The sequence below is a fragment of the Passer montanus genome, unplaced genomic scaffold, assembly GCF_014805655.1.
Source record: "Passer montanus isolate IOZ18808 unplaced genomic scaffold, ASM1480565v1 scaffold14, whole genome shotgun sequence".
Lineage (NCBI taxonomy): Eukaryota > Metazoa > Chordata > Aves > Passeriformes > Passeridae > Passer > Passer montanus.
This window is the reverse complement of record NW_024360941.1, coordinates 3,418,280-3,490,368: the sequence shown is the minus strand read 5'-3', so window position 1 is coordinate 3,490,368 and position 72,089 is coordinate 3,418,280. Positions and strand designations below refer to the sequence as shown.

At 37.8% G+C, this 72,089-nt stretch overlaps 2 protein-coding genes across 2 annotated transcripts; one reads left to right on the top strand and one right to left on the bottom strand.

Moving 5' to 3' along the window:
• Window positions 1-16,893: 16,893 nt before the first annotated feature.
• On the bottom strand, window positions 16,894-28,910 carry TMEM144 (transmembrane protein 144). Its single transcript, XM_039700243.1, has 11 exons — window positions 28,695-28,910; window positions 27,443-27,565; window positions 27,001-27,100; window positions 26,306-26,386; window positions 24,157-24,238; window positions 23,372-23,445; window positions 22,356-22,474; window positions 20,956-21,075; window positions 20,370-20,467; window positions 18,347-18,400; window positions 16,894-17,451 (listed from the first exon to the last, which is right to left on the bottom strand). The coding sequence occupies exons 1-11, from the start codon at window positions 28,831-28,833 to the stop codon at window positions 17,368-17,370; spliced, it is 1,074 nt and encodes a 357-aa protein (XP_039556177.1). The 5' UTR covers window positions 28,834-28,910; the 3' UTR covers window positions 16,894-17,367.
• Window positions 28,911-34,987: 6,077 nt separating this feature from the next.
• On the top strand, window positions 34,988-51,920 carry GASK1B (golgi associated kinase 1B). The gene is made up of 5 exons (XM_039700298.1): window positions 34,988-35,271; window positions 35,862-37,145; window positions 44,083-44,297; window positions 47,224-47,450; window positions 47,750-51,920. The coding sequence occupies exons 2-5, from the start codon at window positions 36,149-36,151 to the stop codon at window positions 47,955-47,957; spliced, it is 1,647 nt and encodes a 548-aa protein (XP_039556232.1). The 5' UTR covers window positions 34,988-35,271; window positions 35,862-36,148; the 3' UTR covers window positions 47,958-51,920.
• Window positions 51,921-72,089: the final 20,169 nt, after the last annotated feature.

Genomic DNA, 72,089 nt, shown 5'->3' with positions numbered 1-72,089 from the left:
TGAATAATTGGGATCAAGAACAAGTCACCTCTTTCCCTAGTAAACCACAACAAAACAATGATGTCACTGTGGTAACCACAGGGAAACATTGAAACCAACCATCAGGAAACACAGGGCCCACGGAGGCTTGACCCCTTCTCAATGGGATTCTCTGAGAAGCTGCCCATTCCAGACCAGTGTCTCTTTCTGTCCCCTTCCACAGAAATAATCTTATCCTAATTAAATAATGTGAGACCTGCAAAGACAGGCTTCTGATATGTTTGTTTTGAATTTTTCTGCTTTTTAAAAATTCCCTTCCATAGATTGCTGCAGAGAGTGAACATAAAAGGTTTTGGAGGCCCCAGATCTCTCACACAGGCAATGTCTGGTAGCACTGGGTGGTACAAGGGCTGGCCAGGGCTTACCTGGTTCTTCCAACACCTGCATCCAGAACTCTGCATATGTTTTCCCATGTACTTGAACTAATTTCTCTCATTTTAAAAACCTCCAAGATATTTCAGCAGATCAACCCTACAAGCGAAGTGTGTCAATTATTTCATTTTATCCTTGTTGCCAAACACTCCTGCACACGTGCACTCTTCTACTGCATTTTGACCAAACTGAGCAAATCCAAATTCTGTGTTCATGACAGTTCCATACTCTCAGTTTCCTGGTGACTGCAGCAGAAAGCTCACTGAGGAGCATTTAGAGTAATCTAGGTTGGATCTAGAGGGTTAAAAATGTGGTAACATAAGGAAATTGCATAAGGAATTTAGTTTACAAGAGGAAAGTCAGGAGAATAGTTTGAGAAGAATGGAGGATTTATGACAAGAAAGAAACTAGAAACAGGGTTGGTCAAGTTGCCAAAACATTTTATTTTAATTTGAGATTAAAAAAATAATCCGTGAACATGCAGATTTTCCTACACCCGGAAAAATGCAGAAGTAGTCTGCTAATATTATTAACTATTTCTGAACTTCGTGCTACCACATTTTTGTTAATTCCCATTTTTAACAACTGAAGAGATTATCACAAATAAAATAAACTGCTGTTACAAAGATATGTGGTAATCCTCCTTCTCTCTGAGAAGGCCTTAGTTTTCAAGATCAGTAATATTTGATATATGAAGAACATTGGAACATAAATTCAATTTAAATCACCTCTTTGTTTAGGATCTTCTTGTCAGCCTTCTGTTATATTTATATTTATTCAGCTTATTTAGCACTGTTTGTCCACATTAAAAGTCTCTGTTCAGTATCCCTGGTTTTGTTCCTCTTCTGTATGGTTCCAACATGTCTGCAAGAGAGAAGCATAGCTTCTTGTTCTATTTTGCTTATTCATAGTGAATCAACTTATAGAAATAAATTAGTAATGGATAGACTCATAATCGACACACAGAATTTATACAAGGTTTTCTCTGAAAAATCTACAATCTCTATCTGTAGAATCAAGCATTATATTTTCACAGAACTGCAGTAAATTATTTAATATCTCTTGCAAGTTTACCTTCCCAGCAGGCTACACTTAATTAAATAAAGTATTTTTCTGTCTCACAGAGTGAAATTAAAAACTGTGTCCTTTAGTCTAGTAAGTTGCCCAAACATTTTCTTTAATTAAACTGCCAATTCTACCAGCAGCATTTGAAACTAAATCATACCTGCTTCCTAACTGCAACATATTTATAAAAATAGTGGAAAATCTTTTTTTGTGTTTAAAAGGGTAGAATGGGTCTATTTAGGCTCCTGAAAATGTACCACATGGCTACATAGCAGAAAAAGAGATCCCTAAAGACGGCAATTTAGGAATTACTGCTATGGCAATTTGGGCTCCTTTCCTCATCGTTTCAGAACGAGATTCTTTGTGGATGGATACATTGAAGAGGGTAAAAGAAGAATTATTTTGAGAGGACTCACTATCACTTCCTGCACATAAAATGTGTAGTTATTTAGACAGAACAACTTTTACTACCTAGAATACTCATCCAGTGAAATAACAATTACAGGCATAGGTTTTGCCAGTAGAAATAAGCAAGTCAGTAACATGCTGAAGAAAGAAATTTCTCCAGAAAGGGTGAAATAACCTACTGAGTTTTCTCCATTGCTGGCTCCTGACAGATGAACCATAGGGGCCCCTTGCAAACCCTGTCCCAGAGATGGAAGAGTTTAGGGACTGTTCTTTGTACATTCTAATGCAGCACCACAAATAACCTGGTCTGCAAATCAGTTTGTGTGACACAATGTGGAATTTAAACAGATAGGAATCAGACTTGAAATTTACAATTAAAAACCTAGGCTTGAATTATTTTCCACATTAGTTTTGTAAAGAATTTTTTCATTAGAAATTATTTTAGAGACCTGGGGAAAAAACAGAAAGACATTTGTGTAATTTCAGTGTACTAATTTCTTAATATAACCTCAACTTAGCATCTAACAGTTTTATCAGAATATCTTTCAATAGAAGACTAAAATCTAAGAAATTCCATCTGTGAGAAATGGAGTTTTCTAAAATTCTCAAAACCCATTAAGAAAATTCTACTGTATTTATAAAGCAGGAATTTTTTTTTTATTTTTTACTGAAGTAAAAAAAAAATATAATCTAGTAATAGTTATACCATCTTCCATCTTAGGAAATCTCTATTTTTTTCAATTTTCTGATGATCCAAGGTACATCCAGAACTATATTTGTAAAAGAGGTGCAAACGTTGTGAGACAGACACATATAATGGTCTGGGAGAACAAGATTATTGGTTCACTACTTACCCAGCATAATAGAGACAAAATTACTTCCCAGTTACCTTCCTGATGATATTAAGCCTTTTTTTCCTTAATAAATTCAATTGCATAAGCATATGAGCATTTATAATTATTCATGTTAATATTCAATGAATATTCAATAATATTCAATGAATATTCAGTAAATATTCAATGCCTCCAAACCTCAGCTCCCTGTGTTTGTACTGAAGTAACCTTAAAGTTTCAAGTTTCAAATTGTAATTATCTCAGCAGTTCTACTCACTGCAAGGCACACTTTAACAATATGGAGCCTTCCCAGAAGTAACTGTGATTCAGAGCTTGTAATGAATCACTCTGTAGTTCAACAAACAAATATTGTTCAGATGTTAATTTGCCTGAGTACAAGGTGTAACAGAATCCCAGTTTGCGTGCTGAATTCAAACAGCCACAAACAAAAATTCATAGAAACAACTTCTGAAATAAATGTCTAAATAAAGTGCAGTTCAGAGACTGATGCATTTTGACAGGTGCTAGGGTAGAATGCTAAAGCTTATGCAGCTGAAAGACCTTAAAGTATATTTAAAGGACTATGCAGTAATGATGTCTGTGAATTAATTTTTAAATTTGAAGCCAAAGGCAATAATAATAGTATCTAGCTATATAAATAACTTTGGCCATTTAAGCACAGCAATCAAACATTGTTAAATGTCACATTAGAAAAAAATGGGATGTGCCAGGAATTTCTTCTTTGTGTTGGGTATAAGTAATCCTCCCCCCTATCATTTCACCTTAATAAATAACCTGAACAAAAAATTTTTGAATTATTCAGCCTTCCCAAATAAACACTTTCAAAGTATGAAAATGTATAAAAGCAATAAAATACCTGGCTACCAGGCTTTCTGTGTCACTTCTATCTTTCTGGCCCACAGGTAAGGTAGATTTGCATTAATATAAAATATTAGAGTTCTATTGTGAATTCTATTTACCTCAGAGGAGTTGTAACTGTTTACTTCAGAGGGGTGGTGGGTGGTAAAATTAAAAAGATTATATTAGATATTGAATAAGTCTAAAATGTGCACAAAGAGCATATTATATTGCAGGTGATGTCTTTTTTTACTTTTTATTGGTAGTTTTAGTAACAGCAAAATCACAGAATATTCCTCAGTGTGCCCTCAGTATTGTGTTTTAGAATGTGATGCTCAGCCATCAAGAGAGAGAAGTTCCTTTTAAAAGTGTATTCAACCTCACTAAGTTGTCTTGCTTTTTCTTTTACTTGAAATGTTACAACTTTCACCACTATTTGCTAATACATGGATCTAGGTGTTATACACCTAGAGAGTTGAATTTTTAGGTTGTTATTTAGATTTACTGTTTTAATTTTATTAATTAAATGAGAGAAGGATTAGATAAGAAGTCTGATTCTTAGATGGACTTGTTCCCGATTTGCAAGAATTTAGAATCTATATACACAATTCTATACTTTTTTCAAGCCTTATAGCATAGCTATTCTACACCACAGCCAAAAATTCAAGCATTCCTTTAAAAAGAAATGAGACACATAATGTACCTATCTTTGTAGTAATCATTAGAAAAATTGTTCTAAGCAAATAATGTTAGAGATACAGATATTTATTCTCTTAATATAAAACCACAAGTATTTATATATTTTGCAGTAAAGGAACTTTTCATGTAAGAAACATCTGAAAGGCAATAAGAAACTTTTGAATTTTGAGTGTTTATCTAAGGATGTCTTCTATGAAATGGAAAATAGAACTTCATGGGCTGTGTAAGTGAGAAAGTGAGGTAGGGCCAAAGGTACTGAAGGAGTGTCACCTAACAGGATTTATGATTTATGTGAATCTTTGAGAGTGTCTATGACCATTCATTTCATATCCCTTCATTTAATTGATTTCAACCATGAGAGGAGAGGAAAGTCACCTCTTCTCAAAGATTGCACCCTTAATTTCCTTGGCCTCTGAGCCTGCAACATTTTAAATTTCCCAGGAAACATCTCCTTTCTCTTGAATCCTATAAGAAGGCTTATTTCACACATTTTCCTCTTTGTTAAGGCTTGCATTATGAGCTTTCATCTTTAAAATGCTGTTTCCTCAGCAGGTGGTTTTTCAATGCTTTCCTATCAAACAATCAGTTAGAAGCTCAACAAACAACACAGTGTTTTAAAAGTCCTATTTGCACCTAAGTTAAATAAACCCCACACACTTCTCCAGTGCATTTTTTTTTGTCCTCCTAAACACCCACATCATCTTAAATGATCTTAATCCAAACTCCATGCCTGGAAACAAAACAAAGCGAACAAAAAGATTAGCTCATGATATAAGTGAATTTTGGGTGAAAATGAATGGAGGAGAAAATCAGAAATATGGATGTTTAAGGCAGACTCTCAGCAAGAATGCTGTTGTTCTGATAATTGCTCATGTTCCATTCATGAGAATCTGCTGAAGCCAATGTTTTTCGCTGTTAAGAGCACTTTTAATTTACACATATTTAAAATTCATGTTTTATACGGAACTAAACAATTTGAAAGCTATTGAACTGGAAAATCCTGCAGAGGAACACATCTGGGAGTCTATGACTTGAAAAAGTTTAGAAGCAAGAGCCAGCAGCTTAATGTATACATTTCTTGAGATGTTTTTTGAGTGAGAAAGGGCATGTTAAAACTTAACAGTTAGACATCTTTCTTCTGATGGTATTTTGAGTTTTAGCTCATATTTTGCCTGGGAATGCCTTTTCTTTTGCAGGTGCCTCTCTTTTGTAAAGAAAAAAATGTAAACAGTGTTCTTTTTCATGTGTTAGCTTTCATTTGTTTCAGTTTCTCAGTTAGCCAACAGCAGCAATAACATTAATTTTTTTCTATTGATTTTGAATATGTTCTGTCTAAAAAAATTAGGGAGGTGGTTTTTTCTCCTTTTCTTTCCTTCTTTTTACCCTTGAGTTTCCTAGAAGGAAAATCAGTCAAAATCTTAAGATATGCTCTCAGTTCTGTCCAGGCAGTATGGATAAACACCTTACCAAGCCAATACTGTGGATTCTTCAGAGTTCTTCTTTTTTCCCCACTAAGTCTTCTCAAGATTTACCTGAAGTACATCATGGTATATTGCTCAGCTGTCATAATGTCAGACCTATTCCTGTGTGTTCTGACACTTGACCCTTTTGCACTGCTGTGAACCAGTTTTCATTCAGGAAAAACATCCAAGAAGCAGAATTACCAGCCAGTGGTGAGAGTCCCACATACCTAAAATAATAAATACATATTAATTATAAAACTGTAATGATATGGAAATATTGTACTCATCTACAGCCTCTGTTATGCTTTGATGTAAGAATAATATTTGAATCTTCTGTGCTACAGTAACATTTTTTCTCCTATCACCATGACACTTCCCTAGTTGCTGCAGTATTTTGGAATAAGTTAAGCACAAAAATTTTTTTATCTCAATAACCTTTTTTTTGACATATAAGGAAAACAACTCTCTATATTTGCATTGAAGTTTAGGCATTTTAGGTGTTTAAGCAAATTTTTGTAGCACATGAGTTTCCTCCCTACTTCTTCCTTTATTTTGATTCTTTGCTGTAAGGAGATAGTCTGGTTAAAAAAAAAAAAAAAAGGACACATAAATAACTTGAAGATTTCTTTATGGGCTACAAGAGTTTTTATTCACAGACACACACTCACCTCCCCACAATATCAAATTCAAAAAAACCCCCCAAACCAAAACTTTATTACTGTTTTCAAATTGAAGTTCATAGCATGTTTGTATTTCTTTCCCAATATTTTGCAGATGTCATAAACACATTACAGGGCAGTGATGCCTTGATTCAGTCGGACTGAAAAGCAAAACCATCCATGAGCAACACTCCTTTCTCTCTTTGTTTGACTTGCTTATTGATCACACTGCTGTAGAGAAGAAAGTTAGGATTAAAAAGGTCTTCTGATGGGGTACACAAAACTCTTCTGCAGAAGCATTTTAAAAATGCATTCCTACATACATTGCTTTGGACAGTGCCCAAAGTTTTCCTCTTCCTAGCACTGAACAGTCCAAGCATAACTTCCTTAGGTTGGTTTTCTCTCTTACTAGAAAAGCCTGAATAATTTTTTTTCTTCATGTGACAAGGCAACCCTAGTCAATCTGCGATGGTTGTTTACCATAAAACATCTTTGATTTTACTTTTATTTTTGAGAAAATTGATTAGACATCTCTGCTCAAGACAACTGAATTTGTAATGCTGCTATGCATATTTTCACTGCTGTGAATTTTAATGTAGCAAAATAAGTTCATCTTCTTTATACATGTATATTTATGCTTCAAGTCTACATAAACATCTACATTTTTTCTCACATCTTATTCCATAGAAAGATAAATAAAAATGGAAATGTAAAAATGAAAAAAAAAACAAACCAAAAAAACCCAAGCCAAAAAACCCCATGCTGATATTTTGAATCATTCTTATTAGAGAATTAGGTGATGACAATTTCTCTAAATCTTCAGTATTTGAAATTGATAGGAAAATCTTTATACTAAAAATACAGAGTAAGTGTTGCAGGAAATAACCGCATTTACTTGATCTTGTAAAATGTAGAAGTATCGAAGAGTTAAAGGGGAATATAAAAAAGCAATGATGATGAGATTACTATGTAATCAGTGGTTTTTTTTCCCTATCTATGTTTAAAAGGGAAAAACTGATTTATTCTGATACCTGCTGCAATATGATAAAAATAAAAATCTCTTTAATATTTATCCCAGAAACAGGCAGTGATGCTAGGAGCAGCTCGGATTTTCTTTCCTCTCTTCTGTAGAAGTCATTGCTGCACAAGGGTGTGGTTACAGAAAGAGACAGATCACCCACCCTTTCTGCCCTGCAGCTGCTCATGTTTACAGACACCAGTATGGCCAAAATAAGAACATTTTACTGAATAGTTCAAAGTATCCTGGCTACCAAGAAACATTTTTTATCATTTCATGACCAAAGCACATCGTTACTCCTTAAAATTACCTTGCCCTTGCTTCTTGTCAATGAAGATGTATTTGAGAATATATTTTCTTACAAAATTATTTTTCTTCCCCTTGCACTTCAATTCACAAGGAACAGGTGGAGCATACACATTTTGTCCACCTGACTCACTCTCCTCTCAAGACTGGCACATCTTAGCTACCCTTATTAAAGGCTCTATGGGCACACCATAGGACAGCTGCAATTCCACCCACTGCTTATTCAGATCCTCTTGTGAAACTTATCCAGCTGAAGGACATGCTTTCAAATCTCATTTTAAAGTGGAAGACAAGATAATGGAAAATAAGTTAATCCCTTTAAAGTGGCATCAATATGGTATGCAGATGCATATTTCCTGTTTCCAGGTACTGGCTCAGGGCCTAGGCTTAAATATTTAAAAATATGAAAAACAGCTGAGTTTACATCACGAAACCACCAGAAGTATCTTCCTCTATGAAGCATTTTTTTTAAAACGATCATGTTAGGAGAACTAAATGAGAGACTGCCTTATCAATAAAATGATACCATGATGCTCAGTTCGGGACTATTTGTTAAGAAATACACTTTAAACTGAAAGATTATTTTCCTGGTACTAGAGAATTTATTTCCCTTATGAAACTGATGGAAATATAACCTAATTATGGATTCATATTTTTAGTTGCATACAAGGACACTTTTTCTAAATGAATTTGCTTCTAATAGTCATTTAAGCAGCCACAAGAGGACTAAACCACTATTTTTCTTTTCTACTATGTCCTTTCTCTAATAGGTTCAAATATTATTAGCCAGCTTTACTGCCTACAGGCTTCAAAATGAAGACACAATGGAAACTTTTGCCAAGTCATGTTTATTTTGAGAACAAACACACAGAGAAATAATGGAATTATTACTTGAGTAGCTAAGAAAATAAGTTATGCTGCTGACACATTGCAATGGTTGGGGAGAAATGCTGAAAGCATTCTCTGATAAAATTGTATGAAGACTGCTCTTTTTAGCCTCCTTTACTTCACTGTGTAAGACTGGAAGAGACAGATTCCAAGTTGTTATCTGAGCAAAGTTATGCTAAAACATACCACAGTCCCTAAATTAGAAGCATAATCAGTTCAATATGTCAGAGAGTTGCTGAAAGTCCCTTTAACTCAGATAATCAGAAATTGTTATTGTAACTTCATTGCTTCTTAATTTTATTACTGTACTGGAATGACAATCATCTTCATCTTGGTTTGATCTCTCATGTGTACTTGAATTTCTGTCTGTTTACCACATCTTAATTAAAAGCTCATTGTCCTTCTAGTGGAAGTCCTACATCAATGTTCTGCTTATATTTCTCCACATTAATTTCTACTAGCTTTTCATTAATTTCTCCTTCTGCTTTTCTCAATCATCTCTCTCTAACATTTTCTGTTTTACTGTCTTCTGGAGTTTTGCCTTTTGACTTCCTTGTGCTTGTCACAATTAGCATGAAACATGGTGACAAATTTGGACAGAAGTTGAAGAAAAAATACAATCATACCTAATCAAAGTCCCCACCTGTACCAATGATCACGCATTGATTCCATGGAGAAATTTCTTTGCTGGGCAGTGAGCAGCAGGACAGAAGCCACAGCGGAGACAAATCAAATTAACAGTGTAAACTTTCACAGAGCTGCTAGTCTGAATTATATCTGTCAGAAACAGCCTCTGCTTTGTGCAAAGGTCTGCATTAGAAGGGATATTTCAAATATTTCAAAGTTTTTACTCAAGTTGTGCATTTTAATCTAATGGTCTTGGTCAGTGTAAACAGATTTTAAATGACAAAGTTTAGGTTCTAATTTAAGCATTGAATGTCAGTATTACCCAAAACATTTGCACTGTTTGGGAACATCCCAATAATGAGAGTTGTTGAAAAATTACACTGAAAAGGTGCTTATGTGTTTAACCTGGCCATGGAATTTAGATGACCATCTTAATGAAATCCAAAACATTTGCACTGTCTGGGAACATCCCAATAATGAGAATTGTTGTTGAAAGATTACACTGAAAACGTGCTTATGTGTTTAACCTGGCCATGGAATTTAGATGACCATCTTAATGAAATTAATGGTAATCTAATTCTCTATATGTACTAAAATAGCTGAAGTCTGCAAATATTGGACTTTGAATGATTATGTCTGGAACAAAAAAGTTTCTCTCAATAAATAGCTCTTTCTGGAAATCAGGTGGCTTAAAGGTTTGAGCCAGATGTTCCATTCAGATCAGCTGTAGTGACTGGTAGTCAGAAATGGCCGTATCTTTTACTAATAGCCTCAGGACCCATTTATAATACTAATGGGTACTAAATCTTCTGAGAATAAGTTTCAAAACACTGATTATGCTTTCTTTGAAAAAGTCACTCTTGTCTTTCAAACCTCATTTCTAATAACTTTATTGTGTGTTCAGCTTTTCTTGCGCAACACACAGTGACTAATCAATCCCTATTAACATGTTTCTTCTTATTAATGTATGGATATGTCGTTATCACATTCTGATAATGTTATCACGTTCAGGCTGGGTCTTGTGCTACTTAAAGTAGAAATAATTCTGTAAAAGGGAAGATCTTATTGTTTCTGCATGACTTTAAAAAATCCACTAAACATGTATTTCATTGATCAGTGAATTGAAACTATACACTGGCATAGTGATATTTCCCCACTTACTATTTAATAATTTCAAACATGCTAGCATTTTACAACTGCTGTTAATCACTGAATTGACATTTTCAGGTAGCTAGTTGCAAAAACTCCCAGATCTTTTTTTAACTAAAAGGACCTAATTTAGAGTGTATCTCTACATGTCTACACACATATATTGATATTTACACCTTTAGGTATTTGCAGAAATACATAACTTGGTAATTCGAAACTGTGATATTCCTTAAAATGTTTTGATGGTAGCCCTAAAATTTGATATTCTGACTAATTTTCCATCAGCAAGCTGCCATTAATGTGAAAGCTAACATTTCTAGCAACAGATACATAGACATAACAAACTAATGTAAGACAGACCACCTTGCTGAGGTGCTTAATTCTTTTAAATTTTCAGAAGTAATTTCATGGCATGGCAGCTCTTTGTGCCTACTAGCCACTCAAAAATTCATTTTCTGGAGTCTAACCATGCTCTTTTGGATCTCCCTCATGAAAGAAATGCAAGAGGTCTCCAAATCCTGGTCAGGGTATATTTCATGGAGGCCCAGTAAAGAAGATACTTTCTTATGTTTTAAGTTGCAGTTATCACAATGACACTTTATGAAGACTTAAAACTGAAAGAAACTATGAAACTTTAGACATCTCATCCTTAAACAGCCTCACCATCAACAGCAGAAAATATTTAAGATGTAATGTCTACGGAATAGCTAATAAATAACAGATAATATTATAAAGATCATATTAAAAACTGTGTTCAGAGCAGCCAGGATTCTGAATTTCTAGTAAAATCAAAATGGAAATGATACCAAATAGGACAAGCAGCAAATAAATTTGCAAGCCTTGCTGGGCACTGTAAATTTACAGACATAAAATTCGTAGCTTCAGGTACAAATAATTAAGCTGAATCTTCTTGCTGAAGTAAAACAAAGAGGAAATTAAAATGTTTTAGGAAAGAGCACTTCTGTCCCAGCAATCAGATAAAAAGTAGCAGGGACATTCTCTTAATGTGCTAGGTTAAAGTGCTACTCCCCAACCCCAGAATTTCCTCAGGAGACCTCGACACAGTGAAGAAAATTAAAGTAGCTGGTTTTTTGCCAAGAAGTTCACAACCTCCCTCACAATCCTATCCATTGGTTTGACTGCCAGGTGTCCGTTAGTAGCAAACAGCTGGGTAGTGGCATAATCTTTAACCAACATGACCCACATAATGAAAACAATGAGTGAAATCCAGATTCAGTATCAGAAGTCTATTAATTGGATCAGTCAAACTGGATTATCACAATTTTCTGTAAAAAAAAGGGAAATGCTGGGGATATGACAATTACCAAATAAAAGTATGAAAAGGTGTGATCTGCTAAAGAGTAGCATGGCATATCACCAACCCCTTACAGGAATATGTTTACGTAGCTCAGCTTATCCTCCTTTTTGTGAGATTCTCTAATGCTTTATTGAATTTACTGTTGCCCACTAAGTTAAGAAAAAGAATCTATCTGCCTCTAAACTACAATCAATGTAACCAACAAAGAAGAAAAAAAGACAAGCATTCTACTTCAACGTCTGCAAAGTTAGAAGAGTATAAGCAGAAACCTTGTAGCCTCTTGAAAGTCAAGGAAACATAATGTATGTTACAACTCACAAATTGCAAGTGCTTAACTTATTTGTAATAAATATCTTGTTGTTCACATTACCAACATCACATAATGTGTTATGCTGCCAACTTCTAGAAACATCCAAACAAGGCTATTTTTTAGTCACATAAAGCTTTAGTTAGATAGAAATGCTAGTTTTTGGATTGATGCACTAAATTTCAACTACTTCACTCGAAAATGCTAGACACAAACATCTGAAGCAGAAATTGATGATGAGGTCATGCATGCTCACTGCAAGTACATCTGGAAGTAAGACAAGCCAACAGTCTAAACCATTTCCTTTGAACTTGACAAGCACAGAATGCTTCAAGGAACACAAGCCATGATATGCTTTTATACAAGTTCCAACCTTTCAATTGCACACAAAATCAACTGTAAAATAACCTGCAGAGCCAGAGCATCACCTGATATGAAATATTGTTATCCAGTTCAGGACTGGATCAGACCTTCTCCTAAGATGGATCTGCAAAGGGCCTGTGGTCTTTGTATACCCAGGGCTCCTTCTTGGCTGGGATCAAAGCCAGGTTTACAAATACAGGTAGGGAGCAGTTATCATTCTGCAACTCCTGAAGAAGAGCTCCTCTCCCCAGCCTCTATCCACAAATAGCCACATTTTTATGATCCCTGAATGGTGTCAATGAACAATATCCTTTGAAGTTTGCCTACAGGCTCAGTGAGACTAGCTCAGGGGCACAGAAAAATTGCTGCCACTAAAAGTTCACTCATTTTATTAAGAAGTGAGGTGAAAAACCTCTCCCTCTACAGCTCTTCCCTGCTTTGGTCCTGGAAGATGTGTGGTTTGTCACTCAGTCTGCAGGAAATGTTTTTAGAAGATCTGCAACATGAAAAATGCTGAGATGTGGGAAATAATAAGTATCTCTAGATATGGCTTATGTCAGTTCCAGTGAATTGGTTCTTATATGAATACCAAAACCTGAGGTCATGCCAAGTTACTTGCACAAGGACTGCCTGAATCACTGATAGCAGCAGGACTAATGCAGCTCCTGTTTCCTTTATTTCCTCTCTCAGGTTAGACTTTCAAACAGGCCCTTCAGAGCAGCAAGAGAACTGTTTGGTATTTACATTAAAAAATTAAAAATATTTTAGATTTTAAAAAATGTTTTATGATAAGCATGAAGAGTGTAAGAATCACCACTTCAGCAATTAAAATAAAATGCTCCATAGTCACTATCTATCAGCATTACATATAGCTAAAGGGAAGTGTAATCCATTAGTAATTCAGTAATTATGGAAGGGGGCATTAAACATCAGTTTTCTATTTGAAAACAAGGTCAAAATGAAAAGAAAAAAATACATTAATTGTTAGCATGCATCGTCTTAATTTTAATTTTATTTTCAGGCCAGGACAGGAGCAATTGTATTTAAATTATTTTTCCACATATAATAATTTTTACTAAGAATATGAAGGAATAAAACTCTGGAAGGGCAGAGAGCCTCAAAATACCCATTGATAATTAACATAGGTAAAGGAATAAAGAGGTAAGAGAAAGCTAAAAAAAAGATGACACCGAGTTCCCCAGTTCACAAGACTGCACAAAAAATTTCAAAACCTCCCAGTTTACCTATATTTTACAGGCTACTTTGCCTCTAAGTATTACCAGAGAAAAATTCTTAAAGCAAACTCAAATATATTCTTAAAAGTTGCTGAACAGGCATAAACAAATATTTGAAAGCTTAGCCTTCTCCAAGAGATGTGATTCTTCCATTTATACAAAAATAAGTTGATATAAACAGAACCATGACAATTTATATTAGCTGTAGAACTTTCTCTTACTAACCTCAGTTACTTCCAGACCGTTTTGTACAAATAACTCTGTAAACATGCTGTTAATCCAGCATCCTCACATGAAACAAGTAACAGTGTTATTTCTAACTGGAAACATCAAGACCAAGAAAATCTCAGAAATGAGTGGAATATTTATACAACTTATTCCAAGTGAACATCACAAAAACTATTTTGGAAGGCCACATGGGATTTTTCACAAAAAAGTTCTGGAAAAGGTGGGATTTTTTTCTTGCAGTCAACAAGTCAAATCCAATAAGGATAGCTTCTAAAAACATTTTAATAAAGGTCATATTTGAGCTGTCACAAGCAAGAATATTAACACCCTAGCAATCAGCAATTAAGTCTGCACATCTGATAGCTTTACAAAATAGACTGGAGAACTGCATCAGACTACAAACATTTATTTAGATCGCAATGGCTATGGACAGGAGCTCAGGTTTTGTTTTTGTGGTTTTGTTTTTTTTTTTTTTTTTTTGTTTTTTTCCAGAAAACAAATAATCTTGTACAAAATCTAGGAAATGCAAAGGTGCTCCTGCCCTGGAAGATTTAACTGTTTCCTGTAATCATATCAAGCAGATGAATGCTGTGCCTGTATCAGAAGTTAATTTAACAGCATCCCCCAAGAGAGACAGCAGAGGCTGTAAGATCATCTATCCCAGAAAATGTATAGAGGATGGGAGAAAGGGAAAGCAGAAAAAGTGTAAGTTCTGTCTCTCATGATCATGGAAATAATGGCAACGACATGAGCATGTACCTTCTCCATAGCCTGAACTGGGTCCATGCCTCTTTGCGAAGAAAACTCCTCTGGTTACTAGATTGGTTGGGATTTTTTCCTGTACTAAATATAGTATCTCAAGCCTTTAAAATCATGGCTGTTACAGAGATGATGAACAGAATGTAAGGTTTGTAACATCTCCCATACAAAAAGTTCAGCATGAAATATTGCATCCAAGTTTCTTATCTTCATCTAAAAGTGACCTTTCTTTACCTAAAGTGATCATAATTCTAGATACCACGAAGCCCTTGAGTTTCAACACCCTGATAGTATGCCTGCATCCGTGTTGCTCCTGAGTTGGAGCAGGCACAGGCAAGAATGGTTGGAAAACCAGCACCTTCTGGCCATCCTCCATGCAGGGGCACTGGTACAGCTGGAGCACCTGCCTGGAGCACAGGGATGTTACCTGCAGAGTTCACTGCTCACTGAGGGTACGGCTTCCCCCTGGCCAGGAGAGGGTCTGTGGGGCAACAGGGGCTGTGCAGGGGAGCCACTTGCCCCTGCTATTGTCACCTGCATGCCCCAGGCAGGTTGTCCTGCTGCTGCCTTTGCATCTCCTAGGGAGCAGGACTGAGTCATTAGTAATTTATTATACATAAACTAGTGAAGACCATGCACCTCACTGCCACATTAAAGCCTATCTGTAAATATGAGGAGCCTAAGGATATTGTGTTTTGGTTTTTCCAATTCTTTGTCCATCAGCAACTTTCTGGCATGGACTTATTCCTGGAATATTTAATAAGGGAATCCTTAAGACTGTATTCTTTAAGAAATTAAACAGAACCAAGTAAATAATAAATGTAACTAAAAACACAGTGAATATATTACTTTTCTTTGTCTGAGTCAATAGAATAATGGCTAGGTAAGTAACAGAGAAGTGTCTGTCAAGGAGAAATTGTGCCTGACCTGGGTACTGGACAGAAAAAAATATCCATTTTCAGTTTAATATCAGGTATTAGGGTAGAAAACATCATGTACCTTGACTTTTCTACCTGATGTTATGTAAAAGCTCCGAGAACACAGTCTAAACAAAAGCACTGCAAGACACAGGAAAATTGTACTCAAATGTTAATCAATTGTTCCCTGAAAAGTAAAAAGAAGTATTAGATACCAAAATGTAAGTAAAGGCCAGTATCATGCAGCATTTTCATTAATTATTTCTAGCAATTAGAGAGTACATTTATTAAATTTGCAGATGACATCTGGCTGAAAAATGCTGCCACCTTGTTGGAGGACAAGTTTAACATAGAGACCAAAATTACAGAAATGCCTTAGAGGGGGAAAAAACTGTCAAACACCAAGTTCTGACACCTAGGTAGAAATAACACAAGATGGGGAAAAGCAGGTTGGGTAACAGTTCTAAATTCAAATCTGGTGCAGAGCAGACAAAGAAAGGTGAAAGGGAGAAAGGAGAAATTATGATAGCAATCTAAACATGTTAACAATATCAAGCCATGATGGCAAAAAGCTGTGATGTGTAACTATGAACAGAGCTTGCAAACGGGATGGGGAAAAACACCCACAGTCTTACTACTGCTCTTGGTTTTTGGCTACAAGACTGTAGCCTGACTGCCCATGCTTTGGTATTCTACACAGACCCAGTCCACTTAGTGAGAGATCAACACGGAGAAGGTTCCAGGGGACCTCACTGTAGCCTTCCAAAAGCTTAAGGTGGTGTATAAAAAGGAGGGAGAGAGACATTTTATACAGGCAGACAGTGACAAGACAAGGGGCAATGGTTTTACACTGAAAGAGGTTGGGTTTAGATTAGATGTTAGCATGAAATTCTTTACTCAGATGGTGGTGAAAGACTGGAATAGGCTGTCCAGAGAAGCTGCTGATGCCTCATCTCTGGAAGTGTTCACGGTCTGGTTGGATGGGGCCTTCAGCAACCTGGTCTAGTGAATTGCATCCCTGTCCTTGGCAGAGGGGTTGGACCTAGAGGATTCTGAAGTCCCTTCCAGCCAAACCATACTATTATCAGGAAAGACACAGAGAAATTGCAAGCAAGTTACAAGCAGGAGAAGACTGAAGGAGCTAGGGTTGTCTAATGTACTGAAGAAAAGGCTAAGGGGAGATTCAGATAACATGCTCTGCATATATAAATGTTAGCTGCCACAAGTAAGAAAATAAACAGTTGTCCCTGCTAGTGGTGGTTATGGAAAATGTGAAACAAAAGTAATTTATTTTGTGGCACCCTTTTTACTCAATTTCCTTCACAAATCTGAAGTGACTGGAAAATAACATTTTCATGTAAAATAATGAATTTAAAGAATAATGCTTCTAAATAAAAGAAAAGCTTTATTAACTTCATGTGTAACAATTTCATAAGGAATATTTTGAGATGTATCTTATATTTAAGTCAGTAAGACAAAATGTTTTAATAAAACAAATCAGCTTGCAAACACATACGGTATTATAAACTAAAATTAAAATCACTGTCCACTATCACAACAATTTATCCACAATTTATGATGACATGAAGTTTAGCACCTGAATGAAATTAGTAACAATAAAATAATTTAGCTTTGATTAATAAAGTCCTTTGATTTTCTTATTATTCCAAGAAAAATAGGAACAAATATTTCCAGATTTTCTTTCATGCCAAATGTTTTCATTTTCCACTTGGCTGAAGTAAGTTAATGTAAATGTTGGACATACACTTTGAAAATTATTGTGTATTGTGATCTACCAACACGGTCTTTCTACTTGTGTTAAACGCTAGCACCATCTACTGGTCCAGAAGGTCCTTTCAAACTTTAGAAAAAGCTGTGGAAAGTGATCCAGCCAAAATGATGCAAAATGATACTGACAGTAACACGTAGTTTTTCAGTCCCTGTACAGGCAAAAGAAGAGAAAAAGGAAAGTATTGTCTTGTCATTACCGATATCACTTTAAAAAAAAGGTAGAACAGAGTACTAAATTTCATTTAGGCAGAGATTATATGAAAAGAATGAAAGGATTAGAGAGTTACAAAGATTTGGGTAATGAACATTATGATCTTCCACTGTGGTGCAAAACTAATCTGCAGTGGGAGACACAGAACTTTTAGTTCTAGATCCAAGTTAGGCACCTATGGATCCTGGATAGGTTGGCAAAAAGAACCTGGTATTACACTGCTAGCATTCAGTACTTTAGATTCTACTAGAAAACTAACTTTTACCCTATATGTTAAAATCCAGCAAATTAGCTTGTTGTAGACAACCACTGCTGTATCAGTTTAGGATCTTTACATTACACTGTAATTACAAACGTCATTACAATAATAATATTTGTAATAATAATAATAATATTACAATGTAATAATAAATGTTATTACAATACCTGTTGCATTTTTGCATCCTTTGTTGAACCTGACCCTAAAAATGTAATCTACTTGCTGATGCATTATTGGGACAACTGCTCATTCCCCTGCTCCACTGAAAGAACTGGCTCAAATGAAAACTGGCTTCAGGCAGTGCCTGGCATCCTGCCTCCTGGCTGTGCTACAGTCTTCATTTACATCCACTGCTCCTCATACAGCTATGGAACTAAAATCTTCATTCCTGTAAAAATTGTTCACAGTTCTTCAGGTTTCTTGGAAAACTTAGTATGGCATGGCATCACTTTCAGTTTCATAATGCAATACTTGTAAGGAAGAGGAATGTGAGATGCAGCTGTATAACAAGTCATGCTGTTTCTAGAGATAGAGGCAAGCAAGAGATAGTAGGTGAGAGACCTAATTACATTACCTTGATTTCCTTAAATACAAGGACTCCCCACATTGCAGCAACAAGGCCGGGACCCTAAAGAATAAGATTAATTTATACATTACACAATTTCATTAAAATTTACTCTGTCACATTACTGCTCTTAGGGTGATTGACTTTTGTCTGGATAACACATTCAAGTCTTTCCATTCTGCATAATTAAAGCACTCATGACAAAAGCATAAACATCACTGAAATATACTAATTAAGATACAATAAAATCTTCAGGAAGGGTTAAAGATTCAAGAAACTGTCTTTATGGGGGCTGTTTTTGAGGTGTTTTTTTTTTTTTAATGTTTTTTTTTTTTAGTAGGCACAACTACTTTCTAAATTACACTGAGGAGTCTGCTCCAGTTGTTACATGTTCTTTCAGTAGACTCCAAATAACAAGCCTCACTTCAGTCCAAATTAGAGTCCACAATGTTTCCTAATGTTTTCTTTATTAGCATGACAAACTACTGGACAAAGTTTGATTTTATCACTCAGTATGATATCAAGAGACTGAAACATAGATGTATTTCCTGTATAGCTGGCATCTGGACAAAGCACAAAGCCAGCCAGGGAGACAGGTCAGGGAAACTCCTAATTTTCCATTATATTGTTGTAGAGGTTTCCTGGCTAACAGCAAACAGTGATACACAACAGCAGCTTCCAGGCACTCTTGGTAATAGAGTTTTTCCCCTGAGGGAGAAATGATCTGAATTTTCATCTCTGATGAGAAAATATCTGAACATGAAGCAAAAAAACTCTGTTAATGCTTTGCATTGGAGCTGTTCTGAGAAACACTTGACAGATGTTGGCCAGTGACCTTCCTCTCTTCATCCTCAATGCAGCTGATGGGACACAGATATAAACAGCAGTGTCTCATGCTGAATATATGTGTGGGTGCTGTTTCCTAGTGACTTTGCCAACTATTATTTGAGGGGTTATTTCACTTTATAGATAATGTGCACTGTGAGAAGAATGCACTTTAAAAAAATGGAACGAAGTGTTAAAGGGATGTGATGAATACCTCTCTAAATATTTTCTCCAGGATGAAATAAAGCAGCAGTTCTAAACCTGTGGTCCAGATAGTCAGTTTCTCATCAGTGCTTCCTTATATTTTTCATTTTGTGATTTTACATCCTTGCCCTGTAGGCATACTGATAACTAAACTACTAAAGCTGCTTTCCATTAATCCTTCAATTTCTAATTAGAATGATCCCAAGTTTTTTTTTTCATTGCATACTGCAGAGTATATTTTGACTTACTGCATCTTGAGGCAAAGCTTAATCCCTATTAAAGCTGTTTCATTAGTTTGCTTCCAAAATACAGCTGTTAAGCAAAACTTTGATCTTAATATTTATTAACTCTCATTTGCCACCTTTGCATTACCAACTAGTGCAGTGTCTAGAGAGTAAATGCAAAGTTTACTTTTACCTAGTAATTGGAATTTATGCTTTAAAGGTACATCATAAACAGGAATAAAACAGACACAGAACAGGCCAACCTATTTTCCACACATTTGTATAAGAACATTATTTTCAGTAGTATATAATCTGTTCTGTTTGTTCAAGAACTGTAAAAAGAAAAAATGCCTAACTTAAGCAAGCAAAACAGCTACTAGGGGATAAAACTCATAAATTCAGAAACATCCAGACCAAAATGTACTTCCTGGGATGAAAGCATAAAAAATTATTCTTATAATCACTTCAATTAAATAGTTAATATTGATATTAACTTGTAATTCTGCTTACAAAGCTTTGGCTTTTACATAACCTGACGACTCACACTCTCAATTCGTCTGGTTTTTCTTATGCTTGACATTAACCAAGATGGTGCTTGTCACAGTCATTCATATTGCTAAAAATCCAAAGACCAGTGTGGACAAGCAGAGGAGGCACTGTATACTTTTGACTAACAATGCTCAGACCCATCATAATTTCAACTCAGTTCCAAAGACAGAAGGGTAAAAAACCCATTCACTTTTAATTCTAGTTGGAGATTCTATTTTTTATATACTTACTGCAGTAATTATTGGAAAGCTCACGACAGCACTGAGATAGTGATTGGCCAGGAACCAGCAGCAATTGGCTATTGCCCAAAGCACACCAGAAACAAACCCTAGAAAAATAAATCCCAATCAAAAACATGCATAGCAAGGTATAGGCAACAGTTTGTGGAAGTTTTATACTTATAGCATAAGACAGCAATTGGATATAAGTATTTTAGTATGTTAACTACTTTAACAAGCTGCCTCTGGCAAACTAAACCAAAGCTTGAAGAATAAAAATCAGCTACTCCAACTGAAGTAGCAAATTAATTTAATTTATTATTTTCTGGGCAAGGTGCTCTCCACTCTTGGCCATCAGATTTTGAAAATCTGCAGTGTCACTTTGTTCTTGTTTCAGGTTAGAACAAAAGTTATCACTGTCTCCTAACCTTAATTAATTAATCTAGCAGTGCTCTTTCAAAAGAGACAATAAGTTAAATGAAGGTGAAACCACAACTGAAAGGTGAACCAAAATTCCAACACACAACTTGAACTAATCACTGCAAAATGGTCCAAAAAAGTAGCCGAAATTAAATGCTGATTTTAAAAACAGTCATACCTGGCAATATGGCTTGGGGATAAACACAAGGTTTATTTTTCCTGACTGCACAATAGATCAAAAAGTAGATGGTACTTGTAAGAAATATTCCACTGAAGTGTGCAAAAACATAATCTAAATCTGAAAGAGAAATTACAAAATGTTAGTAAAAACACCAGTTATTAATTTAAACAAAATGATATTCACTGATAACATTCATACAGACAAAAAAGCATAAAGGTGCTACTCCTAAGAATTCAAATTCAAATCTCATTGTGCTGAACACCGCTGCCAGTCTGTGGATGCATACAATCAATGACATCTATTAAACATGAACTAAATGTTGTGTTGACTTATTGCAGGCTTCTAAACATTTCTATAAGCTGTTATTTTCTGAACTCTATTACATACTCCTGAATTAACTAAATAAAACCTTGAGAAAATCCTCAGGTGAGGCTACAAAACTGGGGTGGAGATTTTATATAACTGTAGATGGTCAAGAGAACTTGTAATTATGTTCCTCTATTCCATTCCTGTATCATTGTTTTGTTCTGTACATTTAAGGGCAAGATCACTGCACAGACTATGTAAGCTAAATATAGCTCAGTTTTGTCCTTTTTTAATCTTGAAGGATGTATCACAATTTTGATCACTAGAATTATGAAGAATAACAAATCCTTTACAGATTTTGTACGCACTAAGAGAGTGTTTCCCACATGGTAAAGCAGAAGCATGTAGCAAGGTAATCCTTGTCTCCTTGGAGCTATAAATTCTCAACAGGAAAGGCAGCTATGGTAATGACAACATCTATTTTGCCTGGCTGGGGAATATATACATTGCAGTATTCAAGAGAAATTGTATATGTCAATGGTGACATTATGTGTTCTCAGCAGTACTTTGCTCTTAAGGTGCTTCAGGCATTACCTGATAGAGTATAACCTGAACCTTGAGGAAAATGTTTCTGGGAGAATGTTGTTTGAAAATGGCAATTAGGCTTATGTTAAACGGTTTAAATTTAAAAAAGAACATGGTTTTAATTACTTATGTTATTACATAACTTTTCTCCTCATCTGTTATGACCAATCTTCTCTTCCTTTATTGCTGTTGGCACCTGGCAAGCTTGTGTCCTAGTTTAACTCATTCTCCACTCATACAAACTCTGTATTTTAAGAATGCTAATATTTAATGCCTTCAGAAACATACCTGTTAAGCATGGTAGTCTTTGGGCTGTTTCTCAGTGTTTTTTATGGTGTAATTCACCTCTGAGAAAAAGGGAGTGCTAGGGCAACATATAAAGTAGTGCATGATAAAGTGATAAACTGTCATGGTATATTTTCAAGCATATCAAGAACTTCACCCTATGCCTTCAAAAAGCAGAACACAATGATGAAATGAAGTAGAAGTGATCAATTAGCCTTTACCAAACTGACTTGCTCCTGTGTATACAGTTTCATTTCTTCTTCCATGGTCCTTGATGTAAAGTACTGGTACAAAACTAGAACCGTAGAGTATTCCAGCCACCACAGCCAGGCTACAGCCTCTTTAAAAGAACAAAAATAAAAGAAAATAGCCTTGCATGAGTTAAGGAAGTAGAGAACACATGTAAGCCCAGTACTGCAGGTAAAAAACTGTCCATCATATAAAAATTGCTAGCCATAAAAATAATACATTTTAGCCCACTTTTATTTTCTGGTAGAGAAATGGTTCATGTAGTTTCCCTCTACTTTGTAGCCAAACAAAACAGACAATGCCTGCTGCAAAAGCCAGTAATCTAGATTAATGACATGGGAAATTAAATAACTAGGATTTCCTAAAAGCAGAGCTAGGGGACAAAAACCAAAAATTCAGTTTAAAATGCTCCCACCCTCACCTCTGTTGTTGCCATCTATATATTCTTTATAACTTCCCAGGTTCATTGACTCTTCAGTCTGCTTCTCCATCTCCAGATTGCTGTGTTCTTGGCAGTCTCCACTCCCCACACTGGCTTCTTGTTAGCTTGCTTCCACTTTGAAGCACTTTTACTAGTCTCCTTACCATACTGCCATGCCTTCTCCAGCTGTATTCACTTGGAAAACACACCTGGAAGCATGTCATTAGCACAGGCTTCTTCTATGCTAGAGTGGTAATCAACTAGGTGCTAAAACCCAGCTCTGTAATTACTGAGTTGACACTGTTATTTCCTTTGCCAAATTATATTTTTCACAGTAGTACCTAATACTTGATTGGTAAGGTTAGACACAATCAACAGTGCTAATGGAATAATCTATATAGCTGTGCAACTATTCATATATAGATTTGCACACTACACTTGTATGTAAAAACCTGTTATTTATTGTATGACTTTGCTAGAAAACCACAAATTCTACTCTTACACTGTGTTTAACTACTTTCTCTGGCTACTTTCTATGCATCAGCAAAAGAACTGTTAAAAACTTACATGAGTCTCCTTTTTGCTGGAGAAAGTTTGTTCACCCATGAGTCCTCAGTGGTATCTTCAGAAACATTAATAGACTGCAAAAAACCCAAGAATTTTCATGCAAATTTAGTTTAATTTAATTTCTTAAAATGTGCAATTTCTTAAAGCATCTTCTGTGATTCCCTCTGGTAGATTGGAACCCCTAGTGAGCACTAAGCACAACTAGGAAACTCTCGGGGCTCTCTGTCCAGGTAGCCACTGAGCACTGACCTCCAGCAGTAAGGTACAATGGTAGGAGGAGCCTGTGGTTCTCCAGCTCTCCTTGCATACTTTGGGCTCCCTAAGGAGCGACAGCCAATCTGGTACCCCCTCACCGGCCTCCAGCCCGTGCCACAGCTGATGATGACAGTCATCAACTCTTGGCAGCCTCCTGGATCTGCAAGGTGACAAAAGCCTGGCCTTTCAACTAAGCACCCTCACAACTTTACAGCTAATGTTTTACTGAAATTGCTTCCTCTTTTCATATAAGAAAGTAATACACTCTTCTATATGATCTCCATCATAGTCAAGAAGGACTTTCTAAGCCATCTAAAGCTGACAAACAAGAAAGAACACTTGGGAATACATTTTCTGTTGCTAATACCCAAAATTATATCCAAGATCCACAGATTAAGATACAGTACATATTGGTGTTGTTTTATGTAGTCTACCATAAATCCTCGCAAACCTGACTAACAAACACATTTTTTGTTTTAAGATGGATATGTATTTTCACTGCTGTAAAATAACAACTGTAGAGTACTTACACTTTCTCTCAGTAAAGGTGTGCTTTCTAATGAAGTTGAAGAACTCTGGACTTCAGTTTTTATAAAAAGAAATATGACCGCACTCAGAAGAGAAAAATAGACCAATAAATACCATGTCAGTTACAAGGACATTAACATTTAGCGTCCAGAGACAAAAGTTTTACTTGGAGGCATATTCCTTTGTTTTCATTACTACCCTACAGTCACTGCAGCATATTTAAAAATGCAATTGCTTTAAAGTCATAACTTACTATGGTTATATATACATAAAAGATATAAATGTAATAACTTTAACTTATTAATTTGATTTAGCAAAAAGATAACCTAAGTGAAAGTAAGTAAATAAATCGGTTTTTGTATTACTTTATAGATCTTTCTTCTTATGTAATGCGATTGAAATATCTTTTAACAGTGTGCAGTCACAACTACGTTAACAACAGATGCTTTAGCTAACAGTGCCCTTTTGTACCAAACCACACGCAAATGGACCACATGCTTGAAAATTCTACATGGAACAGCTTAAACCTGTGTAAAATTGCCTCTATATTCATGAAAAAATACTAATTTTTAGTCTTCCATCATATGTGAGGAATGGGACACTGCTGCTACAGGGCCTTGCGAGCGTACAGAAGGAAAAGGGAATTGCTCAGCACTGCTCAGTGCATTAAGTGAATAAAATGGAGAAGAAAGAAGAAGGGTAATATTACTTTTGCGAGTGTACAGAAGGAAAAGGGATATTGCTCAGCGCTGCTCAGTGCATTAAGTGAATAAAATGGAGAAGAAAGAAGAAGGGTAATATTACTACTCTTAACCCTACCTCCAGGAGACCAGGTAAATACATGCAATCAGAACTGGAAGGATCTGTTTTTGACTTTTATGAAAAACATTTTCATCTAGGAATTTCTTCTCCTAGCTGTAAACAGAATATTTCCATTTGAAGAAGGATTGATTTCTTACTGATGGAATAAGCACAGTTACACAAGCATGTCAGTTTCCTCCAGAGGAAACATACACAGATTTCACACAGGAAGCTAAAATGAAAAGCCTGCTTCTGAGCTCCACAGAGCAACATGCACAGGCTTTGTGCAGTTTGCCAGGGAAACATGTTTGCTCACAATCTCTCTCCCTGTTGGTCACTCCTCCATGATATCTCAGAAACAGGAAGCAGGTGGTGAGCTGCATGAATCCATCAGGCAGGAATAGCAGTACTGCTACTATTTCCTCAGTAACTCCCAAAATCATGTGCCACATGTAAGAGGAATAGATACAAAGCTGCAGACTCTTAGAAAAGAAGAAAAGTGGAAGCCATAATCATGAATCTAAGGGAGAAGCTCTGTCCTACTAGTGAGAAATGGCTTATCTCCATGTTTTTAATACCCTCCTTTTCTGAAAGGCATTCTGTTCATCTTCTGTCAGCATGCTTATAGTAAGCCCTTAGGATTTAGGGTCATCTTTCCAGCCACCCAGCTGGAAAGCAAGAACACTGCTACATAACAAAGATCCTCTTTCCTCTGTCTTTGGACCAAAATGTATGCATTCATACAAAGAGCAAACACACAAAAAGAAAGAATAAAGTCCTTCCAAAGATCCTGAAGGAAGACGCTGTGTGGTATTTGGAAGTGTGGCTTAAGACTTACATGACACAGAGCTATTACAGATAGGAAAACATGCAAAGCCTCTAGCCTTTCATGGACCCCAAAGTACCAGGGAAGGGGTTCTGTGGCATATTCTATTGTTATGAGATTAAGATTTGTATCCCTGACTGAGTGAAGTGAGATCAGAAATCTGAAGTTTTCTCAACAAGATTCTTTTAGTCAGTCTATCCTCTGATAGGATTTGGGGAAGTCAACCATTAGAATAACCTAGCTAGGGAGACAATTCATGCATCTCTGCTTTGCCTTGAACATGCCTACCAGCATAAAAATATATTTTTGTGTTTATGGATAACCATTTCACTCCTGTACTGGAAAACATGTCTGTTTCTACATGAACACTGACCAACTAGGTATGGATAGCTCATGAATTTGGAAGTATATTGATTTGCCAAAGAATATTCAAAACACTTGTTCTCTTGTTAAATCATCCTGGTGGTTGGTTATTAAATATGTAGTTTACATAACAGATATTCATTATAAGAATAAATTTTTACCTTATAAGTGAAAGTCCAGCTCCAATATAATTTAAGATTGGTCTTGATACCTCTTCCGGGTCAATTCCAAACCAACCAAACCTGGAACATTCAACCAGTTTCACTCAGACACACTGACTTTATATAAATAGTTAAATTATAACTTAGTCTTTGAAGTCTTGACTCATGTCAATAATTCTGCTTAAGTATATATTTTCAGTATTAGATCAGTGCTTCAGTTGGCTTGCAAAAACCTATGTCTACTTTACGAAAATGTTTAATTTAACATGCATTTTTAAAATATCTATATTTAAAAAATGAAGTTATTTTATCAAACCAGATTGCAGAAGAAAAAATACAAATATGTACTAGTTTTACATTAAGAAATACATTATTTATCCACACAATAACATCACTGGGCATTCTTCTTTCTATTAAAACAGAGGAAATAGAAATACAAAAAGCTAAAAACAGTTAACTTGAGAACTTTCCACTAAAAAGGAAAAGTTTTAATACATAAATAGGATAGTTTCAATACATAAAAAGGATAGTGGTAGGCTTGGCAGTGTTACATTAATGGCTGGAGTTGATGATTTTAAAGGTCTTTTCCAATGACTCTATGATTCTACAGGTGAGTTTTCACTTATTAATGAAGACGTGGCAACATTATTTATGTTATTAATTAATTAATTACTTAAGATTTAAAACATATTTACCTTGAACTTGCCCAGCCTGTCAGCAAATTAAAAGAAGCCCATATCAAAAGACCAAGAGCTAAGCCAATAGTTTTAACAATAGGGACAACTGTAATGTTGCCTGAAATACAAAAAGAAGAACTGTCATCAGTTAAAAAATAGAATGTGATCTTGTATTTGTTTGCTTTCAGTTCTGTACCTGGTTGGAAGGTAAAGAAATTTAGGACGCTACAAGGTAGTAAAAAAAAAGTTTTTAAAAATAAATACACTAAAATATAGACTTTTCCTCCATATAGTTTTAAACATTATTTTTGGTGTGAATTTGCCTCTTATAAAACAAGCATAATAAAACAGTATTTACTATAAATTCCATTAACAGTGATGCTTAAAGAACTGAATAACTATTAAATAACTACTATCTTATATATGGAAAAGTTTCAAGAATTGTAATCTTTATCCTCACCTGTAGCCCACACAAAACCTCCAACCATAGCCAGAGGCCAAAACCGGGGGCAATTCTGGATCAAATTGACCACCAAAGAAACTATCCATATGGAGGCACAAAGAATCCACTGGAAGAACATGCCTGTGGAAAAATCAAATGCACACAATAGGGAATTTGTAGAATACTGCATGCATGAATCTCTTAACAGTTTATGTTTATCTTTGATGCACTAGTAGAGAAAAAAATCAAAAAGGGGGCCACTGCCTTTGTGAATGTCAGGGAATCTTGTTACAATTTATTCAAAGAATGCATTTTTAGGGTGGGTTAACCATAATTTGGTTAACCTTCTCCTTATCACACATTCTTCCTAGAGGGTTGCAAAAGACACTTTGCTGGCCAAAGTTTGCACAAGCCCTAATTCTTAAACACATGAAAAGTGTGATGGACTTCTGACAAAGATGATATTCAGTTGCTGCAAACTTCTCCCACCACTCCAGTAGCTGCTAACACGGAGGACTGCACAGGATGAGACTTTTTCAAAGCTCAAGCTCTTCTGGTAATCCCAGACACTGAGGATGGTCAGTGACAGATCTCTCCTACCTCTGTAGATTCTTGAAGGGTCAGTTAGGCAGACCAGTTGACTTTACCCCCAAGCTTGTGTTGTTAGGGTCATATTTGGCACAAAGAGCAGAGGCTATATCCAGCCTGCAATGCAGGTACCATATTGCAATAATATAATGGTAAATTTACTCATTTACAGATCTGTTAATTGGTTATGCTTCATATAAACAGGAAAATTTAACATAAACCTAGCAAAGTTACAATATTCCAAGTAGGAAATAGGAATGATTGTTCCCTCTTACCAAGTCAGCAAACAAAGTTACTAAAATTTCAGTTTTTGTTTTTATGTCAGGTGTGCAATTGAAAGGCAATGCTCCAAAGTCTAAAAACTTTTGCCTTATTTATAAATAACACTTTATGTATCCGGGAATCCCCACAAGGGTAGAACAAGGAACATTCATTTTCCATTGTGAAATTCTCATGAAATGTACATCATCACTGTTAAAGTGCACACCTTATAAAAAGGCTCTTCTAAAGATATGCCACATTCTGAAGCAGTATTATTGCTTTATACCCTAACAACAGCTGACAAAATTAAACATATTTTCTGGATTAAGTCTGTGATGATGGCACCTAGTAATTTGCTGGTAAAATATTATTCCTTTTAGCAAATATAGCAAACCAAAGAAAAGAGCATAATTAAATTTACCATCACCAGTATCAAATTTCTTGACAGGCACAAAGTTTGTCCCAAATAGAAGGACAGCTACTGTGGAAGAGGTAAAACCAATAGCTAGATCTGTTCCATTGCTGATGTTAGCAGCACTGTAAGCTTTCCCGATATTCATCTTTGTTCTGAAGGTGTTTCTTATTGTGGAGTTGTTTTGCCGCAGGTCCGGACAGAATCTGGAATGAAAGAATGGAATTAAACGTGTGGACTATTAATGAATACCAACCTAGTTTAGAAATCTGAAATTGACAGGACCCTACCCTTTGAGAGATATTAATCTCTCAAAGCTGAAACGAACTGCAAAGAGGTTAATGAAGAAAAGGTTCATGTAGAACCCCATGAAAACTTGCCATAAGACATGAATAAAGTGACTTAAGAACAGATAAATGAAAAACCCCCAATACTGTATTTCTGTCAGAAGACACAAGATGTGAATGTAGAAGTGCACTCAAAGGTTATGAGGACTTAAATTTCTGAGGGCTACGGGAAGCATTGATACTTTAGTGAGATGGTATCAGAATATTCCTTATTCCTGTAGCCAAAAGGTGGGTGGGTGGAGGGGGTCACACTGGGGTGTGTCAAAAAATGGGGTTAGACAAAATCTTAACTGGCAGAAGCATTTACAGCAGACCCATTGTCAAGAAGTCAGGAACAAGTGCAGAGTCTATAGGTGCCACAGAGAGATCAGTATGGAATCATAAGGTAACCACAGGGATTGCTCTGTTACTAAATATGAACAGAGGTTCATTTTTCTGTGGGGAGCAAAGGGAGAAAAATTTCTGCCTCTAAAATTTCCTTGTTCATTCCATATAAGTATATGAAGAAAGGCCAAGATCATTTTAATCCCAGAACACCTTGGACTTTTTTTAAAGTGAGTCATCTTGAGGTTACACTCAACAGACGAGCCACACATGCACTTTTGATATGGAGTATCACTTTGACAGAAAAGGTGTCTCTGAGGACAACCATAACAATGTGAACTTTGTGTAACTAACTTTCCAAAACTTGGGACACTTTGTTCCAAATTTGGCTAAATTTCACACCCAACTTTCAACTCCATTTCAAATCCTTCAAGAGAAAGCTTAATGGGACAAGGCCTGAAGCAACCTGCTCTAACTTCAATGACAGCACTGCTTGCAGCAGGGAAATGAACCAATGACCTATAGAGATCCCTTCCAAGCTAAATAATTCTAATACTGTATGATTAAACATCAAGAGCAAATAATAAATTGTCACACAACATTAAACTGACTATATTTTTTCTACATACTTTCCACATCAGAGAGCTTCTGTGAGTTCACTAAAAGCCTCTTCTCTTCAATCCTATGTTACTGCCAGATGGACTTGCATATGTCCCTCCAAAGACTTAAGAGGTAAAAAATGCCAAAATCAGAACAAATGCCAAATGCTGAAGCTGCTACGCTCTTAAAGCATAGTGGTAGTAACTGAAACTCAAGCAAAGGCAACTGCAATTGACACTGTTATTGAAGGCTTTTTTTCCACTAAGCTGTCCTTAATGAAAGGTACTTCAGGATTCTCAGCAGCAGAAAAAATACAATTTTGCTACTGGATGTTGGAATTTTGCTGGTACACATTGCTCTTTTCCTACTAAGTTCATTGGTTCACGCCACTGGAGTGTTGTGCTCTGCATTTCCAGAATTCCCTCAGAAAAATGACCACAATTTTGCTATTGGATGTTGGAATTTTGCTGGCACACATTGCTCTTTTCCTACTAAGTTCACTGGTTCACCCACTGGAGTGTTGTGCTCTGCATTTCCAGAATTCCCTCAGAAAAATGACACCCACAACAAACCATGATGCTCATTTACTGCAGCAGCAACACATTACTGCAATCTGTGCAGAGAGGGACAAAATCAAGAGGCCCTGTCCTTGAGAGCTTTCACCTCAATGGTGAACCAAATTGTTGCTAAGATTCCAAAGAACCTCTTTGCTAATTAAGTGGCATTTTTACACGTTGCATGTTGTACTGACTGTCTATTTGTTCATTTCTCCTATTATCCATTTACCATTAAGGGTGGATAATTTCACCCTTAACTTAGGGCGCTCCTACGAGTTCTGAGGTGGCTCAGATCAACGTGCACAAGTGACACCATAACCCTTGCTCTAGCGACGTATCTTGGCTGAGGCGAGCTCTTTTAAAAGACTTTCTTCGGGCACTGTTTTCACTAAGTGCTATCACGGAACAAGGAAAATGCTCAGCTCACAGCTCCACCCGGGCCGCTGTGGCTTCACTGACGCCACCGCGCCGGGGCAGGCCCGGGCTGCGGGCGGGACCGGACCGGACCCGGCCCAGCCCTCGGCCCCGGCCGCCGCGGAGGGCAGCTCGGCCGCTCGGCCCCGCACCCCGAGGGGATACCCGAGACCCCGCCCAGCCCGGCCGCCCGCCCGCCCGCGCCGGCGCCGCCCCGCGCCTCGGCCCGCCTCCATCCGCCTGCTTCCATGCGCTTCTGCCCACTGGCCTCTCTTCCCCGTCCGGGAGCGGGGCGGAGGAGGTTTGCGACTGCTTTAGTCTCGCCGCCATGGTGGCTTCTCTTCTGGCTGGGAAGAATCGTTAAGAGAAAACTTAAATTAATGCACTCATGTCGTGATAAAAGCGCCTTTGGTCCTCTCGGCCGTAAGGTTGCGGATGAGACAGTTCCCTGCCTAGTGGAAGTGCAGCTGTGCACTCCGCAGGCCGGTGGTGCTGTGACCGTAACTGAACAATCACAGAATCAATCGTGTTGGAAAAGACCCCTGGAGATCATCAAATCCAATCTGTGACTCAAGACCACCATTCCAGCTAGACCGTGGAGTGCACGAAGTGCCACATCCCATCATGAGTGACTCCACCACCTCCCTGTGTTCATTCCAGTGTTTAGTCACCTGCTGTGTGTTACATCCAGTCTTAAACACCTCCAGGGACGGTGACACCACCTCCCTAGACACTATATCGCAATATTTTCTGTGAAGAAATTCTTCCTGATGTCCAGCCTAAACCTCCCCAAGCTGAGCTTGAGTCTATGCCCACTTATCCTGTTGCCTGGGAGAAGAGGCCAACCCCCACTTGGCTACAACATCCATTCAGGTGGTTGTAGAGAGCAGTAAGGTCTCCCTTGAGCCTCCTTCAGGCTGAGTGCCCCCAACTCCCTCAGTTGCTCCTACAGGACCTGTGTTCCAGAAAAGGCACCAGAGGTTTGGCAGCACTTGCCCAGGAACACAGACGTGGTTCCAGGATGGGGCTGCCTGCAGAGGGGACAGCATGGCCTCCTTGCAGCTCCTCTCACTCCTGAGGTCTCCCTGGCTGCTGGAGGCTGTCACGGGGCTGGGGCTGCAGGCACCTGTACGGGGGGACAAGCATTTTGGGGCATTTTGAGGCCATGCAACGGCTGCTGGCCCTGTGGTGTGCAGCAAGGCAAGGAAATCACCAAGCCTGGTCAGGACAGACAGGTTTTTATTTTTCTTAAGAACAAAATTTACCAGCTGTTGGTCTGGAAGCCCCTGTGTTGTTTGGCAACCAAAATCAAGTAGGAAAAAATCTTTTACATGCTGTCAAGAAGAGGTCTTTGCAGATTTCCCTGTAAGGATTTGATCCGGGCCAGTTAAAGCACAGACTGTTAGTCAGCATGTTTAGTCACGAAGCAAACATTTCTCTCTGTACTCTTGAAGTACAGTTTCCAGATGGCAGCCCAAATTGATCTCCTTACAAACACAGCACGAGCCTCCTAAAGTAATGATTCATATTTTGCAAATCAAATCTGCATTATCCATAATAAGGGCTTACTTTGTTTCTCTGGAGAATAAGTTGTCAGTTGTATGGATTTAGTAAAGCTAGGAATGCACCATTTATCAATCATTTTAACATAAATGTCTGTCCCTGTGTCATTTAGAGATGAATAGCAGAATGTCTCTATGGAAACAGTATGGCTATAGTGCATCTAAGAGAAATAATGTTCCATATCATAATCGCAAAGGTAGTCTGCAGAAAAAAAAGAATTCTAAAGGCAGTCAAGTGTATGGGCTGCATTTTATTCAGAAAAAAAGTGATGGGAAAAATGTTAACCTTTTCCATTGAAGTGCCTGCACATAGAAAGCAAGAGCACACACATTAAGGAGCCTACTCTGTAGCCACATGCTTTCAGGTGCCCAGAGATCAAGAGAAGTCGAGATGTAGCACCTTGTGACTGGTGGGCATTGGCACACTCCATGTGTGTCTGCAAATTGGCCAGAGACCTCCTGCTAGGAGCAGTGCAGGCCACCAGCTGCTTCAGATTCTACAGCTTGTCCAGCACCAGCAGAAAACCTCTTCAAAAACAGGTGGAGGTGGATTTCAAAGTTAAACAAAACAAAACAGAAGAAAAGAAGGAAGAAAATAATTGCAAATAGTTAATCCAGCTACTCATTCACATTTAAAAAATATACCTAGGTCTGTAAGGGACTAGAAAATACTTCTTTAATTCTCCTCTTCCATTCATTGCTATTTTCCTATATTAGTTTTTATATGCTTGTTTTCCTAACCTTAGGAAGGTACAACATTGACCATGAAATATGGGTATATGAAGAAATTACATGAAAAGCTGAATTTAATGGATGCAGATGGCAATATCACAGTTATAATTTAGAGCAAGGAACAAATACAAAATCTGACAGATATTACAGGCTAGCTCTAGGGTATCAAAGTGAAATAATGTAGGCCAGAATTTGGTCAGACAACAACTGCTGTTCTGAAAGTTTGTCTTAAATATTTTATTACCACAGAGGAAGTACTGTTTCAGCTTAGTAGCACCATTTAGTGTTTTTCTGTAGCTTTGGGTTAGAATGATTCCACAGAGAAGAATAGTACCAACTGAACAAAACCCATTTTCTTTGTTTCTTGTGAAACACAATGATTTTTTTTTTTCCCAGACAACTCCATACTCATTTCAGCTTTCCTTATTTTATGGTATCTGCTAGGGCACTGGAGCTGTACACCTCAGGGGCTGAAACAAACAAAAAAAAATCGCTTGATATTTTGCCTTTTAAGAATCCAAAATTAGAGGCAAACATCTTTTAAACTAACAAGATACTGTATTCTATCTCGTTGGTTTTCTACCACCATCCATTCCAAAGAACATACCAGTACCTGAGTTCTCTCTTCTGAACATGAGAAATAAAGGAAATACAGTTGCTATTATTACCTTTAGAAAGCCTCAAAAAACCCCAGCAGTCAACCCTGTACATCAGTATGTATACCACATTTTGACTTCAAGGCTACAAATGAAATGAGAAGTGAAGAATGACTCTCCATATCCTTTTGTAATTTCCTCCAGATAGTATTTAAAGAGTAGCTGTAGAAAGATTGCTTAAATTACAGAGAATTTCAGAGAATTGTTATAGCAGAGAAGCATTGTTAGTAACTGGGATGTGTTGTGCTTTGGTGCTGCTTGGTTCTAATAGAGAGGTGGTGTGTTACTTGCAGGAACTGGATATTTGAAAACAACTGTTGCAGTGTGATGCATTTCCAACTCAAGCAACTTGTCTGGAGCTTTTGGAATAAATTCTCTTTGTTTGGGATATGTCCCACCAGTCAAATTTGAACTAAAAAAAGAAAGAGGGAACTGAAGTGGATGAAGAAATTTCTCACAATCCCAATTCCTCCAAAAACTCAGATTTGGAAAAAAAAAGATGTCAGGAAGGCTGTTTTATTGCTAATGGGCACAAATACTGAAATTTTAACCTAACAGTACATATTTAAACAAAAAGTAAGGATAAGTGATGGCTTGTGGAAAAAAAATACACTCACAGAGTTTTATAAATTCATATTGGACCAATAGGAAACATAAACTAACTTAACTGTCTGTTCTCCTTTAGTAGTAGCTGTGGAGAATATCTCCATTCCTTGAATTACAGTGAACATATACATTTTATTATTTTGTACTTAGACTAGAAAAGGAGTCACATGTCAGAGGTTTGCCCTGTCTGCCCCAACTTTTCCAGCTGTACAGGGACTATGCTATGCCTCGCTCCAGAAAGCGCAAACAGGAGACACTCCTGAGCTGTTTAATAGCAGATTAATAACATTTTTAAAGTGTTTTTTCACTTCTTGTCACAACAATATGTGATTCTCAAAAGTTCTAAAATCCAGAGAGTGGGCGGTATTTCAAACTCAAAAAACCCCCAAAAAACTAAATGCAGTAACGGGGATTTCTTTAGTACATTTGCATGCAGTGCACTAGAGGGCTCTCAGGAGTTAGAAATAGATGGAATGCATTTTTGAAAGGCACGTACTTCACAGGACTTTTCATTGCAGAATTTAAAATAGAAGTTGCTGTGGTTTTGTGTGTGGGGTTGTTTGGTTTGGGTTTTTTTTTAATGACATGAGGTTCATGTAAGTTTATAGCAGTTCATATGCAACTACCTCTCAGTAAAGTTAGCTTCTGAACAGTTCTTAGCTTGCAATGAAATACCTAAATGTGAACCATACTTAAAAGTGAAATATGTTCTAGATGCCAGCTTTTACTCAGTTTCTTTTATTAACCTAAGGAGTTTACCAGAACAAAGGATGTGTCAAGCTGAATAGGTAAGAAGTTTTATTTTTATAGCAATCTATATACAATGTGCACTTATTCTTTGTTTCTTGGAAAGGATCTATAAGCCACTGTAATTTTATTTTAAAAACTATAGCTAGATTCTTTTTATGGCTTCACAAGAGTGAAGAGGATTAACCATCTTTCACTTTTAATGTATGTTTATGAATTATGGGAACTGTATTAATATTCAACTAGGGAAATTTGGCACTGCTAATATATTTTTATATTAGTGAATTTGTGCATATTTAACTACTAGTGACTGGTTCATATTTGGATAATTTACAGCATTTCCATAACATAAGGTTTAGTGAAGACTTTGTCTTGTAAAATAAAGATAATAATCTGGATTTGACAAGCATTTCTTAAAATGCTGGCATACATCCAGCTGAGATTGAAAATTGAGCCCGTATTTAATGGTTTTGGTGTTTGATTTATACTGTAATGACAAAGTAAAAGATTTATCCTGACAAATTCCTACATGCATTCTGTCTCATCTAGAATTTCTTTTCTCTGAAAAATATAGAACCACAGATGCTATGTATGAGTAATGAAAGGAAATGCTACTATTTTCTTTTTGCAGTTTGCAGAGAAGATACATAGATCTTTTAGACTACCAGTCAGTAAACTTTGCTTACGCAGCTGGCTCCATTCATTCTCTGAAGCCAATCATTTCCTCTGTGGTGGCTGATAAGAATTTAACAGTTTGAGAAGGTGGAGTATCAGCATCCTTAGTGCTGACCACTTTCCTAGACATATCAGTAGCCTCTGTCCATCACCCATGCTGGAAGCTACTTGGAAAAGGAGAAATAGAAATTGGGGAAGGGAAATAATGAGTCATCATCCTGGCTGGAATGTACAGAAGACTTTATGCTGTTTTCATCATGTGGATTCACTAGAGAAATGATCCCTTTTGATCAGCCAAGTAAAATCAAAAACTTGTTTATTTGCTGCCTGTGGCCCTCACGGCTGCTGAGGCTCTGGACTTGCAGGCGCCCGAGGACAAGGAGGAATCTGCTAGTGGGCACTGCCTGTGTGATCTACCTGGGATTCCTTGTCAGCCAAGTGGGTCATGTTTTACCACAACACAAAGGAGGACATGGAAAGATCAGTTCCAGGAGTCTCCAAGATGCAGCTCAAACTCCTTTTCTGGGCATCCCACTGGATGGCACCCTGTCACCACCCAATTTCCAGGAACCCCAGCTTGGTAGCAATGGGACCTTGCTGCCACCCAATGTAGTTTACATCACCCTGCGGTCCAAGCGCAGCAAGCCTGCCAACATCAGAGGCACAGTGAAGCCAAAGCGCAGGAAGAAAAATGCAATCCCTTTGTCCTATGGGCAGCACTTTCCAAAAGCCACTTTTATGGGCTGGGAAGAGGCCTTTGCCCAACAGCCAGGACGGGCCACACGTGCTGCAGGCACAAAGGGAGCAGCGATCACTCTGGAGGCAAGAAAGTACCAACTGGATGAACATGGGCATAAAGGAATGGCTATCAGGGAGAGAGATCACCAGGCACCTGGGAGGATTTCTGGAGCTGTAAAGGCACAGCTTCAGCCTGAGGAAAGCAATATCAGGATTTATAGCGAGAGCCCTCCCTCATGGATGAGCAAAGATGACATCCTAAAAATGCGCATGCTGGCAGACTCTCCCATAGAGAGCATTCAAGAAGGTCCTTCACACAAAGCAGTCCTGGCAGTATTTGCAAGAGGTCCCAGCACTACGGGAACTGCTTGTAATCAGGGACACTGTGGAATTGTCAAAAGACCTCTCGACATGAGTGAGGTGTTTGCCTTTCATTTGGACAGGATCTTGGGGCTAAACAGGAGCTTACCTTCTGTAAGCAGGAGATCAGAGTTCTTCCAAGGTAACACATCCCTGTGGTTTTCAGCATTTGCAGGTGGGGTGCAGAGGTTTCCTTCCCGCTTGGTGTTAGCCGTGGGGTAGCAGCAGCCACCCCCTTTAACTTGTGTGAGCCCAAGAACTCACCCTGTTGTTACAGGGAAATCAAGTCAGTGTCTGTGTGTAACTTCTGCAGTGCAGTTACTCTGTCCAGAGGATGAATACCCCAAAGTTTGCTTCAAATATCGTAGAGTTGCTGAGGGCAGTAAGAGTTTCCTAACATGAGTCTGGAACAAGGGAAAAGAGAAGGAGCAATCCACAGATTGCATGACATTGTACAGACTACCTGAAGTGAAACTGGTGAGAGATTCCAGAATCTCTGTGATTCAATGGGTATTTCTTGTTTTCTAAAATACACTTATAATCTTTTAGAACAGACTTTAATAAAATACTGTTGGAACTTGTCACAAAAATTAATCTCTCAGGTGGTAGGAATCAGGTCAGATAATCTACTCAGAGAGGTAGGGAACCTGCCTGCAGAAGCTTGAATCTTCTTTCCTGGCACTAATCCTCTTGAGAACTGAAAATTTTTAAAAAGTGCTTCCCTTCTGTTAAATTTAAAACCCAAACAAACTACATTTCAATGAATTCTGCTGTACATATTGAGGTTCAGTACACATATCTATATATTATCTAAAGAAACACACATAGTAAATATCTCAATATGCCTGTTACATGATTAGTATAGAGTTTTCAATTAAAAAGTTTATTTTTAACCTTTAGTGAAATTAAAGGTAAAATTCAGACATGTAATGTGAGCTGGAAGTCTGCTTTAAAATTGCTGCCTTCTTAAATATGTCTTCAGCATAAGTCCTATTTTTGTACAGTCACAAATCCAAAAGGACTATGTTGCATTTTAGTGAATCATTGCAAAAGTAGCTAGCTATGTTTTTGCTGTTAATTTCTTGCTTTGAGATCAGCTTATACCCAATAGTTTTATATCAGTCTGTGTTTCTGAAAAAGAAAAGTAACGCTAGAAAATTTTTTTAAAGTCTGACAGCAGGAAGACAATCTCGTGATTTCCAGTGTCTTCCTGCTTTGCAAACCTTCCCTTTGGCAGCCTGTAAAACAATGGGAATGAATCTCTAGGAACAACAGTTTGGAGGCTTCTGAATATTATTCATACTTGCAGAGCATGGAAGATACATTATGCCTATTTTATTTTTAGGAACAAGCTCTATTGGTATGGAGCTGTCATAAGGCATTAAGGCAGTTCGGATGGAGGAACTCTGCACAGTGTGGCTGCAGAGATGACAGACTGCAAACCTCAAAAACTGCTATTAGGCTAATTGTGCATTGTGCTGCTCAGTGTCTGTCACCTTACAGTATGTTTTGGACTGTCTGGGACAGAGTGTGTCATTCTGCCCTCTAATTTTCTTTTCCTCATAACTGGCTAAGTTCCTGTTGCAAGAGGAGTGTTGCTAGGTGATGAGAAGAGAAATAACACTATTTTGGTCTCACTTCATTTTTTCCAGCTAAAGGCTGAACAGAGCTTTTGGAACAGTGACTGCACCTTGTCTCTCATGATTTTTTTAGCCTGCAAATATGCTGGAACTCAGATGCCTTGTAACTACTTGAGCTTTTTACTGTTTATGTGCTTGTGTCTGGCATAATGTGAAAATATTTGTGGTAGGAAAATGAGCAAAAATACAATTCTTAAAAATAATATGAGTGATTAGTTCATTGTAATGACCTATATATGTCAAGATAGGTGAGTTCTGTAAAGTTTTTTACAGAGTGGCTTGTGTGAAGCAGTTATTCACATGGGAAAGCAAGCAATGCAGGATTAGAGACTGTGCATGTGTGTATGAATGTACACTATTTCTGCGCTGACATATCTCTCTCCCTGACACATCCCTTTAGCTTGCCTCAGTTGTGATGTGATCCAACAAGACATGTTTGATGTAGCATTAAAATTTTAAAAAATGGGCCTTTCAAAACTGTCATTCATTTTGTCAAAAGCAGTTTCAAAGAACTGCTTAGTAAATCCCTGTACAGGTTCTATCTCCCTTATTCCCACAGATCTGACACTGATTTTTTTAAAGTCTAGCAAAATATTGTATTCAAGTTCCCTGTCTGCTGCCCTCACCTTCCCTTAATTGTAAACCCTTTTAATTGTTAACTGAATTTTTTTTGTGGCTTGTCTAGTTTTTCCATCATCCATCCTGGATGGAAAAATCAGGTATGGTAACTCTTTCATACTTTTACAATGAATTGATTGAATATGAGAAGCCTGAGTAGTATAGGTAGGAAAAGCCCTTTTGAGCTGGGCATAAAAGTCTAAAAGAGCATGATTTTGTGCATACACAAGCAGTCATCCCATTTCTACCTACAAGATGTGAGAAATATCTCCAAACACCTATAAAAAAGGGGACAATCCTGTAAAACACCAAGAAATAATCATAAAATTCTGTCTATTGTGGAATAAATGAAGGCTTACGCTTATGTGCTGAGTTTTGGGATGGTCACATTAATTCTACAGCACTAAGGTACTGTATTATCTCATAACCTTAACCTTAGGAATATGAGACATAAGTGACCTTGCTTGGTGTTGCAGCCCTACCTTAATGACCTTTGCACAGAAGCTAAGTCAAATGCCTGCATGTATAGCCTCCAGCTCAGCAACTACATTTGTGGCCTGGGACAGAGGCAGTATTTTTTAGGCTTGAGCTACAGCTGGAGTTTGTGGGCTGGGGCAGGCTGGCTTCTCTGTCTCAGCTGACAGCTGTAAGGGTGGTGCTGCGGCTCCTTGGACAGCAGCAGTGAGGCTGGGCTCTTTGTTCAGCTTTTGGTACAATAGCTGCTGCTATGCACTCTTGTAGCACCTCTTGCTGAGGGACTGAACTACTGTGTGCTGATGCCTGCTTCTCTTCCCCTCTGTTTTCTGATATCCTGAGTCTGACTAAACTGACAATAGTAAGCACTAGTGTACTCAATCGGCTATTTGTCCAGAATCTCCTTTTTCCCCAAACATGCAAGAAACTCTTCCTTTGAGTAACACCTTTCATGGTTGTTTTAGTGCAAATAGATGAATTACGTGATAGCTCCACTGGTTGCACTTCTTGTTTTGCTTTACTGGCCTCTGCATGACTATAAAAGGTGTCCTAGTTTTTTCTGTGTTATACCCTGTGCTATCAGCTTGCTCTTGCCATCCCATCAAAAATTGTGCAATATGAATCACCAATGTCAGGACAAAAGAATAAAAACCTAGCACTGCTTTATGCATTCAGAGTGCTCTAAAATAGTTCCACATAGTGCTGTACTTCTCAAAGGGGTACAAGAGGCATATGTCCAGTATTCTGTTGGGTAGAGAAGTTCATGTACAAGCAATAATGCAGTCCATAGTCTAGAGAGCAACTAATGCACATTGCATGCATTCCTTAATACTGACATCCATATGAGCACAGGACAGAAAATTGCAATGAGGCGCATAGGGAAGAAAGAAAATTAAGTGGTCTAACTTCTCTCTGCTTTCTGCTTTTGTTCCTTTTATTTTCCCTAAAAACTTAAACTCTTAAAATTGTGCTCTGTATGCTGGACCCTCTCATTTTCCACATGACATTATCCTTTCTTGCTAATGCATGGACAACTGAACTCTTGCAAATGTGGCAGTGGTGAGACGTACTGCCTTACAGTGAACAATGGTGAGTTTGAGAAAGGGCTTTAACTGCCTCATGAAAGATTTTCTGGTTTTAATGTTGATCTTCTGGGCATGTTTGAAAATATTTTCTTTCAAGGAAGTTGGAAAAAGTGCTGTAGCTATAAGTCAGTGCACAAGAGGAGCGAAATGTTTGCAAGAATAAAATGTGGTTCCTAACCACATGAAGTTCAGAAGCATGCAGTTTATTTTAAAAGTGATGTGGGGTGTGGAAATCTAAGATGATGCCTGTGTTGAAGAAGCCATGCAGTGATACATCACCGAGCGGCACATGGAGCAGTTTGAGTACCTTGAGCTGGTCTAGTCTCAGTAGCCTGAGGTTTTATCTGTGTTAGCTTATTCAACTTAGCTAAGACATTTTTAGAAATGTTTAGATGTTCAAAAATGTGTATGATTTACTAGGAAGAAGGTTTCAGCATGAGTTTTGAAAAATCTTTCCTGTACAATTTTGAAGATTGCCTTTGGACAGTTAAGTAGGTATATAGATCTAAAATGGCAGATAAAAGATAAAATGAATCCAATCAACTCTGGTGAGATTCAGTGCAGTGCACCTGCAGCAATGGAAAAGCAGTACCCCTCTGTGTTAATATGTAAAGTTGACTAGGAAAGAAGCACATACAGAATACACAGGACTTTTTCTGAAATGTGCTTCACCTTCCTGGTTGAGGCTGTAGGTCTTTTCACTGTTGAGGTAACTTCAGCCCAATCCTAATGAGGTCTGTATCATAAAAGCTCCACTGATTTGATTGGGGTCATGCCAATTCATGCAACTGTGAATTGGACTCCTTATCTGCTTTAATTCAGCATCTTCATGTTTTTCCTGCAAGTGTCAAAATTTGAGTCACAGCTCTTTACTGAAGCTGCTGTTTCATATTCCTGTAATCCAATTTATATTACAGAGTTGAAAGATTTTTTTTTTTTGGATCATCTTTCCTGCTCCCATTTCCTTTGAAATGCAAACATTTCCTGTATTTAACCTTAGTATTTTAAAAATGTTTTTCTATCTTAATGGAAACTGGCATGATATTATTCAGAGTTTTCAAGTATTTATATTACTATTGTTTATCATGTCCTTTTTGGGTGGACAGGAGATGTTTGTTTTCTTAAAAAACTGTTTATGTATTTGATTTGTGGAAAAATTCATGAATAGTTACATAAGTTGTTACTGGATATAGAAAAATAATAGATCATATTTGGTCCTGAGGAAAACTGTCTTTTTTTTTTTTTTGATGAGAATTTCCAATGCTTGGATAGACTTTCTCCCACTTTACTGGGAAAGAAACCTAGCCCATAGGTGATCTAACTTGGGTAAAGTCATCTACAGTGTATGTGATTGAGCCAGAGTCAGAGAGATGGAGAAATGGGTAGAATTTCCCAAATAAGTTACCTAAATACTTATTCAGGCACCTCAGTAGAGGAGAAGCCTGGTTTTCAGGAGTGCTCAGCTCATTTTTTCAGTGGAGGAGAGTGTGGAACATGGTCCTGATAAAGGTAATATTGATCATAAAGAAAGACTGATTGATGTTCCTAATGGAAAGACACGTTCTGTGTTTCTAAGGAAACACTGGGCAGCTGGAAGGGAAGTTAAAGAGGTGGTGGGTTGTTGGCTTGGCTTTGGAAGGACTGCCTGGTATGTGCCAGGCATGGCAGAGAGAAGATCAGGTACATTCTGGTTTGGAAAGGAGCTGGCTTTTCTCTTGGGCTGGATTACATGCGGGGCCAGTATGTCATGCTTCTTTGGTGAATGGGAGGTGGAACTTTGCACATGTCTTAGTGCTAGGTACAGGCAAAGATCATTTCTTACCTGTTGTTTTACAACAGTCAGCATCCTTTGAACAAGTTGCTTTTGGATTCAGCTGTGTGGAGATTGTTTTTCACAGTCCTGGCTGCTTACAAATGGAGCATTGACATTGGCAGCTTTTACCTCGCTGTTGGCACTGATACCTCTTTTCCATGGGCTATTTTCTGTCTGGTTTGCTTCTGAAGAAGGTGGCCTGGACCTCTTGCCTTCTTGTGTTTCTAAAAGCTTTTTTGCAGATCTGTCTCTGTCTCCCTGGGCATGTGGAAGACAAAGAGACAATTTAGGCTGCACTTAACTATGCAATAAGTTGTGCAGTAGTGTGGACTAAGTTCAATGAACTTCAAGATGAATATGAATAAATTTTAAAGCTTGATATGTGTTCCAACACTTTTTAATAAACAGCACTTAAGCTTTGCAGTTAGATGGTTCTTCCTCTCTGTACTAAGACATATTTTGATCTTCTGTCTACACACCCTAAAATATAAAGGATTTCTTTGTTTCAAAGTGTACAAGCCATGGTCAGTTATGGGTCCTTAGCAGTTTAAGCAGCAGTAACATTGTATCAGCAATAAAAGGAGAGTTTTGTAATAAGATAGATCTGTCTGTTCCTTGATGCTGTACGAAATATATTTATCAGTTCTCACACTGGAAAAGCTCATTTTAAATTCTTTGACAAGGTTTATTCTCATAGTGAAGCTGAACAATAGAATTCACCAAAGTGAAGTCCTCTGTGTTAGTTTCAGGGAAGAGAAGAATATTCTTTACACAGAAGAACTAAAGAATTTGGCTGAAATATCTGCTATACAAAACAGATCTCATATCTAGGTAAAAAGCCCAAATGTGTCAAGTTGTTTACTCATGCTATGCTCACATTCTCTAGTATTCTCATATATCCTTTCAGAGCTGTAGAGTAATAGGTTTAAAATACTAAAAATAACAAAATAAATCCACTTTGAGTATAGGATTTGTGGTGTCTCTATGTCCATTATGCAAAGAAAACCCGCTTTGACATAAGTTTCCAGCTCTTGAAAATCAGTAGTTCACTGGAAGCAGAAGGAAGTTACATTGTTGATTCACAGTGGCATTATAGGCTATTGTTGATTCACAGTGGCATTATAGGCTTTTAACCTACCTAGAAACTTTTTAGTAGTTTGGTTTAGTATATGATTTTGTACATTAATCTCTTGCTTCAAACAAAGAAAGTCTTCCATACATTGAAGACATTCATGCCTATGTTTCCAGTCCTGTGGTGGCTGGTTATGGATGTAGGATAAGACCACATTAACCAAAGAATGTCAAGATATTAGTCCCTGGCTGGTTCTCCTTCCAGATCTGTAAAATTTACTAATTTTACAATTAGTAAATTAGGCAATGTCTAAAGAAGAATCAAATAAAACTGATAGTATTGCACTACAATAATGGTATGTTTTCCCCTCTTTTCAGGTGGTCAGGCCTGTCCTGTTATTCTCTGGGATTCCTCACTGCGTCCAACAGACAATAGCACCCATTCTTCAGTAAGGTTAACATGGGGAAAATATCAGCAGCTATTGAAGAAGAAATGCTGGCAGAATGGTAAAGTTCCCAAAGCTGAGTGGGGCTGTACTGAAATTCATCATCATGAATGGTCCAAGATGGCACTCTTTGATTTTCTGTTGCAGGTAAAATGTTTACTGAGCAACTGTTTGCCTCATAAGTCGTATGATCAAACATAGGATTTTGAGAAATAGTAACTTTAGTTTGTTTCATTTTTTTTTTAAATGGGAAAGAGAGTTTGCATAGTTTGGAATTATTTCTGGTCATTTCTTATGATTAAAGTATGCAAAATGCAGCTTATAATTAGGCAGGAAACCTGACTGACTCATTTCTTTTTAAAGAGGAAGCAAAGGCTTTTGCCTTGATTTTTTAAATATTGAGTCAGGCATACTGTTTCTCCTTCACTCCTTGTTTCTCCAAACAGAGATCTTGACTGTGTTCACAACTGTAAATCTCTGTTTACTCTGTGGTCCTTCCTGCACCTCCCCAGCCCCAAGAGGTGACTGAAGTGGTTTTGGTGAGCTGCAATCTGGAGCAAGGTAACAGTTGTAGTGGATAATTTTTCCTTTTTTTAAAAAAAACCCTAGACAGTGACTTAGTAAAGAAGGAGTAGAGCGGTGACTGATGAATGATAAATCTGCTGTTCTATTATTCAGAAGGAGGGGTTGGTTAAAATAAGATACAACAGGATTGCACTTCACATGACAGGAGACAAATTACTCTTGCACTAATAGCTGGTATCAGAGTGATTTATATCTCTCGTTGCCTACCACACAAGAACATGCACCCGGGAAAGTGAGTGAAAATGACTCTCATAGTTCTTCAAGACTACAATTTTATCTGTGTTCTCTCAAAGTTTATCAGCAACAGAATATAAAAATTTGAAAACAACAACAAAAAAATGTCAAGAAAGGGTTTGCTATTAAAAAAAAAAACCCAATAGCTGTGCTTCATGAGTCATTCAGAAATAAAGAATAATGGTGAAAAGTATTCTCTGTTAAGCATAATTCCCTCAGAAGAATACATTTGGCACCTCTAATATATGTTTCTAATCTCTGGTTTCAAATGCTGTAAAACATAGGAGCAGAATATAAAATGCTTATAGTTGACCACTACTTGCCTCCTGCAAGTACTCAAGCAAACTTTGGGAGTTTGGACATCTATGTACATAAATGTATGACAGAAAATTCTGCCAAACTATATGCATCAATTCCAGAGTGTTACATCATTATGTCTTAGCACTGAAATGGTGCAAGATATTGTGAAGAGGCTGTCTGTAAGAACAAGATTTCCTTGTTTATTTAATGCATGCAGAGAAGTGCAAAGGAATGGGGTCAGTGCATGAGTCTTTCTAGAAAGACTCTGCTTTACTTTTTTACCATTGGATGGACTGAATAAGAGATCCCAGGAGAGAGAGCACTGGAAGCAAGAGGGGCTCTACAGCCTTCAGATAATGAATGCTGTTCATGAAAGGAGAAAGAGGAAGGTTCTTTTCCTTTCCATAGGATTTTGATATTTGGAAATAAACACTGTCAGCAATACAACTAGAAATACAACTACATATTAAAAAACACAAACAAAATCAAAACAAACCAAATTCTCAGACTTTCATTTGATTAAAGCGATGACCTTTTTATTTCAACATGCAGCAAAGTTCTGCATCAGGTGGGGTCCTAATTTTGCTGGGAAGTTACAAAAATAAAATTTTAATTTTAGAAGACTTATATGAAGAGTAATGTTTTTATGCTTTGAGCAGTTTGAAGAGTTAACAGTAAACAACAAAGGACAGAAAAAATGATTCACCTTTGATGAGCTACTCATCGTCTTATATGCACCAGACCAGACCTCTGCTCTCTAAACACCTGTTAGCAAGAGCAGGTCTGCTGTCTGGGAAGATGAGCTGGAGCCAAAGGCAGCTCTAGGACAGGCAGGGTCAGCAGCAGGAGAGGCAGGCCAGCAGGAAGGATGGTGAAAGCCACAGGCCCCATTTGTAGACAGGCTGGAACCTCAACCAGCAATCTAGGAGCAAGCAGAACAAAACAACCCCCCATACCCCCCTCTAAAGGACTCAGAGGAGGGCTGAGCTGCCTGAGCTTAAAGGGGGCTCCTGTGCCCAGGGGCAAAGTCCACGGTGAAGACTTTTAAGGAAGTTCACGGTGAGACTTTTAAGGGCAATCCAGGCTAATTTGTTTGATCAGGGCTGTAGCAATGTTGAATATTTACTCTCATCTACTCTCAAGGGTTGTAGCACGTTCAAGGAGTGATTTATCCTTCCTCTATTAGATAGTTATCCTAAAATGGCATCCATTGCTCTGGATGTGCCTTGTTCTTGTCACTGTTTATGAAAGGGAACAGAAACAACCAAGTCAAAAGTGATGCCTAACATTTGCACCACCAAAATTAGTTCAGATTTATGTATTCTTTCCAGCTAAGTGCTGTGTGATGGGTAATCGAGGTTTTGCGTGGGAAAAAATAGTGTAGACCATCATGTCATAAAAGTGTATACCACAGGGAGGCTTCTCTGTGGTTATAAATACACTGTTCTTACAGTGTAAGAACAATTTTATAGCTTTTGATGGTTTTTTGTGCCTCTCGCTGGTCTTTTCAGTTATTTTGCATACTGTTAGCCTAATAGATCCCACAAAATAAAAATCCTCTATGTGTGTCAGACTGTGCTATTTCTATTGTTCTCCAGCAGAGAAAATGTAAAAAAAGAAAAAAAAAAAAGAAAGCTTCTGACAAAAAAATAGAATTGTATTCACCATCTTGTTATACCAGTTACACAGTGGTATTGTTCCATTATTTTCAAAGAATTTCTGACATAATAGATCATGGCTATAAAATGGATAAAAATACACAGTCTGAGAAATTGCTTTCAGCAGTTACCTGAGGTATGAGGACTAGGTCTTCAATGCTGTTTCACTGTTAATTACACTTGTCCTGAGCTTGCTTTCCTGTCAATTGGGTTAGAGAGCAATGTCTTACAGTGGCACTTAGCCCCAAGCACTTTGGTATTGTTTTCACTTGGCACTCTGCTGTACTTTGTTTTAGATCTATAATCGACTAGACAGAAATTGTTGTGGATTCAAACCTCTCAAGGAGGATTCCTGCATGCAGCAAGGACTGAAGCTGAAATGCAATGATCAGGATGCTGTTGACCTGACACACATCGTTCAGAGAAGGCATGACCAAAGGCACTTGGTCTTTATAGACAATAAGGGTTTCTTTGACAGAAATGAGGACAATCTTGACTTCAAAATACTACAAGGAATCAATGAGTAAGTTATAAATTATTAATTTTGTAAGAGGATTAATAATTTTTCCCCAGTTTGAGTATGAGACACTAAGCTGCTGGAATAGATATCAATGGCCCAAGACATTGACAGGATGTATCTAAAAATGTATGAGTAATCCCACAGCTGTAAAAGATACAATTAACATACATATGATTAGGCATGCATGGACTTCCTTTGCTGAGTTGCAGCCTATATTCTTAGAATTGATTGCTAAACCACAACATAAATACTGCAATTCAGAGTAATGGCAAAAACTGATGAATTTCTTTGTGCTTTTCCAGATTCCCTGCATCTGCAGTTTCAGTGCTGAGGAGCCAGCGTTTACGTGAGAAGTTGCTCCAGTCTTTGTTCCTTGACAAAATATACTGGGAGAGCCAAGGAGGCAGAAAAGGAATTGAAAAGCTTATTGATGTAATAGAAAGGAGGTCCAAAATTCTTCTTACTTATATAAATGCACATGGAGCCAAAGTATTGCCCATGAATGAATGAAACAGCCTTTTTCCATCTGAAAGAAAGTCTTTAAAAAAATGTTTTATGGGGCAGAAACTGACAATAAAATTGATTTAATTCATAGCATTATTTTTTCCTCAAACTTTCAAGTTTACTTTTAAATAAGAAATCTTACATGGTTTAAAAGCAACATTTAAGTGTCAGCTGCAGCTCAACACAATGTAGTCTCTTCTATGTCACCAGTGAAATGAAAAATAACCCAATGATAATATGCAGTAAAATGTAGGTAGCATGAACATTCTTTCTATTGAAATGGTTGGAAATTAGCGACAGGATTTTCAGTACATTAGGCTGGATTGCTCTTACTTCCCTCATTGAAGTCAGTAGATTTTATTGCAAGTTTAAATGGGAAAAAAGATGTGTAAGCACTTGATACATTGATGATACTAGCTGAAATATATATAGTACAGGAATTTGTTCTTCTATTAGGTATTCTAAAATGCCAACATTTGTGAGGGCATCTTTTACTTTATTTTATTTTGATCTTTTGAAATATGAGAACTAAATTCAACTCTTTTAGATGCCAGGAGTGTTTGCACTGGACATGAGGGAATTTTAAAAACAGAGTGAGGAGAACATGGCTTTAGCATTAATAATTATTTTGACAAATAAAGTTTTACTTATCCAGTATGGAGTACAATTCATCATGAGCCACTCATTGTGATGTGTTTTTTTCAATGCAATTTGTTCTGATGTGGGGGTGGATGATCTGATATTTTCTGTTTAATGATTAACTGTGTATTAAAAAAGAAGAGCTTTATCTTTGTGTGAATATGTTGCTAAATAAGTAGATGTTCTGTTTTTGCAAAACTCTTGACAGTATTTTTTGAGGATATTATCAAAATCGGAACTCCTAACAAGACTGTTGTAAAACCCAGCAAAGGAATTGTTTATTCTGTGCGCTCAGCTCTAGCCAGCAATTCAAGCTTGGGTATCCATTAAGACTGACCACTGTGGGGTGATCATCGTAACTGAGAACTTGCCCCAAGTGTTCCCACAAGTGTGGTTGTTAGGGAAGGTTGGATAAGCACTTCAGATTTTTACCCTTGAAATGCTCCAGAAAGTAAATAACAATTGACACAGCCTATCATCACATCCACCTTCTATCTGACTATTTAGAAAAAACTCTTACCATCTTTCTAGAGAAATATCATCTTTTTTGCCATAAGTTAATGGTAGAAATTTTATACTTTCATAGCTACTCTTGTCTTTATGTGTCATAAAAATATATAGGGTGTGAAAGAATTTTGAAAGTGCTTGTGTAATGTTATTAACGACAAACTAAAATGTCTCATGTCACTGTTAATGTGGATGGGTGAATTTAATGTTTTAAATAACTACAATTCCACTGCAGCTAAAATCAGTTTTCTTTCTTAGTATCAGAAAACCCATTAACAACAAATGCATTACTAGAAGAAATAGATCTCATTATAGGCAGAGTTAAAAAAACGTAGTAAATTTTTAAGACCTTAGTCAGCTAAATAATCTTTTATTTTATTTTCTCAGTAAAGGACAGATCAATTTGTTAAAACTTCGTAGAACTTAACTATTGCCTCAAGAGGGTGTGGTTTAGAGTGCCTTGGACTTTTTAATACCAAGGTAGAATTTTACAGGATTTTCAATTTATCCCTTTCTTTAAAGTGTTGTAACTTATTAGCCAGATAATTTTCATCACAGGAACAAAAATATTACTTTGGCGTGCACTTTGAGCAGAGTCTAGAGAAAGAAATAATCATCTGGATACATTTCACATGGAATTCCTGTTGCAGTGGATTTCACTCTGTGATGGCCATCACAATCATTTTGTCTCATTTTCTAGCCTATCTTACAGGTTTCCTCCTGATAGATACGTGTTCTAGCAAACAAATTTATTATCCCTCACTGCTGGGAGTGAGAGAAAGGCACAACTCTCAGCTGCACTGAGCTTAGGAGAGGGCCCAGGAGAGTTGTGGATATAGCTGATTATGACAAGGTCTCATGAGAACTCTGTCTTCTATCTTGAGACTGCGCATCCTGATGCCAAGTCTTTGCCCAATTGTAATTTTTTTCCAGAATTGGCTCATTGCTGAAGAAGACAAGGAAATCCATTATCTTTCCAGGCTGGATAATTTCTTTTTTATGGTCATAACTTGATGCATTCTTCTCCATTTCCTCTGGACATGGACTAGTGTTTCCTTGAGCATGATACTTGCTTTTTTATTTGCCTGGCAGTTCAGTGCCAGCTCTTAAAGCAGCAATATAATTGCCTATGAAATTGCCCTGAAGCTGACCTGAACCAATGCCTTTCAGTAGTCCTGGATTCAAGAGAACTGAGTAGTCGCAATGCTGTGTGTTACTTAAAAAAATAACCAAGCATGAGAAATGTAACTGTAAAAAGCAAAATTTCTGGAGACTTTCCAAGGGCAAAGAAATATTCCCTATGCTGTGTTAGCATGCCATATTTCATGTACGAACACTCTTGTAGTCTTCAGGTAGGCCAGGAGACTCTGTGTGAGATTGGATAGTCAGACAGGATTGCAGATTGCTTCTAGTTCTCTCGTGTTGGTAACAAACTCCAGAAAGTGCTTTTTATCTTGCTGCTGTGGAACTTGGTACATAATCCAATATTGTTAATAATGCAAAATATGATTGCAATAGCTCTTAGGAATGCATACTAGCCAAGTTCTAGCATTTTTTAAAATGAAAATGAAGAATTCTGTATTTTTGAGTGCATTTGCATACATGCTACAGTAAAAAATACAAAAGGAGTACTTTAAGTTTGTTTATTCTCTGCTACTATATTTAAGATACCTGCTTCAGTAACAGAGATAAAGTTTATTGGGAAATTGGTTCACATCCTTTGGAAGTAGCATGACTTTGGAGTGACAGGAGCTGCACTGTAGCTAAAGTAATACTAACTGAGAGGAAAAATCCAGAAGAAGCCTTATTCAGCCTATGGTGATTGATAGGAAGCCAGGAAACTGTGCTTTAGTCCTCTTTGCTGGGCTCTCTTCCATTTCTGGGCATATGGGATCAGACAAGGATTCATGTTGCACATTACGTGGAAGGGTGTAACCAACAGCAGCAGTGCAAAACCTGTGGGTGGGAAAAGGCGATTATGTCATTCTTGAATCTGCCTGAAAGCCAGAACCACATGAAGTGGAATTACTAAGAAAGTCAAAAGAGTTTGCTCTCAAAAGAGTTTGAGATTTCGTAACACTGGAAGACAGAGCTTAAAATAAGTAGCAGACACAGATGCCTTAAAATTCCTTGGGAGCCTGCCAGCAAGTCAATAGTCTTAAATGTTTCAGAAGCTGAGGACATGAAAACTGTGGAGCACTGTGAGAGCAGTTTCCTTCTTTTCATATGTGGATATTCTATAAAACACCATATTAAAATAAATAAATAAAAATTAATTCAGTGGTTTCAAACTTACAAATGCACATTCAGGGTACATTAAGGGACAAGGTTCCAGCAGCAAACCTGGGAACGCTTTCATGCATATGTGTCTATACAGACACAAAAATATGTGTACATGTATTTATAGTTTGGCTTGTTTCTATAAAATGGTCAATTTGGCTAATAAAGAGTGAGCTGTTTATATAATTTACTGTTTACATGAGGAATTGTATTTGTGAGCCTAAGTCCAATTTTGGGTACATACAAGCTGAAGTTTAAACAAAATAATAGATGAAACTTTTGTCCTCAAAGGATTAACTCTTCTTTTGCTAACACATTTATATAATCTCAAAAGTTTTTTACTGACAGTTGTAGAGTAAAACAGCAGTATGTATCTGTGCCAAACCTTCAGAGTGATATCAATTCAGATTTTAAAAAAAAGTTTTATACTAGATATTGATTTTCCATTTTATTTTGGAATTTGTGAATTTTTAAAGTCTATTTGTCCTGTAATTACTAACAGTAATAGTGTTTTCACAAGTAATGACTCATTTGAATCTCTGCTGCTATTGTCATGTAATATGTAGGAATATCCAAAATAAAGAAATATCTTTATCAGATTTTCAGTTCAGATCTCTAAGTTCCAATAAAAAACCTAATACATATTATTGTAATATGTGGATCATTAGTTACTGTTTAGAAAGAACTATGGCCTTAAAACTGCTTCTTCATAGAAACTATCCGAAACAGATCATAGTAATCTTTCTGTAGAAATATTTTCTAGCTATTTACTCATGAGACTTGCAACTCTTTCTCACTAAGCTGATTCAGAATAGCTGCGAATATTCTGGTTACTGCAGCATTGGTATTTGCTACCTTCTTTAGCCATTCTGACAATAGCTACTTACGCAAACATTGAGCAGAAAAGGCCATGCTCATTTATAATGCCAGGACAGAAGTATTGGTCAATGACTCGTAAACTTTCTAACATGCCATGAGCAAACACAGGAATAACAGAGAGACGCTGGACTCCGTGTGGAATAGAGACTCACACAAAGTTAAAATAGCCTAAAAGCTTCTGGCCTCTGAAGTTTATAGTTTTTGCCACAATCCAAGAGAGACTAATGGGAAACACAAAGATGTGGAAACATTCTAAACATTCTCTTTCCCACAAGAAGTAGTTTGTTTTATTAAAAATATTAGTTATTTTTGCACATTACACCATGCTTCAGGCAAAATTCTGTCAGATACATTTGTGTGAATTAGTTTTAATTTCACTGAATTAGCCCATTTCCTGATAAAACAATTTTAGTCTGTTAGGTTTATCTATGTTCTCAGAAGTTGGAGAACTGAACCCTCAGGTCAAAGGGAGGCCTTGGGAGACTGACATATTAATAAGGAGAGTTTCCTGAAATATAGCATGAATATAGAACTTAGAATGTGAGTTCTCTAAACAACAGGTGTGGGATCCAAGAAGGATCTACAAGCGTTCTTTGAAGACTTACCGCCTGTTCCACCTGTATTTCTGTGTGTCAGGACATTCAAAGAGGATTAGACAAATTCAAGGACAACAAGTTTATATATGGACTTTGTAAGAATTAGGTAAGCTTTTATCCTCTAACACTCATGATAGAACAATTCTGGGGATTGTTCTGGAGAATATAAGGGAAAGGGGCCACAGACAATGCCCCAAGTTCATGTTCTCAGCTCACAGTCTGAGCTGTACTGTTGAGCTGTGTGGGAAAGCGGGGGATTCCCACACCAAGCGGGGAATTCCACATATTTGTGTATTTGAAGGCTATTCAGCCAGATGCAATATTGTAAGTTCTTCAGTCTTCCCCTTTATAAACAAGAATATATAGAATTATTTTTGTGTAAGTATGGCAATGCCTGGGGTGTTGTGAATCTGCTTTGTCTTTTATGGAAAAAGAGAAGGAAAACAGATGGCAACCTTCTAATGCCTAAAGATAGTTTTCCAAAAGCAGTTCCATGGATTTTTTTCTTTTGGAAAAAAACAAAATGAGCAAAAATGTGGAAACAGTTTTTTTCCTTACTGTGATGCATTGTCCTTTCTATATTTGGCAATAGTTATACCAGTACCATTATGTGATTGAAATAAGTGGCTTTCTCTAAAAATTAGTTCAGTTTCAGTAGTTATTTCCTTTTTAGTCTTCTGTGGTACATTTAATTCTTATTTAATCATTTGGTTTCAGCATTCACTGTTCAGGAACATTATCTCTATTTCCTTCCACGGAAAAGCTGGCATGGCATTCCATGGGGGCCTGTTAAGCTGTACAAGCACGCCTTATCAGAGGTATTCTTCAGCTGGCTATGTGAAACACTTTGAGATTTGGATGGAATTTATTAATTGTGTGAAGTCCAGCCTTCTGAAGTGTGAAGATTATGTCTGACAGATGGTACAAGCTGGCAGTCCAACGTGCTCCTATGCTCTGGGAACTCTGAAACAACTGCAGGTCACACAACTTAATTTTCAGATATAAGTGGACATATCCCATGCTTAAGACAGAGTCTTTCTGGTCATATGGCATTTTTTTCCCCTATCTCAGGTCTCCCAAAATAGAAATATGCAGGCAAAAAGTAAAAGTGAAAACTGGCTGAAGCATACTCTGAATACAGCTGTGGCATAGTTGTGGTAAAGAGGTGATAACCAAACGAAAGCTAGACCTGCCTTATAAAAACATCATCCTGAAGGAAGATGAAAGGATTCCTCCTGTTATATATGACAAGACTTTAGAAATCCTCATTACGTGAGGATAATATCTGGGACTTTTGATCTGAGATATGATCAGGCACAAATGACTGTAGCAGCTCTCTCCCCAAACTCCCATTCACTCATTCTACTACTACTTTTCATGATCACATGAACAATTCTTCCATCACAATTCACTGGCCTATAACATGAAGGTTTTCAAAATTAGATAGAAATTGAATTTGAATATATTAGAATACCCAGTATACACCTAAATTTTGCTGATTATTTCAATGTAATAGGCTTAACTTTTTCTCCCTCTGGGGCTGAATCACTTACATGAAAAATTCTGAATGCTACACCTGCACTTTTTATGTTGCATCTGATCCCTACAAAACACAAATCTCTTTTGCAGCTGATCAATAACTAGGTATTTTTCTCTTGGTGATCTCTAACAATGTTAAGCATCAATACCAATTATTTCTCAGATTTCAACTACAAATGTGAAATCTTTTTCCCTTACCAGATCTTTTTCTTCCATATAATGTTCCTGTTATACCAGATATCACTGCTACTATCCAGAATTGCACTTGCAGCTTGGATAGAAAAATGCTTGGAAAGAATCTCCCAATTTATTTCTATTGTGTTATTTTTAGAGTGTACCCAGCTGAATTTTTGAAAAGCAGGTTCAGGTGAGAGATAGATTGTTATGAGAAATGTCAGAAGCCTAGTCGTTGGGGTTTGTTTTTCTTTTCTTTGATAGACACTCAGCTGGCTTGGCGGTTCCCCCAAGACTCAGTGCACTGCCAGCTGCCTGAGCCATTCCTTCTAAAGTTACTTTCTGACTGAGCTCTGAGGCTCTTTCTGTCCAGCTGCAAGAGTCACTGCACTTGGGATCGCAGCTGGGCCTGGGCTGATTCATGGGATTTGTACCCCATTGGGTAGTGCTGATAAACTCTTGTACTTGCTGCTAGAAAGAGTGCAATACACCATCAAACCCTACACTGCAGTCACACTTGAATGCTTGCTTGGCTGTATCAGCATGAACTAAGCCAGTAAGGCAACTCATGCGACAGAAGCGTTGATGTATTCTGAGAGCCGCAAAAGGTCAAAGAACAAAAGAGATTAAATCCCCATTAAAATCACAGCTTTCCACTTCATTTTGCTTTGTGTGCTTGTATGTCCAAACTTGAACTTGAAATGCTAGTTTGCAAGTAGCTCTAATGTGCAAACACAGCTTTTGTGAATTTGTTAGTGTTTGTGTTGCGAAGCAAGAGATCCGAAAGCCAAAGAACAACAGATTAAAGCTTATGCAGTGTCAACACCATACTGGGAAAGAATTCTTACCCTCTATCACAGTCTTATCGGAGTGATAATCTGCATGGCCACGAAGAGCTGACTCCTATTTTTTGTTACACTGTTGGCTTAGTGCTAAGATTTCTTTGATTTTCTGCTGTTAGCTTTACCACCCAGTGTAGATATCCCCGGGCTTTCACAATTGCTCTCTTTCCTGCTAAGAAAACAAAACTTACATGTGTTTCAGTACTTCTTGGCAGCCTGCCTCCCACATATAATTTAGGGTCAAATTTTCTACCTATTTGCTTTCCCTGATTTTAGGCATAGGTAATGGTATAATTAGCAAACAAAAATAAGCTATTTTTTCTCTTGGTTTGAGGATAAGTGAAGGAGTGTAGGGGGATGCCCCCAATGAGAGAGGGACAAACTAGCCTTTGTCCTCCAAAAAAGGAAGAAAGCCCAGAAGTTTCTCCCAACGATCAGGTGAAAAGACACCTTATAGGACCCCAGAGACTTCAGTAAAACCTTGGGGTCACCTAATTGGATGAGAGCCAAAAGATCCCGCCTGGGCCATCAGGTAGAAAAAGAGAAGACAAAAGAAGACACGAGGCTTTTGTGAAGGTGTTTTACCAGGAGCAGACCTCTGTACCTGGATCGGATTTTCTGTTTATTGTTTTTCCTTTTATTAAACAGTTTTGTTTCCAACACTGCAGCAGAAGCCATCCTGCTCATTATTTGCCTACAAAGGTAATAGCTAAGCTATCCTTTGGGTATTAAGTTCTCTTCTAAAGGCTCAAAAAACCCTGGCCCGACAAAACAGAACTTAATAGATAAGTCCTGCTGAAAACTGTGTAAATACACATTATAAAAAGGGGCTGCTGATCATCAGAGAAAAGCGTACTTCAGAAGTGTAGATCTGAAACTGTGGTTTGATATTCAGTTTTGCAAAACCAACTTGCAATAGAGCTCAGTATTTTGGCTATTCCATTTTTGAAGGACTGGATGAATGTTTAAGAAAATTAAGAGAATCTCCTTGACCAATTTTTTTTATAAACTGCCACCCTCCCTGTCACTATATGTTGACTAAAGCCTGGAAAAGTCCTGCACTTTGGATGACTTCTGCTGTGGGATCCAGATAAAGGGAGGCCATAATTTCTCACGTAGCTGTCTGTAATCTGCTTTCCTCCAGCCCCCATCCCTGGGGGCCGCTCTTACAACCTCTTCTAGCCACAATAGGCTTGTGTTACAACAGTGTATGGTCAGCTTTGCTAGATTCCTTCCTTCTCATGCATATGTTTCAAGTCCTTACTCATAATTAAGTCCTTACTTGCATTGGTGAAAGCAAAGGCTGCATTCTTTAAGGCTCACATCTGAACCTCCAGTTCTAGGGAAACTTCTTCAATTGTTTCCCATTTCTTGCTTGGAAAACAGATGTCACCAAGATATGTTCAAACATTCTGGAGTGAACTGAATATTCATATTTTCATATGAACTGAATATTCAATTTTCATATTTTTCAGTGGTAGGATTCTCCAGAAAATAACCCTTTTGGTCAAGTTTGCAGCTGTTAATTCCCAGTGAAAACAGGTGATTTCCTCCAGCCTACATGTAGACATCCATATTCTTCTGGCCATATTCTTTCACCATATTCTTCTGCCTAAATTAGGAGACTGCCCAGTTGGAGTTGTGTTTTGTGGTGTGTCTCTCACATCATGAGTCACAGGCAATAAAGGGGTTAGCAAGATAGTTTGGAAAGAAGATAGCTAATGGAAGATTAGGTAATGGTGGGCTGTATCTAGGTTATCTCTCAATTTACCCAGCTCCTCCCTAAACATTAGCAATATTTAAATACACCCGTGGGCATGATTTCACAAAAATGGAGACTTCAAATTATCCACATTAGTTTGTTATGTTCTTTATGTGTTCCTAATGGGGTTCTGATTCTCATTTATGCTGGCAATTATTTAATAGAGAATTCTTTATAGTAACTTTAGTGTAAGGTGCTTCAGCATGTTAAATGATCCCTAAATATATTCTATACTTGCTAAAATAAGTAGCAACTTTTCAGAAGCACAGTAGATAACACTGAATTGCTAGATTAGGCGTGGTGTGACACATCTTTCCATTAACTCCAGATACAAAATCTTGTATCTGAGTTAATGGAAAGATGTGTCACAGAGATATCCTGTGAATGCTCTCCAAGGGTCTCAAAAGAGCACATAAAAAATGAATATATTCTTATCCACACATGAAGTTTTCACCAGTGAGGGATTTCTTACGAAAAACATGTAGTGATAAAACAATGGAAAAAGCCTTCAAACTGAGAAAGAATAGAATTAGATTAGATATTGGGAAGAAATTCTTCACTGTGAATGTGGTGAGACACTGGAACAGGTTGCCCAGAGGAAGCGTGGATGCACCCCACCCATAGAAGCATTCGAGGCCAGGTTGAATGGGGCTTTGATCAACTTGGTCTGGAGCAAAGTGTCCCTGCCAATGGCAGGAGGGCTGGAACTAGATTATCTTTCAGCCAAGTCATTCTATGGGGCTATGAATCCAAGTGTAATTCTACATATTTTGCAAATACAATTCAGAGTAGTTTTTAATTTAAACCAATTTAACAGCCTCCAATGTAGAAGGATATGATAAATTAGAAATTGCAAATGTGGTTCACAAGGAAGGACATTAGTACTTTCTAAAATATCTTTCACCTTTGAATTAGTACCAATATGTAGTATCATGAATTTAAAGCTCTGTTCTTGTTCAGGTTTCATGATCAGTTCAAAAGCTACTAGCCTGTGTGCTACATTTTACATAATGCGGAAGTTTCAAATTGCAAAGTAGTATGGACCAATTATAGCAGAATATTTACATCAGAAAAGACATCTTAAGTTAATTTCAGATCAACATACATTTCCAGTTAAACAGGACGTCTAAACCATTTGGATGCAGACATTTTATCTGGAGGTCATTCCTCATTTAAAATCTGGTGGAACATTCCCTGAAGACCTAATGGCAGCAGTCCCAGGGAATATGATAACCATTGGCTCAGGCTTCTGATAATGATGGTACACAGTCAGTTGAGAGTCAGGTTAATCTGTTCTTCCCAGCATGGTGTGTTAGATTTATGATTTCCAAAATAGAAGATCATCAAGCACTTTGCTCCAAGGAGACAATCAAAATCAAAACCCAGAAAAGTAAAATAAAGCAGCAAATTAAGTCTAAATATGATGGAAAAGATGAATAAATGAAACAGGCTTAAAACTAAGGAAGTTTTCTTGGAGAAAGCTCCATTTTGTGTGGGTGAGTTCTCTTAAAATACACAGATGCTGGAAAGATTTAAACATTTGACATTTTTCAGCATAGCCATCTGAAAAAATACCCTCCTGCTTGTTACAAAATCTCTGCTGAGAAAGTGTGTGCACATCACAATGCATTCTGAGAGGACAACTTCTTTTAATCACTAAGTGGGAGTAATTTCTGCCTGACACTGCAGAGGAAAAACTATCAAAGGATAGGACTGTGCATTGATTCTGATACTGCCTGCTCATAATACCTTTTTCTGGGCCCATTCATATAATTGGTTGTTTTCTTTTTCATTAAAGATGTAGTATTAGATGCCACATCAAATTAGTTAATTAGTTACAAAATTATGCAATCAAACAGTTATTAAAATGGACATTCCTTACTTACCATTTTAGATATACTCTAGTAAAAGTATGGCACACTGAGACAGTTGGCTTCCCTTTCAGTCCTCACTTTGATGGTGTGATGGGTGATTTTAAATTCTAATCAGAAAATTTCACATGAACCTGATGTTATTATTGAAAAATATTTCCTAAAATGTTGTGAGTTACAGCTGACTTAGGATCTGATAGCAGCTTTGGAAGCCAGTCAATTGAATGATTTACAATGAGTGACAATACAGCTTCAAATCAGCTTTGAAAGTATCACAAGACTGTGTCCAGGTGAGTTCCTGAAGCTGCAATCCAATTAGATAGCTTTAATTTTCTTGAAAATGTATGAAAATATTTTTATGAATTCTCTGAAGCATGAGAAGGAGTTACTAATTTTTGTCAGAGAGCATTAATCTTTAATTAGGCCATTCTGATTTGGAGCCAAGTCCTGGAAGGGGCTCAGACGGGGGATGTTGGGTTGCGAAGGAAATCCACCAAGGGCCCCAAAGGCTCTTAATGAAGCCCTGTGTGCTTCCCCTGACTCTTGTTAACACATATTTCCTTTTCATCTCCTACTTTTCTGTGGGTTTCTTCTGTATCTCTACAGGCAGCTGCTTTCTTGTAGTGATAATTTTTTATTGTAGCTCGAAGAGCAGACAAAAGTGTGTTTCAGCAGTTAGCAATATCAGTGTTAGAGCTTAGCATCAGAGCTCTAGGCATTTTGTCTGTCAAGTAGTTTATCTACACCTACACAGATCTACCTCCTGTTAAATGGGCCTGTTTCGTGGAGCTTGGATATAGTTCAGAACTTCAAATGTATGAAACATCTCACACATCCAAGACATTTCAGTTAACGTACAAAAGAGCATTTAGGAAACATGATGGGTTGAAAAAGGCAGAGCACTCTAAAAATTACATGCATTCACATGTTTTTTATTTGAGCCTTGGAAGCACTTGTTAATTTGGAAGGATTCAAATTCAGATTCAGTTTGCATGCAGAGTTTGTCTGAGACCTAGCTTCAGGTTTTACACAGTGATTGTTCTGTGTCATTTTCTTTCTTCCTGAAAGTAGGATGCAAGCAATTAAAAAGCTAATTGCATATAAAGAGCATTGGCAGAAAGACCTCATTATATTGTGTGGGAATGGGTGTCCAGTTCAGGTGCAAGTTGTCAGGTCTTCTGCACTTCAGGAGCCCTGCATGCCTGTCTGCAAAGAGCTAGAGCACAGGTTTGTAAGTGTGTTAAGTCTCCAATTGAATATAATTTGGATAGCACTTTGATTCACCTGGGAAAATGTTAATTCTTGCCTGGTGTACTGACCTGTGATAGTAGCTACATTAGAAATTGAAACAGAGCTAGCATTGAATTACAATTGATTAGGGTTGTGCACCTGAAAATTTGCCTATTTTTTCCAAGTGTATCAAATAATGCCTCAAAAACTATTGCCTATTTCTTTAAATTGCTTTGCTCAAAGATGAAGATGCCTAGTACAATAAAGGGAGGCATACATAGGATTCATAGACTTCTTTCTACATTCAAGTTGAACGTTTCCTTAGCCTCCATTCCTTAATCCAGGCTTGATCACACTTTCAACAAATAAAGAGAGATTTTCAGGGGGCTGGAAATGCATATAATTTTGAGAATAAAATTAGTGATGCCCTTAAAAATCACACGTTTTGTAGGCATATTTGAAATTAAGTTGTTTAAAAGCAAGAGGTAAGACCCAAATTAGAGCAATACTCTGAAGACAGGCTTTAAAAAAGGAGAAAGGAATCCCAGACAACAAAATCCCATAGAAAACAAAAAATCCAAAAGTAAATCTAGATAATTTTGGTGCTAGAATTACAGTTTTGTTTATTTTTGTATAATTAAGGCATGCAGAACTCATTGTTTGAGCTTTCCAATCTTGCTTTATAAACATTTTAAAGCTGACCTGACTGAAAAAAAAAGGATGAAAGCATTAATTAAAAATTGAATAAATCCTTAAATGTCTTTTGACTAGTCAGCACAGTGTGATTGTTTGAAAGATATTCCTTGTCGTAGAATAAAACCTTCATCCAAGATGAGGATCTCTGTTTAGGGCACAGCTGTGCTTGTGTTCTAGCATTTGCAAAAGCAATGTGATGATACTGGGAACCTGACCTTGCATCCCAGAAAGCCACACAAATAGATGTTTTTAGTAGTTCTTCAGCATGAAACTGGAGTATATTAGGAAATCCTGTGTCTGGTTTGGATACTGTTGTGCAATTGTTGCACACAGAAAGCTTCTAGAGCACTGCCCTGGAATCAGAATGGGTGACAGCCACAAAACGCATGGTAATTACCAGCATGTTCTTGCTTTCCCAAATAATTCTCAACAAAGTTTTTGTGATAAATTTTGAGAGCACAATTTAAATAGATTTCATAACTAAATGAACTTTTTATGTTTCCTCCAGATCAGGTCAGGGAAAGCTCAATTGCTTCTATTTTCAGGATAATACAGGCAATTTTTACAGACAGGGACAAAACTTCACCAGAATCTATTAAAGAAAAAAAGGCTGCTTTGTGCAAACCCAGCTGCTTGAAACTGTGCCAGAACATATCCTATAGGAATTAATCTTGTTTTGTGGGGGGGGATGGTGTCTAATTTACCGTAAGATACAATTTTCCATTTCTGAGGCATGCTTAGTACACAAGGCTGCCTTAATGAAGCATGGCAAGTCAAGTCAGCCACTGGAAAATGAATACCATAAAGCATCTCCTTGAAAACTTTTGCCTACTTTGGTAGAAGTGATCAGGGAAGTTTCTCCTGAGCCTCTTGCTCTTTTGGGAAGTGAATGCAAGACTTGGTAAATCCTCTGAACAACTTAAGTGTTAATGAAGGAGACACTGTGGGGCAAGGGAGCATTCAGTTGTGAAACAGACAATGCCAGAGCCAAAATCTTCATACAGAAAGATTTTGACACTTTCCATCCACATAGGAATTGGGAAACAATTGTCTTATTTAGGTCAAGGTGTGGGATTGTTTATCCAGGCTGGGCTCTTTGTCATATAGTTAGCTCAAAAATGGAACCAAGCAGAGAAGACAAGAGCAAGAGTAAACATATCTCAGCATTATTCATCTGAAAGCCTCACACTGAAAGGCAGGCAGGTTCCCAGCACTAGCCACAGAGAAAGAATTGCATTTTTAGGAGGGAGGAGAGCAAGGAGAGCACTGGAAGATGACCTTGTCCCCATGCTTTTATCTCAGGGACCAATGGGAGTGGAGGCAGACTGGCAGATGAGGCTGGCAGGGACAGTGCTGTCACCCCTCCCTAGCCAGAGGGACAGAGTGGGTCCTGTGAACCCAAGCCAACAGTGTGGTGACCATCAGGCAAGTCCATGTGGCCAGGCACAGCATGTGTGCAATATGTACTTACACAGTATAGCTCAGACAAGGTGAGATTTTCTCCAGTGGAAGGCAGAACATGAAAATACAAAACTTTCTGCTGGGAGATGACACTGAAATGGACAGCTGCTAAGGATCACTTAGGAGGAGTCGAGTTTGCACCAAATATATATTAATTCTGTATCATTTTCTGTTCTTTGGAAATGCAGAAATATAGGAATTTTTTCCTTCTTGCATGCCATTTTTCGCACCAAGATAAGATAGCATTCTTTTGGGGAAAATTCAAGACAAACTCTAAAACCAGCTTGAAAGTTCACCATTGTTTCAAACAGTTCCTCATTGTCTGTATTTTTAAAACTGACTTGAAATATCAAAGCTCCAGTTTGTTTTGACTGGCCTCTGCCTGATATCATCTTATGGAATTCTTGCCAGCTGCTAAAGTCTAATGAAGATATGAATCTTTTCCCCCAAATCCTTGCAGACATATCCCATGTCCCTGGGGACAACATCAGCAACCAGCTTGTCACTCAGACCTGCAACTTCACTGTCAGATTCAGCTTTGTAGTTCTGTGCAGTTTCTACAGGACACAGCCTTCCACTCCCTTCCACCCACAGCTGACAGTTTCATGCAAGCTCCTGTGTCACACCTGGAGTCATGCCTTGAATCTGGGCTGTGCTTGCTGACTGCAATTTTGCCGTGCATGCAGCCATTCATGTTATCACTGTGGGGAGGAGGCAGCCCTGGGTGTGGGGACAGACTGGGGAACAAGGGGATGGAGAGCAGTCATGAGGAAAGGGACTAGGGAGTTGAACAAGAGTCACTGCGCCCTGGCAGCCAGGAGGGCCAACCATGTCCTGGGGGGCATCAGGCACAGCATCACCAGCTGGACAAGGCAGGGGCTTGTCCTGCTGTGATTTGCACTGTGGTGGCCTCCCCTCCAGTGCTGGGGGCAGTTCTAGGCATCACAATAGAAAAAAGATATAAAGCTATTAGTGAGTGCTCAAAAGAGAGGTGTGAATGTGGGGGAAGAGGGGAAGCCTTATGAGGAGTGGCTGAGGTCACTTGGTTTGTTCAGCCTGCAAGAGGTTGAGGGGAGACCTCACTGCAGCTTACAGCTTCCTCAAGAGCAGGCACTGATCTCTTCTCTGTCATGACCAACTGTGGGACCTGAGGGAATGGCATAAAGCTGTGTCAGGAGGGGTTTAGGTTAGATGCTACAACAAGGTTCGTCACCCAGAGAGTGGTTGGACACTGGAATAGACTGCTCAGGGAAATGGTCACAGCTCCAAGCCTGACAGGGCTCAAGAAGTGTTTGGAAAATGCTTTCAGGCATCACATCCCAGTGTGATTCTTGGGGCTGTCCTGTGCAGGGCCGGGAGTTGGACTAGATGATCACTTCTAACGCAGGATATTTTATGATTCTATGAAACTATCAAAGATTATGACCACAGGAGCTCTCTTTCTGGTAGCTTTCAATTCCCACCAACTGCCAACATTGTCTTTCCTTTCAAGAACTTTATGGCATGTCTCTATGGCAAGCCCTTCATATGCTGGTGCCAAAACCAACAGGCTCTGAACTGTGCATTGACAGAGTGTCAATGGTGTCACTACCACTGTGCTATTGTTTTCCCAGAGGATCGCCTCTCATACAGGCCCACAGATAGCCCTAATTTTCTATTGTTCAAAATACAGATGGAAAGTAAGCTTTTTTTGATCATATGTAATTTCTATAGCATGATTAAAAAAATATGAAGGAGTGTACAACTGCCAACTTCTGGTTTGGTTTCTTTTTAACTCTAACTCTACAAATGAGGTGGTATCAAGCAGGGGTCAATCAAAACAAACAAACCAGTTTAAAAACCAAATTAAAATAGAAAATACCCACAAGGTAGGTGGAATCCAGTACATAATATGCATTAAAACCTCCATGGAAAGTCAAAGTATAAATTAATCAATTTTTGTGATTAATGAATGCTAAGTATGACTTGCTAGAATATTCCCATAGTTTATGATAAATGTTCAACTAAGTCTCTAAGAAATGGTTATCAGCCTTTTTCTCTGTGCTCAGTGTTGAGACAACTACTGGCAGATTTGCTCCTTATATTTTTAAAGTAGCCCCCAGACATGAGATTCCTTAGACAAGAAGAGAAAATGTTTTGAGTTTGCAAGATTAATTGCTTAAGTGAAAGTTAATATGTGGCAGTGATATGTTGGGACTAAGGATCATTATATCCCAAGTGGAATTTTACAAATAATCAAATAGCAGCATTGTTTCAAGCAAAGCGAAAAGGTGACTGAGATTTATAAAGTTAACTTGTTCTTGGGATGCCTTGGTATTTTGCTGCATGTGTAGGAGGATTTGCAAATTCAGTTAACAACAGCCCATATGGCAGAGCCTTGCCCAGAGCTGAATGGACCATTGAGAACATTCCTTTGAATAATAGCTTTTTAATACAACATGAAATTCAGTAAACATATTATTTGCTGAGTGCATTTAACAGACTGTCTGGTTCTGGAGGGAGTAAAATCTGAAACGCAGCTACAGTGCAACCAGTAATTTTAAAGAAATGTGCCAGAAAGGTTATCCTATACATATTAATCAACAAGCTCTCAGTCTGCTGTCAGATGGAGGCTGAGTGCTTTGGCAAGCACCAATGGAGTATTATTTTCTGGGATAAAACCCCAGTGATCTTTACATGCTGCAGGTACTGCGTCATACATTTCCTGCTCACTAGCTCAAATTCTATGCAGCATCTTTGTGTCCCTGTGCATGTTAGTGTTTGAATTTTCCCATATGCATCAATCTTCTTGATGTTTTTTAAGCTTTTGTAGTGTAATGGCAATCAGTTTCAGGGTTGCTGTTCATGGCAATTTTTAAGTGTGAAGCCTTTTAAAGAACAATGTTTCATGTCTCCTGTAAGCTCCAAGCAGGAATTTGTACCTGACAGACATCACTCATTCTATTTTCCTTTGCAACATATTTCTCACCTCTTTGAATAAACAGTTCAGATCTTCTTGCTGCCCTGTCTTGTCATCTTGGTTTTGTCAAGTAAAGATCAGAGCAGCTACACTGTTCCTGTTAAGCAGCCATGAAGGCTGGGAGCTCAGAGGTGGAAATGTGACAGCTTCAAGCATGTGGAGGGGCTGCAGGCACCCTTTACAGTTTCCATAACTCAGGTGTCTGAGCCCCAAGATTTTGTCTGTAAAAATGAGTTAACGGGTAAAATAATGAATTAAAAAATATGAAAATCATCTATTAGCTTCTTTGCTGTGGTCCCTGCCTTCTGTGCCCCAATAATTGTGTATGTTTCATTTTTTCCCAAGACTTTTCTTTCCCCCTAAATGAAAGATCTATCAATATGCTTTAAAAAGAGGAAAAAAGGTGTCTCTTTTCCCTGACATTCTGCTACTGCAAGTTGGGAAATACCACCCAAAAGGGAAAAACTAATACTAAAACCATCAGTTTCAGCAGCATCATTGCTGCATATGACTGGCAGATTTGTTTTCTCTTCTGAGATGTAGTGTGCAGAGGTGGCAGGGCTCTCATGCCTCTTGTTGTGGGGCCAGAGGGGCAGTGCCTTGAGGGGGTTTTAATGGTAATATTGCAACAGTCAGAGCAGCTGTTGGGCTGCACGGTGAGGAGAAAAATTTCCATGGGATTTCTGCTGTGTGGGGTGAGAGTGGGAACATTTAAACCTCGTGTTTAGCTCCCAGATGCACAAACCACATGTCTGAGCTGACACACAGGGAAGCATTGTTCATCAGTTAGAAATTGGCATCTGTTACTTCCTCCCTTTGGGCCAAACTGGGAACCATATTGTGAGTCCTTAGGTGCTCTGGCAATGAGATTTCATATTGCCCCACATTGAAGAGTTATTTATTAGTACAAAGGGAAGAACTGTGCAATACAACAGAAATGTGTAGTACCAAATGCAATGGGATGAGACAGGTGACAGGAGACACAGAGGAGATGGCTTTGAACTGGGTTTGATTAAGTAATGGATGTACCACTGCACATAGCGCTGCCAGACTCATTTGTGTCTTTTTATTGTTTTTTTTTTTTTTTTTTTCTTTTCCCTGATAGTTAATAAAAATTGGAAAAAGGGCAGAACAAAATGAAAACCACAGAGATCTGTTGATGTTTACGAGACCTTAGCTGGACTGTGGTCAGGGAGCTTTGCTTTTGCTGGTATTATTTCCCAGGCTGACTTTCACAGCTGTGAGCAGGTGGCAGTGCATGTTCATGTGTGCTCCATGTAGGGGAATGGCCTCTCTTTGAATCTTGTGCATTTTTTTTTCATGTTCAGCTGAAAACATAATTTACAATGGCAGACAGATATAAACAAGAATTTCACAAGATGAAAGCAAAATACAAAGTCCAAAACTCTTAGTGTTTTGGTTTCTTTTCCTAGTTATACTTGATATTTAAGTGTACTTTACAATGAAATACATGTTTAGAAAAGAGGTCAGACTGGGTGAATACATAAGCTAATTTCTTTTTCTTCAGATGAAAATGGATTTCTTTTTTTTTTTTTAATTTGGAAAAAGGTCAAGCCTCTCTCCCCCATTGCTACATTTTTTTCTCCATGGAGAATAGACTTGATTGTTCTCCAAACATTGTTTCCTGTTCTTCACAGAGGGGAAATGTTTATTCCTTGTTCCTAATAATCAGACATACTGTAATGACTTGCTCACAGGGAAGAAAAAAATACAGGAAAGTTAAGACTGATGATTAATGTTTTCTTTATTCTGAAATTTTAGCAGCAGCAGAGCAGGGGCTGTTATAGTGAAATATGTGTGATACATTGGAAAGCCTGGATAAGCTGAAGGATGTATATCACAAGAAAAGGACGAGTACACAGAGGCATTTATTTGCCAGAGAAAATGGAGAGAAACATTTTCTCTATCACTGCTCATCCAAGCAGGCACAATCTTTTTGGTGCCTGTAAGAAGGGTGAGAATGCAAAATTGGAAGGCTGTCAGACCAATGCTATTCACTTAATTACTTTAGTTGGGTTTGATTGGGATGACCACAGTATGTAATTCAAATGGTAGTTCAATGTGTCCCAGCAGATATTTTAAACTGCTGCTCGGGCAGGATCTGTTGGGGTGAATGTTTGAGGATGATCCTGAAGGCATAACTGTTCCCCATGCACCAGACCTTGGAAAACCAGGGGTTTGCCTGTAAGGCAGACTTTGTCAGTTTTACCAGCAGAATTACCCCTGGAGCCAAGGTGCACAGCTGTGCATACTGAAACTCCTCTTGGAGTGACATAGGCTAAGCCAAAGCAAAATGCAGCAGTTGAAGCCACAAGCCACACGGTTTTCCTGCCTTAATTTTTTAACATAAAGTCATATACTGAAAAGACTTTCCCACGTAGTTCAAGACTAAATCTTTTATTGTAACTTTTCCACATCTATAGATTCTGCTTGAAGAAGCAGCCTATTAGTTTTCCAAATAAAATAAATGTGTTAGCAGTTATAAATGCTAACAGTGACCTTCAGTGACCTACAGTTGTTCACAATATGTTCACTTCAACAGAAAACTTAATTTTTCTAATGCAAATGGTGGGGTGCTGATATCCCAGAATCAGTTCCCAATCTCTGAATGTAAGATTTTTGAGTCAGGGAATATATATATATATTCATACACGTATACATATATATGTATGAATCTCCACCATTTTTATTCTACTCAACTCCTTATTTCCTCTTACCCATACCTATATGGAGCAGTGCTTCTCCCAAGATAAAAAAAGTCTCTTTCTGAATCTCATTCTCCTTCTAGCTGCTCATCTGGAACATTCACTTCCCTTTCCTGCAATGTGTTTAGAGTAAGTGTTGTTACTACAAAATACAGCTCATCAGTTGCTACTGGGGGCATAGGAAAAGAGTGACAATTCTTTGTTTAAACTTTAGGATTTTTTTTCACAGATCCTAAATATATCAAGAACAAATTCAGAGATAATACATTTAGAGTGAAGAGTAATCCTGTTCTTCAAAGTCCTTGTTCTGAGAATTTCTCCATCAGCTTTTCCCTTTTGAAAACTGACAGGCAAATTAGAAGATAATTTATATGTGCTTTATATTCTTCCCAGATGTTCTTATTCCATTCTATTAATTTAATGTTAATTCTCAAATGTAATGGATTTTTAATGAGTGATCTAAATTAAGATATAAAATAAAACTAATTAATTAAAATGTAAATGAGTATTGGAAGCAATGAAAACAGCAATGAAGATGCACAGAGAATCTAAGACTTAAAAACATCAACAGAAAACAATGATATCATGTGGCAAAGAATTAGGCAGATATATTTCTAAAAGTTATTAATTTTAAAAATCAAATCTCTGGAGGAAAAGGGAGTTCTGTAAGGATTTTGTCTGTATAAATAAGAAGAAAATAATTAGGTTAAGTGGCGGGGAAAAACCTAAATCTGAGAGAGAACATCAAAACTGAGCTGAGTTTGAAGAACACTGGCTGCTACAAAATATAGTTGCAAATCATTTCTGAGGTGTTTTATCAGAATTCCAGCTGATAAAACAGGATGGGGCCTGTGTTTCTTCATGTTGATTTAATTCCACCCAATTTAACGAATCACACTGAGTTCAGTGCACTATGTTATAGGGAAGGCATTGATAAGCTGGAAAGGCTTCAGAAGAAAAGCAGAGAAACTGAGTGGAGAGCTAGGGTGTGGAGTAAGAGAAAGAAAAGATAAGTAAAACAAGCCCAGAGCAGCATTCCTTAGTTATAATGAGAACAAAATACGTGGTCTCAGCCTGTGATGTCTGGGAGACAGTGAACCTATATACACCTAAGAATGTAACTGGGATGAACAGGATGGCACCAATGGTGGTTGTGGAGCAAATAATAAAAAAAGCCTCTGACACTGAAAGTCAGAGCTTCTTGGTTCGTGGCACACTTAGCACATTAGCTTGGTATGTGACAGAAACTAGTCCCTGGTCCCAGTTTCTGCCACCACCTAACCCAAGCTGAAGCAGGAGCCAGCACTGGCCTCTTCCAAGCACCAAAGCTATGGCTGGCAGCTAATTCACAGGATTTCCAGGCTCCATCAGACCTGGCTTTTGGGTCCCATGAGTGCATGTCCAGCTGGCAGCAGGCAGCTCCCATGGCCCACATGCCCAATGCCAACCCCCTGCCTTCTTCCAGCACAGGGTCCTTGGGCATGAAACTTGTGATCAGAGCAAGAATTTTGCTGGAGAAGGACATGGAGCTCTGACTCTAATCAGTGAATGTTTATTACAAATTTCAAATTTCAAATCCTATCTCTAGATTTTACAGCAGAGGAGGGGAAAATGGACACCATTTTCCTTCCTGCACAATATCATGGTTAGGCACAGAGTCAGAAGGGGCTTAGATGCTCCTGCAGCTGTGGACACAATTTCTGGCAACAGCTGTAGATCGTGTAAGCAAAAGGTAAACCCTAAATTTTCATAAACCAGACCTGAATCTGTTACAGAGATGATAGATGAGCTATGTATATATTTAACCTCTAACTGCTGTGATTGTATAATATCAACATTCAGGGTTTTACATATCAATATTTGTCATTATTTAATGTTCAAGGATTAGCTGAAGTTTGGTAGTAAAAGAAAAGCTGGTTGTTATCAGAGACATCCAAGAGATGTACTGAGCATGGAGCTGGATGTGTTTTGAGCCTTAGGGAGAGCACCAACATAAATTATAGAAGCAGTAGTTAGGATGAGGAAGACAGGAACACACAAGTTAAGTGAATTGCAAATATGTGACCAATCTTAAACCAGCAACATTTCAGCCTGAGCTGAAATAATCATGTGAAATTTTAGTACCATGTTTTCTCATACTGAAAAGGTGATGCTTTGTGTAAGCAGCTGTGAATGTCTGAAATCCCTTCTAAGCCATGAGAAATAATTAGATCAGTTGACTCAGATACAACAGTGCTATTATTCACTGACTGGGCTTACTTGTGACACTGGAAAGGTCTGAATTTTTATAGGTTTATGAGGCTGAAAATGAGACTGTCTTAGAAGATGCCACAGCCCTGAAAATGACAAGTGATGGGTCAGAATCTGGTGATAAAATGTAATGTGAGGATTTGATGATCAACTAGCACCCGCATCCTATTCCTTTACAATTTTTTTTCCTGCATGCTTCCATCTGGCCTGAATGCAGCTCAGCAGGGAGCTCTAAATCCTGCTGGTTTTGTGTTTATAGCAGCATAACCCTTGATTCAGAGCCTTTGATAGCTCCCCTCTGGCTGCCACACACCACACATGTGCAGGAGATACACACCAGCTGTGAAGTCAAGCTGGCAGGGACTAAAGGCTAATGAGACTTTGTGTAGCTCCCAATTCTCACATCAGAGAAGCGCTCCAGCAGCTCCTGCCAGGTTCAGCTGTGTCTCGCTGTGAAACAGCTCTTTAGTGCATTCCCCTTCCCCCCCTCCAGTGTCCTCTGCCTCCTTTCTGTGCCCAGCTAGTCCAGGCAAGTGGATGAAGGGTTTGGTACACTTGTATAGGGTGGGCTCCTTGGGAAACTGGGGTGTGGATGTGGCCTCTGATTCAAGAAGCCTGTAAATCACTGGTGTTGGGAAAACAGAAGGGTATACAAAATAATTTTAGATACATCTGGCTTCTATCTTTTCCCCTAAGTATCAAGTACAGGAAGTAAACTTATTAGGTGGATATATTTTAAGGCAGTTTTAAAGGGAACATGTTTAAAAGAAGTTCTGAAACGGTACCAACTACCTCTAATTTCTTAGGATGCTTGGTTGAAAAACATAACTATCTTCTTAAGAAGTTTATAGAGAATTATCGTGATAGGACTGAGTTTGGCAAACATATACTATATTTACATATAATCTAAGCTCAGAAATCTGTTTCACATTTTGCATGTGTTGTTTATGTTTTCACATTCTCTGATATGAATTATCTCCCTCAGATTGAATAAATGGGCTTTGTAGTAAATGTGATATGTTGCATTGTAGCAACTTCACATTTATCTGATGAAAGCAATTTTTTGTGATTCCTTGCAAAGTGCTCTGAGAAATTGGAATAAAAACCTTTTCTTGTCTGTAAGGACAATTGTATAATTCATACAGATCTACAAATCTCAGCCCATAGATGTAGGTGGTTGCTGGTGATACCTGCCTGCTCACCATGTGTTTTGTACACGTGCAATGCAAATGAGAGCCTTTCCCAGAGTCTGCTGAGGACAAAAGAACAGAAAATAATGAAGTGTCTGTTGCACATGCCAGAGAAAACTACAGGAACACTAGTAGCTGCAGGATGAGGTGGAAGAGGCAGAAGTGACACACAAGAGCCAAGTTTTGTCACTGTTATCATTTGCTTTGATTAAAGACCTATTTGTCATGACCAATCATTTACTAGATGTTCAAACAAGTGGCTGTCAGAGAATGCTTCAGGAGAACAGCAGCAATGAGGTTTGGAAGATAAATGTACATTTTACCTATCCTTCCACAGCTGCTGGAAAATTAATGTCAGTGCTAATGAAGAAAAGGTCTCTTGGGATAATAGGAAGCTGCAGAGTTAGAAATGTGGGGTTTGTTTACTCTCTGTAGAGAAAAGATCTCAATGCTTTTCCTGTCACTGCAGTTTTTAAAATACTTGGATTTATAAGTCCCTGTGTTCTGAATACCACATACCTGAAATAACTCCCAATC

Coding starts and splice junctions, on each gene's coding strand:
- TMEM144 (XM_039700243.1), bottom strand. CDS start 28,833: ATGAATATCGGGAAAGCTTACAGTGCTGCTAACATCAGCAATGGAACA. Junction 27,566..28,694: donor GAAATTTGATACTGGTGATG/GTAAATTTAATT, acceptor ATTTTTCCACAG/GCATGTTCTTCCAGTGGATT. Junction 24,239..26,305: donor GCTGGACTTTCACTTATAAG/GTAAAAATTTAT, acceptor TTCTCTTCTGAG/TGCGGTCATATTTCTTTTTA.
- GASK1B (XM_039700298.1), top strand. CDS start 36,149: ATGCTGTTTTCATCATGTGGATTCACTAGAGAAATGATCCCTTTTGAT. Junction 44,298..47,223: donor TCTTTGATTTTCTGTTGCAG/GTAAAATGTTTA, acceptor ACTTTGTTTTAG/ATCTATAATCGACTAGACAG. Junction 47,451..47,749: donor ATACTACAAGGAATCAATGA/GTAAGTTATAAA, acceptor GTGCTTTTCCAG/ATTCCCTGCATCTGCAGTTT.